Genomic DNA, 60,948 nt, shown 5'->3' with positions numbered 1-60,948 from the left:
TCCAGACATCAAAGCCTTTGGAAGTACCTCCGATAATCGAAGACTTTCACTGTGGAAATCTAAGCACCAGGAATGGAGCCGCGTGGACAACTTCCGGCTGGCCATAACGAGGACTGGGATGTTTGGAGGTCCCGTAACGGAATAAAACCGGTGTCGTCGGGGCTAAGTCATCGCATAAGTCATGGAGCTTCGCGTCAGATGCAGCAAGTGCCAGTGTGACCAAGAACAACATTCAGAGATATGTTCCAATGCTCTCTCTGACCATTTTCGTGCTCAGAACAATACCTTTTGCTTGCCAGTGACAATGCCTTAGATGTGACTCTGTTTTGGAGAAATGTTTTCTACATGTAGATTCGGTCAATTCCTTTGTCTGGTTAATTCATATTTTTGTATCCAGAATGAAATCCTCACTCTGCCGCGGAGCGTGCGCTGTTGTGAAACTTGCTGGCAGATTAAAGCTGTGTGTCAGAGCGGGACTCAAATTCAGGACCTTTGCCTTTCACAGGCAAGTGCTTATCAACTGAGCTACCCAAGAACGACTCACGAACACTCCTCACAGCTTTACTGGAGATGAGGTACTCGCGGAAGCAAAACTGTGTGGACACGTCGTAAATCATACTCGGTCAGCTCAGTTGGGAAGAGAACTTGCTCATAAAAGCAACGGTCCTTATTTGTAATCTGTATACATATGATTGTTATATTTTCTTGTATATATTTAATTCTATGTATTCAGAATGCTTCTGACACTAGTAAATGAAAATAAATAAAGGCAGGGACATGTCCGTTTTAATGATAAATGGGATTTATATGAAAGAAAGTTAGTACTGATAAAAACTTCTTCTATTTGAAGTGTATTTCGAAGATGGGAAGCGCAACTACTCCGTTGGACGAAAATATATTGCAGCACCATGAAGAAAAAATGAGAAAACTAATGCCAAAAACTCGCACTAAAAGGATAAGTTGAAATAGTTAAAGCATTTGATCAATCCGATTCGAACGTTGCTACATGCTTGAAGTTTACGATGCCTGGCGTTTTTGCTGCTTAGGGAGTTTAAAGATATCAACACTGGCTATTAGCATCCATTTTTTTTTCCTCACGGAAGACCTTGATGCGAAGCAAGGGCCTTCGAATTAAACTGACGTTCTTGAAATGCAACAGGCTAGACATAAAACGGGAATGAGGACGTGCCGATAGTGTTGCTTCGGTATTACAGTATTGATGAAAACAGATCGCAGTTTTCTGCTAATATTCCAGATTGCAATCAGTACTGGTCATCTTCACGGATCCCAGGCATCGCTGATGGAAGCGTTGTGAATGTAACTTGTCAAAAGTTGTCACATATGACCTGTTGTACAAGGATTTTGTTTCATTATAATCCCTGGTGCTGCATCGTATCATCTCGTCTATGCGTAGGTAGGTTACTGTGATATGGCATCATAGAGTCCCGCATAAAGGGACAATAACTGCACGTATTTGCTGACCGGGGCAGTAAAAATGTTGTCATACCAGGTTATTTGTATTATTGTATAGAAGAAAGCATTGTACTCAGGATGTATCTTGAAGACTGCTTTGAACCAGAAGGTCATTCCTGGACAGACAACTGGCCAGCGATTGCTGACATTCAGGGAGTAGCGGTGTCCTTCCGTCAACAAACTTTGTGTGGAAAGTGAAAAGTATCGTTGTACCTAATGCGAAGATTGGTTCAAACGTCACGAGTGCTGTATTAAGGATGGTCCTATGCCCTTGCCTCCTACGACCTTTGATGCCAGTTACAGGGGACCTACAGTTAAACGTCGACGATGATCCACGGTATAACGTGGCTTTTTTCACATTAATGAATCTCTACCACAAATGGAAAATAGGCATAAATGACGGAACAAATTCTAGTTCCGGCTGGGGATCGAAACCTTGACCTTTGGATTTGTAGTTTAACATTTAGCCGACTCTTCTTTGTTTCTTATCTACTGCCGCAGCCTAATCTTCCACACGACAATTTTGTCTTCATCGGCGAACAACTCTCTTCAAACTTAAATAAAACAAACGAACATTTAAACTCTTTTGGTAACAGAAGACCTAAAACTTGGCACCTGTCTCACATGTTTCCTTTCAACTGTGTCAGCCTGTTACACTCTTAAAAGTTAAAAATATTTTCTAGGCTGTCGGTACGGATAATAGGCGGAAGCCATTAATAAATATAAAAAAAACTTGAAACGAAAATCATTCGCTTTGAAATTATAATTTTTTTCTCGCTCTTGAAAATGAGAACTGAGTTCCTCGATCATGAAAATAATATCAGGATTATTCCCTCATGGTTATTATAATAAATACACACCATGCAACTGAATCACAGTGGAATATTCTGCGTGTAAGCTTCACAAATACTTTAACGGTGATTACTATTGCCCAGTGTTTCTGAATGTGCAGTAATATTCAATGTTTGTGAGATAGCTTGAGAGGTTGTGCAATAATACTGGGCAGATCAAAAATATTTTGGATGCACTACACTACCTGTGAAATATTGTTCCTTACATGGGCAGTATTCACAACATTCTTGTCAGTCGCTTGCGTACTTAGGTTAGCTGAAGAACAGCCTCTGGGGTTCTTTGTCGTCGCTGTTCACTGTTGTGCGTGTGTACTAAAGTGGCTTCAAAGTCATTTGTATTAGAGTGTTTCGAAATGTATAAATCGTTGCCGGCTCTGTGCGATGTTAGAGCAGATGAACAAAAAAACCAGAAAATCAAGAACGTTTCTTTTGACTTGTTGCTCACCAAATATGGAGTGTGGTATCCTAAAGCTGGCAGGGAAGGTCTTTCTTTATGTACGGGGCAAACGTTTCCATTAATGAATCACATGTTGGACCATCAACGCACAAAAGTTTCTGATAATCATTTATCTCTGAACATAGCTGCTAAGGTTCAGTGACCGTGTCAGAATTATATTAGAACAAATAAGCCCTCGGTCACAAATATTAATTCAAAATTGACCAGGTTTCGACGCTACTATGAGCGTCGTCTTCAGAATTAGACTAACTGTTCTAAAACATATTAGGTATATAATACATTAATAAAATTAATGCGTCGAAACCTGGTCAATTTTGACTTAATATTTGTGACCGAGGGCTTATTTGTTCTAACATTATCATTTATCTCGTTGAACTGCTTTCTCTCTTTTCGTGTAATTTTTAGCGCTCTATATACCATTTTTTCTTCCTTCTTCTTTTCTTATCATTGCAGCAAAATGGAGCACTTATCATCGCAGCAGTGTCTTGAACTAAATACTGCACTATATTATTGCACTGTGTTATTTTGCCAATCGAGAAAGATTTTCAGTAATGTCGCACAGTATTATTGTACAGTAATATTGATCATCTACTCTTTACACTATTGACTATACAATGTCTGTAGCAACCCTTGAACCACTATGATAATGTCCTAGTATGTAAGAACATCGTTTTAACTTATAGTGCGATCATAGTGGTGCATATTTAGAGCAACTGGCTAAAGATCGATACAGTGACGTTTAGACATATTGAACAGTGAAGCAACAAAATTATATGTGTTTAGAGTGCAGGGTGTTGTGTGACTCAAGTTGTTTACCACATAAGTTTCGTTTACATTTTATGTAGACATGAAGGACGCACTCCGAGAGCGGTAGAACGTGGCCAATGGGGAAGCTATTGATGCAGCAAGACGTTGGCTGAGACGTCGACCAGTAGCAGTGGTAGCATGCGGGCGTACAGTCCCTCCCAGTAACGGTGCGTCAGGCCATCGCAGTGAACGGAGATTATGCTGAAAAATGGGGTTTTGTACCAAAAAGAGTGAGAAATAATATGGCGTATTGGATTCCTGACTAAAACCAACCTCGTTTCAGAAAAAAATGTGTTGCATTACTTATTGAACGCCCCTCGTATTGAACATCTGTCCAGCTCACCTTCGTCGGAAGGCGGCTGTCTACAGCCTTTGTCAGCAAATTTCTAAAAACGAATCTGTTTTCACGAAGTACTTTCGCTGCCTAGGACACACCTCAAATCCACAAGACCAGCTTATGAAGAAGGAGCCCCAATGCTTTTCCCTGCGTTCAATCGGGATGCTAACTGGAAACGTGAGTGGCAAGCTATGAAAACCCAGGACCACGAACTTATTGACAACACAAATGTTAAAGTTATAGACTTTCATTATCCTAGTGAGGTTTGGGTTCAGCTTGACAGTTTCCGGGCTGTGGAAGGTATGTGCAAATACAGTATCCACAAGGGGGCTTTTGCACCGACTGCGGTGATGTTGATACAATGAGTCGCACTGTAAATGAGTGCTCCGAAAGACGTTTTTCTGGTGGACCAACGGTGAACATGAAGCGTCCAACGAGGCCGCGCTGCTGCTACGGTCGCAGGTTCGAATCCTGCCTCGGGCATGGATGTGTGTGATCTCCTTAGGATAGTTAGGTTTAACTAGTTCTAAGTCTAATCAACTGATGACCTGAGATGTTAAGTCCCATAATGCTTGGAGCCATTTGAACCATTTGATTTCCGCAAGTGTACTTCACATACGACCAGAGTGTCTTTGGATTGAAGGATTTTGAGACACAGTTTCGTTGTGGAAAGTATTAAAAGCATCTTGCATTGAAGTTTGAGCTACATTTCGAGTTTCTGTAAAACTTCGCCAATCTTGAGGGTTTTACGTTCTTTTAAATTTGGTATGATATTTGTTGCTTCTGCGTAAGTGTTCTGAACTGTCTTGACTTGAAGGGAAGCCAACACCTTCCAGCTCTCAGGAACAGTGACGAGATGTTTGCTTGCATTTCTTTTGAATGTTCTTGGCATAAAATTAGGCGTTGACACTTTTTTGTATTGTTCTTTATGGAAATTGATTATGTTCGATGATGTTATTATTATTTGTCTAGCATACAGTTTTATGCTTGTTACTCTTATTTTGACATTAGTGTCACCATTCAAACTCTCAAAGTTCGTAATGGAAGTAAAATTACAGCACGTATGTTTGTTCAAATATGACTAAAGATTATCAACTGCTCTCTGTCTCTCTACTTACAAGTTGATTATCCAATATTTGTACCGAATGATCACTAAGTTGCAATACACACGTACTATCAGGTGTTAATTTTGGTGTCTGACGACGCAGAGTAAGAATTTATTATTTAATTAATCCGACAAACTTCCGTTATAAGTTCTCCTCTAAACTTTCCCCTTAAAAAAGCTTTCACCGTATATATGGTAATTCTAACAGATAATCCAGGGGTGTCATTAATATAAACGATGAATGATGTCGAAAACAGTACATAAACTGAAGAAGAATTATCAACATACTAACATTTATTTTAAATTCTTTTATCTCAAAAATCGATTAAACATGCGACTATCATACTGCAAAGAGTACAATTTAGTATAAAGGGGTAGTTTTTTGCGGTGAGACGCCGTTGTACACAACGATAACTGACTTTCCATGTGATATTATCGCTAAACTATTTGCTTGAAGTATAATATAAAAAGGTACCTTTTATCTTTAATTTTCAAATAGTGTTTCTTTTTTCAGTACTTTGCCTGGTTTGGTGGGGCCCGCCACGAATTTATGTCTTGTGCCAACCTCTTCATCTCAGAGTATCATTTGCGTCCTACTTCCTCACTTATTTGCTGGATGTATTCCAGTCTCTGCCTTCCCCAACATTTTTTACCGGTACAGCTTCCTCTAGTATTATGGAAGTTATACCCTGAGGTCTTAAGAGATGCCTTATCATCTTGTCCCTTCTTCTCGTCATTGTTTTCTACATATACCTCTCCTCACCGATTCTTCGGAAAACATCATTCCTTATAAGTTCACCCTATTTTCAACATCCTTCTGTAACACCACTTCTCATGCGCTACGATTTTCTTCTTTTTCGGTTTATCTACAGCCCATGATTCACGTCCTTACAATGCTGTGCCCAAAATGTACATTTTCAGAAACTTCTTCCTCAAATTAAGGCCTATATTTGATGCTAGTAGACTTTTACTAACCAATAATGCCCTCTACGCCTGTGCTAGTCTACATTTCATGACCTCCTTGTTGGGTCCGTCACGGGTTTTTTGCTATCAAAGAAACAAAATTCCTTAACTTGGTCAACTCAGTGATCATCAGTTTTTATAAGTTTATCGTTACTGTCATTTCTGCTACTCCTGGTTACTTTCGTTGTTCGTAGGTTAACTCTCAATCCGTATTCTGTTCTCAGTAGATAGGCTGTTTATTCCATTCAGTAGGTCCTGCAATTCTTCTCCAGTTTCACTGAGAACAGCAATGTCATCTCCGAATCTTATTACTGCTATTCTTCCAATCTAAGTTTTAAACATATTTTTAAACCTTTATTTTACTAAATCGTGGCTTCATCGATGAGCAGATTGAACAGTAGGGGCGAAAGACTGCACCGCTGACTTATATCTTTTTTCATCCGAGTGTTTCGTTCTTGGTCTTCCATTGGTAATGTTCCCTCTTGGTTCTTGTACATATTATATATTACGCGTCTTTTCCTATATCTTACTTTTATTTTTCTCGGAATTTAGAACATGTTATGCCACTTTAAATTGTCGAACACTTTTCTATGTCGACAGATCCTATGAACGTATGAATACGTGTTGATTTTTTTGAAATGTTGCTTTCATTATCAAGCGCAACAAGCGAGCGAATTGGCGCAGTGGTTAGCGCACTGGACACGCATTCGGTAGGAAGACGGTTCAAACCCGCGTCGGGCCATACTGATTTAGGTTTTCCGTGATTTCCCTAAATTTCTTCAGGCGAATGCCGGGATGGTCCGTCAGAAAAGGCACGGTCGATTTCCTTCCCCATCCTTCTCTTATCCGATGGAACCGCTGACCTCTCTAATATTTAGGAAAAAGTTGGTGTTTCAACCGCGGCTACATACTGTAGTTGGCACTGCACACAAATATTATTCTTCAAAAATATCTTTGCAGTTAATCCAAAGAATCTCTCTGATATCTGTGAGATAAGAATCTGTGAAGATCCTGCGTTGCAACAATTGGTTTTAAATAAGTCATGTTTTGCGGTCTTGCTCTAATAGCTTTGAAATATTAATGGGTTTATTGTCTCTAACTAGGGGACTGTGCCGTATGTGTAGGCCTCGATCAAATTTTGTTCCGTAATGGATAACGTCACTCAAGAGACGTGCATATATTCAAGCTGCTACGTAAAAAATCTCGATAGTTTGTGGTAGCGACCCCGCAGCTTAGCTACAGTAACGACGTCGTGTAGTTTGACTGTCAAGCGTAGTACAGCAAGGACATAGGAGATGCTACAACGCATTAAAGGAGCTATTGCGATTTCCTTTCCTCTCCATTTATAGGTTGCCCCTGAGGAAGCAGAGTGTCTTTATAAACGTATATTGAGCTGCATGAGCATCTTTAGAGTAATTTTCGTTTCATGGTCTAAAGATTTTGATATGAATTAGTTCTCAAAAGTGAGATTTATGTACGACTTTTGTTTAATTCCTTAACACTGTCGTCACAGCTGGTCGGCATATTGCTTAGAATACTGACCATCTTACCAACCGTGTTGCTGAGAGCGCATCAGGGCATATACCTGTCGGTACTTTCTTGGTATGGCATCTTGATTGTAGTAACATACGATCGAAGGAACTCACATTTAGCAATAAGAGTTGCCCAGAATGGGCGGAGAATATTTAAACTTTCCAATATCGATGGAACTGTAGGAGTGCAGTTGTCTGATAAATTAAGAGCAAGAATGAATTTGCCTCAGGCTGCAATTAAATGGTATTCACTATTATTCTAACATGATAGAGTTTCAGGGCTTCTAGCCTCGTCTTCATATTTGCCTGTGATCGGTTCCATATGCTGGCGAGGTCTAAATATATCTTAACTTTTCGTCGTTGAAGGAAACATGGGAACTCTCCGTCCATTGGAAATAAATACAATTCCAGCAATATTGTTTCTTCTGTGGCCAAATGCTGATCTTCGTAGATCATTAGGGACCAAGTAAAAGAAGAAGATGTGAACAAAAAAATGTTCTTACTTTTATTGAACAAAATACATCACTAGACTACACAATAAATAAAAGTATTTTTGCCATCACTGAAGGAGTTACATGAATTAAATCACTTGGATCATTTCTGTATAGTGGAAACAATACAACAACCTACACCTCCTTCCCTTCGTGAAATCCGCACGCCCAGTCATGGCACCAGTAGACAGCTAAACGTCTGTCTAACTAGATTTTCCTTACGGCTTCTGCCACTTCTTCTGAACTCGCCCTGCTGTAATAAACCCCGGAAGCACAACAGCTACTATGGAATATGCTGTTGCTAGTTTTTTGTGCTCCTGCGGATAGCTCGTAGCCAGGCTTCGTAGCTTTGAGGACTTATTCTTCAAAAGGAGGCTCCAAACCTAAGAAAGACTGGTCGCCAATTCGCTGATCAGACCTAGAAAGGAAAATTATATTATTACGAATCCCAGAAAGGCGTAGTTTCTTTTATACCACAAAAAGTCACAATCGTTGAAATGTCTGTTGGACACTATGAGGACCACATGCTACACTTTTACAGTACGTAATACAGTTTGGAGGTTTACATTTCTTCATGAGCAGTTTTGGCTGTTTCACTACAGATAATGTCGAAAGTGATGCGTTAAACATATAACAAATGTAATCTGAGTCTCATGGTAGTTGTTCATAACCAAAACCGGTCATAAAGGAATGAAAAATTGGGTCTAAATGGGAAATAAATTTATTGAAAAAAAACACGAGCACTCTACGATGATCGTTTTTATTTAAGCCATTCCTGTCATTTCTGCGTTATGATTCACTGAAAAAATATCTTTGACGTAATAGGAAATTAGAGTCCTATTTCTGGACAAAAGGGCTTCTTAGACTGTTCCTCTGCCAGGTGAATCCCCAGACGGAGCTGCATGTTTAAATCTTGGCGGTGAGTCAAACAGGCATGCGAATGGATTTTAGGGGACCCAGTTAACCAGCACTAAATCATCAATTTCTGAAAAAATAACCTAGACGACAAGCAAAATCACTCTGCATAATTAATTACTCTTCATTTTCTTCATGTAATTCCTTAAGTTGTAAGTACGGCACTTAACAACGATCCATATACACCAGCGCGAAAACTACAGTCATACCAGGTATCTTTCCGAAACTGACTCCAACACGTCAAAACCTGATGCAATAAAGTGTCATATCTCATAGCTTGTCACTCTGAGTGCCTGAGCGCGTAATTCGAATGTTAGTAGACAAACAAACTAAGTACTGTTTTTCCCTCACTGGTCTATAATTGTATTGTATGTTAACCGGGGGCCTAGAAACGACGGAGAGGCTCTGTCCCCGCCGCAGCCGCAGTAGTCCACAACCCCACGACGACTACCGCAGTCCACTTCACCTTCACCCCTCCACCGCCCGACACCGAACCCAGGGTTATTGTGCGGTTCGGCCCCCGGTGGACCCTCCCCCCTCCCCCATCCCCCCGAAGGGAATGTCACACACTAGACGAGTGTAACCCTTATGTTTGCGTGGTAGAGTAATGGTGGTGTACGCGTACGTGGGGAACTTGTTTGCACAGCAATCGCTGACATAGTGTAGCTGAGGCGGAATAAGGGGAACCAGCCCGCATTCGCCGAGGCAGATGAAAAACCGCCTAAAAACCATCCACAGACTGGCCGGCTCACCGGACCTCGGCACAAGTCCGCCGGGCGGATTCGTGCCGGGGAACAGGCGCTCCTTCCCGCCCGGAAAGCCGTGCGTTAGACCGCACGGCTAACCGGTCAGGGCTGGTCTACAATAGATCGCTTACGGAAGTACAAGACTTTTAAGTAACATAAAACAACGCAATGATTTACATATGCATGTGTCAGAACCTATATAACTGTAGCTATTCTACACCAGTATAATGATTCCACTGCCTAGTTCCACTTGGTACGAGGTACAAGGTCCAGTCACAGTAATACGACCACCGCTTATGTACGACGTCAGCGCGCACTAACCACTTACAGATGGCGAGTGCCAGCACCAGCAGTAAGAGTTCGTGAAGTGTATCGAGGGACGAGGAAAACAGTGCATTCGTTGTAATGCAGAAAAAGAGCGATTTATCTGACGACCAAAACGTCATGACCATTGGCATTCGGGCCACGGGTGGAAGCATTTCGGAAACGATTAAGTCTGTATACAGTTCGCTTGCCGACGTGGTTAAAGTATACCGTGCAAGGAAAAATGGAGCTATCCAAAACTGGCACTCAGGCAATTCTGGTGCGTCACGGACCGTAGATGACAGGGCTGAACGACGGCTGCGGAGATGTGTACGGGCGAACAGACGTGCGACTGTTGAGCAACTGATCACCTAGATGAACCAAGGGGCTACCAACAGTGTCTCCTCAACCACTGATCAGCGAATGTTGCTCCACAAGAGGCGCCTTGTTCATGCACCCACGTTGCCTGTTGTTCTTCGGCAACGAAGTCTTGAATTTGCACGCCAATACCGCGTCCACTGACTGGGAGAAGAAAAGATTTTTAATAAGTATCCTATGTATGGTCAACCTGTTTTAAATGTGGAAGGTCCCACGTTTGGTGGCTGGTAATAACTGCTAGCCATTAAAATTGCAAAACTAGGAATGTTACCAAATAACGAAATTTTGTTTTTTGTGTGCAATGTGGTAGCAAGAACACATGTTAAATTTGTAAATGATTTGGGAGGAACAGATTGTGAAATTTTGTACACATAGCTTCCAGCTCTGGCAGCAACAACGGCTCTAATGTAGCTGGACTACGAGTTGACCTGAACTTGGATGACTGACTTGAGTATGTCACTCCATGCTGATTCAACACTAATCCAGAATTTGCCAATCATAGCTGCTGGTGAGTGGTCGCACGCCAATCTCTCAGCAAACCGTGGCCAGTTTATAATCAGGGATGAACACAGCAAGCCTGTATTGTATTGCAGATCTGTTGAGAGTTCCGCTACAGCACAGTCATCATCAGTGCTTTTAGTAGCCAGTCACATAGACCCAAAAAGCTTGCACATGTACGTCTTATGAAAACGACATGTGCATATACCAGCTTTCTAGGTCTATATGACCCGCTACAAAACGCATTGGTGAAAGATTCGAGGCGCTTCAGTCTGGAACCGTGCGGCCGCTACGGTGGCAGGTTCGAATCCAGCCTCGGGCATGGATGTGTGTGATGTCCTTAGGTTAGTTAGGTTTAAGTAGTTCTAAGTTCTAGGGGACTGATGACCTCAGATGTTAAGTTCCATAGTATTCAGACCCATTTGAACCATTTTTCAAAGACTGTACCGTGACTGAAATCTAGCTAGGTCTGCAACAAAATAAAGATTGATACGCGATACGCGACTATTATTATCTCCGACTATAATCATTTCACAGTCGGTGACCACAATCATTCCTAATGGAATTCAGCTCCATGACCAGATGTTTACAGTGGGTGAGAGGTCTAGAGAATGTGCTGACGAGGTCAACAGTCGAAGATAATCTATGGTATATCGATATAGGTGAGGATATCTCGGGGAGCACAGGGTCATGTGTTGTCTTGTTGAAAGATAGTGTCACAGACACTTCGGCCGGCCGTTGTGGCCGTGCGGTTCTAGGCGCTTCAGTCTGGAACCGCGTGACCGCTACGGTCGCAGGTTAGAATTCTGCCTCGGGCATGGATGTGTGTGATGTCCTTAGGTTAGTTATTTTTAATTAGTTCTAAGTTCTAGGCGACTGATGACCTCAGAAGTTAAGTCGCATAGTGCTCAGAGCCATTTGAACCATTTGAACAGACACTTCGAAAACAGGACACAGCCACCGACCTTAACGCATCAGAAATGTAACAGCTGGCGGTTGTCAAAATTACTGGCGATTCGGAGCAGAGGTGATGGTTTTTTTGTACCCAAGTGCACCCCTTACCATCGTAACAGATGCTGGAGCCATATGCTGCTGACGAATGCAGCCTGGCAACGTTTGCTCTTCTCAGAGAAACGACACACGTCAGTCGTGTTGCTGCTCGCAGAACTCGTTTAAAAACGGCGTGGAGCCACTCATGTGTCCAGTGTAGTCGTTGGGTGTACCATTGATGTCGCGCCTCTCTCTGTTGGCGCGTGTAGGGAAATTACAACTATGATCGTAGTGGTGACAGTCCTTGGTGGTCAACTGTCCGTGTGGAAAATTGTCTTGCTGCAAACAAGGGCATTACCTGATTTACGATTATCGCTCACTTTCAGGTGGATAACACTATACGCAGGCAGCTCAGGTATACACTCATGACTCAAAGCATAATGACCACCTGCTTAATAGCTTGTTTGTCCGTGTTTGGAACGAAATACATGACTGATCCTACGTATCAGGGATTTGAAAGTTTGTTGGTACGGTTATGGAGAGAGACATAACTGACATGCGATCCCAATTGTCAACCTGCTGCATAAACTTTCCTTACATACAGAACATGGGCGGCGTTACTTTCACCTATTTTGTGTAAGAGGACTGGAATGTTGAGCATTTGCCTATCCATGCTTATAGAACGCTTAACGCCAGTTCAACATTCGCTGCATTGATCCTTCATTGTGTTGCAATATTAGCAGCCAGCTTCAATAAAGTCTTCTCGGGTTACAATCCGCGCAATTTTGATTGAAATACTCGAGCTTTCGATAGCTGTCTCTACCACCGTCATCCGGACTTGAAATCGCTCAGTGTCGTGCCTGGCATCGTGTTCTGCTTATACAGATGTAATGGCAGCGTCTGGAACCTTCCAGGGAGGGCTGGAGTGGCGCATGCGCGAAAGACAGATAGGGCAGCTCCCAGCAGCTGCGTCCCGCCGTAAGACCGAGTCACGTCAGATGGCGCGAGTGGCTGGTGCCACGTTTAATACTGCAACTCCCACATCCCTACAAGCGCCAAGCCTATGTCTTTGCTTCCATTCAATGTTCAAGGTAACTGGAAGACAGAAATACTGCGGCCGTGAAGATGCAAGCTACAGGTGAAGTAAAGTTAAGTCGTATTGCTTGAATGACTTGGACACCACAAAGGGCAGGTTGAGCTGCCTGAATTGTAAAGGTGTTTTCTACCCCTCGCACCCATAGGCATCTCTGCTTCACGAAGTGTGAGCGTTTTGTGTTGTTCATCTACATCTGCATCTACATGGATACTCTGCAAATCACATTTAAGTGCCGGGCAGAGGGTTCATCGAACCACCTTCAAAATTCTCTCTTATTCCAATCTCGTGTAGCGTGCGGAAAGAACGAACACTATATCTTTCCGTACGAGCTCTGATTTCCCTTATTTTATTGTGGTGATCGTTTCTCCCTACGTAGGACGGTGCCAACAAAATATTTTCGCATTCAGAGGAGAGTGTTGGTGATTGGAATTTCGTGAGAAGATTTCGTCGCAACGAAAAACGCCTTTCTTTTTAACGATGTCCAGCCGAAATCCTGTATCATTTCTGTGACACTCTCTCCTATATTTCGCGATAATATAAAACGTACTGCCCTTCTCTGAACTTTTTCGGTGTACTCTGTCAGTCCTATCTGGTAAGTATTCTAAAAGATGACGGACAAGCGTAGCGTAGGCAGTCTCCTTAATAGATCTGTTACATTTTCTCAGTGTCCTGACAATAAAACGCAGTCTTTGGTTAGCCTCCCCCACAACATTTTCTATGTGTTCCTTCCAATTTAAGTTGTTCGTAATTGTAATACCTAGGTATTTAGTTGAATTTACGGTCTTTAGATTAGACTGATTTATCGTGTGACCGAAGTTTAATGAATTCGTTTTAGCACTCATATGGATGACCTCACGCTTTTCGTTATTTAGGGTCAACTGCCAATTTTCGCACCATTCAGATATCTTTTCTAAATCGTTTTGCAATTTGTTTTGATCTTCTGATGACTTTATTAGTCGATAAACGACAGCGTCATCTGCAAACAACCGAAGACGGCTGCTCAGATTTTCTCCCAGATCGTTTATATAGATAAGGAACAGCAAAGGGCCTATAACACTACCTTGGGGAACGCCAGAAATCACTTCTGTTTTACTCGATGACTATCCGTCAATTACTACGAACTGTGACCTCTCTGGAAGGAAATCACAAATCTAGTCACATAACTGAGACGTTATCTATAAGGATGCAATTTCACCTCAAGCCACTTGCGTGGTACAGTGTCAAAAGCTTCTGGAAATCCAGAAATACGGAATCGATCTGAAATCCCTTGTCAACAGCACTTGAAGTATAACACAATTGGTGTAGGTGCCTGTAGTGGATGTGTGTGTACTGTGTTGTAAGATGGTGAGAGAATGGAGGGGAGAAACGGAGTGGCCTACTGCTCTCGAATAGCACCAAGGGGGCCATCTACGTCTACATCTACATCTACATCTACATCTACATGATTACTCTGCAATTCACATTTAGGTGCTTGGCAGAGGGTTCATCGAACCACAATCATACTATCTCTCTACCATTCCACTCCCGAACAGCGCGCGGGAAAAACGAACACCTAAACCTTTCTGTTCGAGCTCTAATTTCTCTCATTTTTTTTTGATGATCATTCCTACCTATGTAGGCTGGGCTCAACAAAATATTTTCGCATTCGGAAGAGAAAGTTGGTGACTGAAATTTCGTAAATAGATCTCGCCGCGACGAGAAACGTCTTTGCTTTAATGACTTCCATCCCAACTCGCGTATCATATCTGCCACACGCTCTCCCCTATTACGTGATAATACAAAACGAGCTGCCCCTTTTTGCACCCTTTCGATGTCCTCCGTCAATCCCACCTGGTAAGGATCCCACACCGCGCAGCAATATTCTAACAGAGGACGAACGAGTGTAGTGTAAGCTGTCTCTTTAGTGGACTTGTTGCATCTTCTAAGTGTCCTGCCAATGAAACGCAACCTTTGGCTCGCCTTCCCCACAATATTATCTATGTGGTCTTTCCAACTGAAGTTGTTCGTAATTTTAACACCCACGTACTTAGTTGAATTGACAGCCTTGACAATTGTACTATTTATCGAGTAATCGAATTCCAACGGATTTCTTTTGGAACTCATGTGGATCACATCACACTTTTCGTTATTTAGCGTCAACTGCCACCTGCCGCACCATACAGCAATCTTTTCTAAATCGCTTTGCAACTGATACTGGTCTTCGGATGACCTTACTAGACGGTAAATTACAGCATCATCTGTGAACAACCTAAGAGAACTGCTCAGATTGTCACCCAGGTCATTTATATAGATCAGGAACAGCAGAGGTCCCAGGACGCTTCCCTGGGGAGCACCTGATATCACTTCAGTGTTACTCGATGATTTGCCGTCTATTACTACGAACTGCGACCTTCCTGACAGGAAATAACGAATCCAGTCGCACAGCTGAGACAATAGCCCATAGGCCGGCAGCTTGATTAGAAGTCGCTTGTGAGGAACGGTGTCAAAAGCTTTCCGGAAATCTAAAAATACGGAACCAACTTGAGATCCCCTGTCGATAGCGGCCATTACTTCGTGCGAATAAAGAGCAAGCTGCGTTGCACAAGAACGATGTTTTCTGAAACCATGCTGATTACGTATCAATAGATCGTTCCCTTCGGGGTGATTCATAATGTTTGAATATAGTATATGCTCCAAAACCCTACTGCAAACCGACGTCAATGATATAGGTCTTTAGTTCGAGCTTAACGTGCCCATCGACTTCGTGGGACAGTGCGCAGAGGTTCGGCATTTAACCCAGGACTTTGGTGCAAAGACTGTTGGGCAGGGACCTTACACTACCACCAATCCCGTCCCCTCCGCCATAAAGGCAAATGGAAGATTGCCAACAGTGCGTGGCATACCTGGATGGTCACCTGTCTGGCTACTGGTCACTGTCGACGGTGTGTAATTTCGGTGCTCTGAGGGAACCGGTATATCCACCTGACAAGCTGCAGGTACCGAGCACAGACAGGGGACAGACTCACCCGATGTAATGGCAGACGCCGGTGGCATCGCGGAACTGGCCCTGTGGACAGCCACCGGTGCCGGCACCTTCGCGCACCGCCTTGCCTTCCCGCCTCTGAGTGGACACGAGCTCTGCGGCCGCGGGCTCTTCCGGCGGCGGCTGCCCCTGGTGGCCGGTGGCCGCCCTGGACAGCACCAGCGCCGGCGACTCCGCCACCAGCACCGCTTCGAGCGCCTGTGTCCCCGCCGCCTGCAGGTCCTCCTCCCCCTCGCGCTGCTGCTGCTGCTCTTGCTGGGGATCCTCCTTACTCTGCTGCTGATCCTTCGGCGGGCCCTCCACTACAGTGACCTGTACCGAGCAGAGAGCACTCACTGTCAAGGTCGTCTTATCACGGTCGGAGGCAGTCAAAAACAAATGCACCATTCAGAGAACTGGATTCTGACACCCCTACTCGATAATGTTTCGGGAATTCATCTGGCTGTCATTTATTGCGAGGCACGATATTTCGTCTGGGTATCTGTCCGCCCCCGGTAGCTGAGTGGTCAGCGCGACAGACTGTCAATCCTAACGGTCTGGGTTCGATTCCCGGCTGGGTCGGAGATTTTCTCCGCTCAGGGACTGGGTGTTGTGTTGTCCTAATCATCATCATTTCACCCCCATCGACGCGCAAGTCGCCGAAGTGGCGTCAAATCGAAAGGCTTGCACCAGGCGAGCGGTCTACCCGACGGGAGGCCCTCGCCACACGCCATTATTATCTGGGTATCTGATAGACATCGCCAGCTGATTCTGTGAAGATAGTGCCTCTCATCTCGTAAATATGTACGGAACTCGTAGTACACAGCCAAGAGGTTCTAATAAATATTTCTTGACTAAAATTGGTTTCAGTTCTCAGACCGTCGTCAGGATGAGATCACATGAAACGCATTTCATATTAAGCTGTGTAATGCCATGTTACATGCATGCTCACTAAAACTCACGTAATATGTCACATACTCGCTTAAGAAATTTGATATAGCTTTCATGGCGCTATAAACCTACGGAGTCAAATGGCATAAAATCCATCAAAAGTCACCGAAAATAAAAGTACGTCACAAAAGCAATGGGCTGGCAGTGTGACTGGCATACGTAGAGTGCCTCTACACAAAATGTTGGAACAGTGCTGTATACATAGAAAAAAGATTAATACTGGTACAGTGTATTACTGACAGCGTAATACGAGTACATTATCCTAATCGACAAAATTTAACACGTATTTAGGTATGTCGTTATACACGCAGGTCTAGAAAGCGTAATGGCGAAATTAACTTTCGCATGATGTATCAGTGTCAAGTAACGTAGCTCGAGGAAACTTAGGCCATACACAGAAAGAACTGCTACAGTATAGCACAGCATAGAAGGCGATGAGAAGGACAGAAATGACACTTTAATTTAAAGACGGTAATTACACTGGAGCACCGCGATTTATGATCCACCTGAACGTTACAGAAGGAGAGACATGATTCCTAATAGGGTGTACCATCACCACCGACGACAATGCACGCTCTGGAAAATACTCCCAGCTTCCAACAAAGTTAACAAGAATTTCTTGTGGTAGAGTTTTCTAGTCATCCAGCAGCGCGGTTGGCAAGTGGTGGATGGCCGTTAGTGCATCTGGACGTTCTGCAGTACGCCTACCCAACGCTTCCCTATCGTGCTCGATGGGATTTAGGTTGGAGAAGCGGCCAAGCCTGTCCATTAGCCGAATATCCTTTTATTCCAAACGCTCCTCAATCTACACTATTCGACGCGGTAGCGCATTTTCATCCATAAAAATGAAGTCAGGACCGGATGCACCCCCTGAAAAGACGGACACGGGGAAGAGTACAGTGGCACAATGTCGTTGACCTGTGAGTGTATCTTGTTCAAAGATCTGGAGGTCGTACGCCCATCCAGCATTATACCTAACCACACAATAATAACTGGACCACCAAAACGATCATGTTGGACAATATTCCTGCGTGCGTTACGTTTTACCACCTCTCACCATACAGCGGTACGTCCAGCACTGTACGCTCACCGGCCAATGTTATTGTGACACTGTGCAGTGTACTCCTTCCTCATGTGTGTCTTTTCAGGGGTGCGTTGTGTCACGACTTCATTTTAACGAACGAATGGACTGCCCTGCGCGTTTCCCCGACTTACGTTGGGAAGGCGTATTGCGGTACGTCCTCATGCACCAACGGCCAGCCACAAGTTGTCAACCACGCTTGTCGAGGAATGGAACGCCCTACCACCAGAAATTCTTACCAACCTCGTGGCCAACGTGGTACAAGTAGCAGAAAACGCACTGCCGTCCAGAGTGATCACACACCGTATTAAGACCCGTGTCACGCCTTTTGTAATGTCCAGAGGTTCATCGTCAATTGCAGTGTCTTCAGCGTAATTATTGTATTTGAATAAAAATGTTATTTCTGTTCGTCTCATCACGTATTTCATTCAGTTATGTTCTGTGCTATACTGTAGCAGTTCTTTCCGAATATGGTCAAAGTTTCATTCGACTTACGTTATTTGGCAGTGAAACATCACGCGAAAGTTACTCTTCGCGTTAAGTTTTTCACATTAGTGCGCATGAACGTTGGCAGTCCCGTTACTTTATGTGACGTATTCTTATTTTCACCGACTTAAGATGGATTTTATGCTATTTGACACCTTATGTTTTATGTCGCCATGTAAGATATTTCACATTGGTGATGTGTCATCTTAATATGTCAGTTTTCGTGAATATGTACCCCACATAGCATTATATTGTGAGTCAAATGTAAAATGTATTTATCGTGTTCTCTCCCTTCATATACAGATACCTGAAGATCGTCCGAGGACTGAAGCTGTTGTAATAAACAAGCATTTGTTATCAGTTCTTGGCAGTGAACTATGACGTTTTTAAACCTTCGGGCGAGACGGTAGATCGACGCAGCAATTGCTTTTTGCAACCCACGAAGTCGACCATTGCTGTTGTATATTCACTCCTCATACAGTGAAATACAATAAAACAATAATTTTGGCAACTGCTAATTCACTATCGGACACCATTTGAGCCGGTACGGTTCACTGTTTAAATTTATTTTGGTTCTGAAATCACCTGCCTTCTCAGTATTCACCGCGATGTCAATATCAAGGTCGGATTAGAGTCTCTGGTCGCCGTATATCTTTGGCGAGTTGGCTTCACGCGCGCCGCGAGGCGAGAGAACGAGGGAGAAGAGCTTGCTGGGAGTTAGCTCTGGATTGTGCGTGAGGAGCGACGTCGGTGTCGGAGGACAAGGCCTCTGGTCGGTGGGTCCCGCGGAAGCAGTGGGTTGGGGAAAGGTCCTGGTGTGGAGAGCCGGTGTTGTCCCGATCGCGATCATAGTAAGGTCATTCAGAGCCTCAGAAGTGATTTCTTGGTTCTGCCCTTGGATTCTGGCGAAGAATTACGGCAAGTTTGGTGTATGAGGTGAACATAAGAATTCTGAAAAGGTGCACGTTGGTAGCGCGTATATCAGATTTGAGTGGCGTAAGCTTTGCTTCGGTACTGCAGTCTCCAGTTAGAGCGCTGCTTGGGAGGAGAGCGTTGACATCTATTCAGCGCTTTGAAGTAAATGACTGGTTTGGATCGAAGGTGGATCCAAGTGAGGCACCGAATCATTGCCTTTCTTATTAAGACACCTAAGTCGGCCCCCAGCGTGTTAAACTGTTACCTACAGGTGTACCGAGCAATTGACACTCTGGTAGTATCCACCAGTAAACTTTGGAGGTACTGTCAAGTCTTTGCTGTAAGAGAAAGTTTGACTGTGGAGCTTTTCAGTTGGTCGCTTATGAATCATATTAATTGCAGTTCACTTCTTATAGTATTTTACGGTTGTACTTGTCGTATCGAAATCGCCGATAGTATTTTCATAATTTAGCTTGGGACGTCATTCTGTGGTTTGGTGTGGTCCCCCCAAGAGTTTAAAGCCCCAAATACTTTCTACTGCCTTGCTGAGGTTGCCTTGCAAAGGTTGTTGATTTGTCTCTTGTCTACCCCACCGTACCGGTGTTTGGTGCCGTGCAGTATAGTCGAAGTGTTCAGTAGTTCCGCATCTACTCCCTCGCCCGTTTTAAGATTTATGAGCCGCATCCACATCGACATATAATCCCAGTACGCAATTTGTGTAAGTTGGTTGCGCAATGTTAACGTTTTGTACATCGTGGAAAATCTTTCCCGTGCCGCGTGTGATCCTGAAGGAGAGCACGGTGCACAACAGCGCATGATCACGACAAAATCAAAAGATATGTATTGTATACATTTTTAACGGATGTAACCACTGAGATTAAGAGTCGATTTGTGTGTTTGTTATTTATTTTGAAAGGAAAAGATTACATACCTGGTTAATTATAACATATATGCTTAATTGTCATAATTCGTTGGGTGTAGTATGCATCACATTTAAGGAGGTTTTATAGTGTAAAGTGTCTAAAAGGAAGGAAAATATTTGAAAGGAAAAGATTATATACCTGATTAATTATAACGTAATGCTTAATTGTCACAATTCGTTGGGTGTAGTATGCATCACATGTAGGGAGGTTTATGGTGTAAAGAGTCTAAAAGGAAGGTAAATATTTTGTGATACGGTGCGCATCGTAGAGACTACGGGGTTCGATTGTCCATTGACAGTAAACAGATTTAATTGCATTTAAGTTCTCTTAATTAAAAATTTGTGATCAATATTTTATTCCCTTTAGAGATCACAGATGATATCTACGAAAACTTTGGTATTGCCATGTGGCGTTACAATATTTTATTTAACTTTGCATTATGCAATTTGTATTTTTGTTTCCTTTGCTAAAGAAGCGATTTTGAGTTTTAACGTCGTAAATTGATTCTCAGAGCTGTTCTTTGAACTGTTAAAATAATGCTTCAGGAACCTTTCATTAAGAAACTATATTGATGATCTTGCTGTTCATAATAACGGATGTTCACCTACTATTTTAAAATCAAGTTTATAAAGTTGAAAAATTTAAAAGGTAAAAAAAAACTTTTATTAGAGAAACGGTGCCTTGCCGGTACGCCCCACAACATCCACGTATTCAAGGTATTGGCCTTCGAGCGTTGTCTGTTTTCCCCGGTATCTGTCCCAACTAACGCATGCCGGGCCATGTCACCACTATTAAAGAGTCAGTGGAGATATGCATGGGGAAATACCTTATTAATAGGGACAGCACCTATCAAAAGGGCAACGCACTGAATCCCATTGTGTCCATGATTAGCTCTTAGTGAGCACCTCACAGTACGGCGTGGGCCACGGCGAGTGGCTGTTCCGCCGTCGAGTACGCTGCCTGCTGTCAGAGTGATTGGACTTGCAGCTATGATCATAGCGTAACGAGCGAAACGCACGCAGCGTGCTGGGAAATCGTGGGACGCAGTTTTCGACTGCTCGCCTGCAGACGTTTGGCAGGTGCTCAAATGAAATAACGTACGTTCTGCGCTCCTCAAACATCATCGAGTAATCATTACGCTGCGAAACTATAAGATTTACATTCTGAGACTAATAGCGTTGGCCGGCCGAAGTGGCCGTGCGGTTAAAGGCGCTGCAGTCTGGAACCGCAAGGCCCCTACGGTCGCAGGTTCGAATCCTGCCTCGGGCATGGATGTTTGTGATGTCCTTAGGTTAGTTAGGTTTAACTAGTTCTAAGTTCTAGGGGACTAATGACCTCAGCAGTTGAGTCCCATAGTCCTCAGAGCCATTTTTGAACTAATAGCGTTGAACGAGCACTGATATCCCCTAATACTACCGATAAGGTTGAGTGCTTATTACCCGGCTCGTGAATACCCTCAGACTTCAAGAAGAATATAATAATTCCAATCCCAAAGAAAGCAGGTGTTGACAGATGTGAAAATTACCGAACTATCAGTTTAATAAGCCACAGCTGCAAAATACTAACACGAATTCTTTACAGGCGAATGGAAAAACTAGTAGAAGCCGACCTCGGGGAAGATCAGTTTGGATTCCGTAGAAATGTTGGAACACGTGAGGCAATATTGACGTTACGACTTATCTTACAAAATACATTAAGGAAAGGCAAACCTACATTTATAGCATTTGTAGACTTAGAGAAAGCTTTTGACAATGTTGACTGGAATACTCTCTTTCAAATTCTAAAGGTGGCAGGGGTAAAATACAGGGAGCGAAAGGCTATTTACAATTTGTACAGAAACCAGATGGCAGTTATGAGAGTCGAGGGACATGAAAGGGAAGCAGCGGTTGGGAAGGGAGTGAGACAGTGTTGTAGCCTCTCCCCGATGTTATTCAATCTGTATATTGAGCAAGCAGTAAAGGAAACAAAAGAAAAATTCGGAGTAGGTATTAAAATCCATGGAGAAGAAATAAAAACTTTGAGGTTCGCCGATGATATTGTAGTTCTGTCAGAGACAGCAAAGGACTTGGAAGAGCAGTTGAATGGAATGGAGAGCGTCTCGAAAGGAGGATATAAGATGAACATCAACAAAAGCAAAACGAGGATAATGGATTGTAGTCGAATTAAGTCGGGTGATCCTGAGGGAATTAGATTAGGAAATGAGACACTTAAAGTAGTAAAGAAGTTTTGCTATTTGGGGAGCAAAATAACTGATGATGGTCGAAGTAGAGAGGATATAAAATGTAGACTGGCAATGGCAAAGAAAGCGTTTCGGAACAAGAGAAATTTGTTAACATCGAGTATAGATTTAAGTTTCAGGAAGTCATTTCTGAAAGTATTTGTATGGAGTGTAGCCATGTATGGAAGTGAAACATGGACGATAAATAGTTTGGACAAGAAGAGAATAGAAGCTTTCGAAATGTGGTGCTACATAAGAACGCTGAAGATTAGATGCGTAGATCACATAACTAATGAGGAAGTATTGAATAGGATTGGGGAGAAGAGAAATTTGTGGCACAACTTGACCAGAAGAAGGGATCGGTTGGTAGGACATGTTCTGAGGCATCAAGGGATCACCAATTTAGTATTGGAGGGCAGCGTGGAGGGTAAAAATCGTAGAGGGAGACCAAGAGATGAATACACTAAGCAGATTCAGAAGGACGTAGGTTGCACTAGGTACTGGGAGATGAAGAAGCTTGCACAGGATAGAGTAGCATGGAGAGCTGCATCAAACCAGTCTCAGGACTGAAGACCACAACAACCACAACAAGGTAATCGCTGAAAATTAATGCCACACAATACCAGAACATATTCAGCGAATACTGTACTGACAACAATGACTAGACGATTTACATCCAAGGTACAGAGACAAGTAGATATAGAACAGTTTGGCTTCATAAAGAGAACAACTACGATAAATGCAACTGGACTATTACGAACAATTGGAGATAGATACGTATAGAAAAGTAGGAATGTTGATGCAGGTTTTGTTGATTTGGAAAATAATATTTGACGAAATGATGTTGATGAAACTTTTAAATATCATGAACCAGACAGAATTTAACTGAAACGAAAGGCGACTAACACACAGCCAGCAGGAGTGGCCGAGCAGTTCTAGGCGTTTCAGTCTGGAACCGCGCGACCGCTACGGTCGCAGGCTCGAATCCTGCCTCGGGCATAGGTGTGTGTGATGTCCTTATGTTAGTTAGGTTTAAGTAGTTCTAAGTTCTAAGGGACTGATGACCACAGATGTTAAGTCCCATAGTGCTCAGAGCCATTTGAACCATTTTGAGCCACTGTGTCTGGATGACGCAGTGGCCAGCGCATCTGTGTAGCAGGCAGGACATCCAGGTTCGAATACCGGTCCGGCAAAAGTTTTCAACTTTCACCATTGATTTAAATTAATGCCCACTCGCAGCCGAAGTCTATAACTCCTTTGTGTCTTAATCCGTAGTGGCTCCTGGATCAGAATGGTGTCTTCTTCCGGGCGTGTCCGACAGAACAGAAGTATCCTCTACACAATAAAAAAAAGTTCAAATGTGTGTGAAAACTTATGGGACTTAACTGCTAAAGTCATCAGTCCCTAAGCTTACACACTACTTAACCTAAATTATCCTAAGGACAGACACACACACACCCATGCCCGAGGGAGGACTCGAACCTCCGCCACGACCAGCCGCACAGTCCATGACTGCAGCGGCCCTAGACCGCGCGGCTAATCCCGCGCGGCTTTACACGATCAATAAAGGTTGTGATTCTTCAGTTTCTCCCGGCGTATTTTCTGCTCGAACAGTCCACGGGTATACTGTCGGTTCATAGTGCCCGTTGGACACTATGAAAAATGGTTCAAATGGCTCTGAGCACTGTGGGACTTAACTGCTGAGGTCATCAGTCCCCTAGAACTTAGAACTAGTTAAACCTAAACATCACACATAGCCATGCCCGAGGCAGGATTCGAACCTGCGACCGTAGCGGTCGCGCGGTTCGAGACTGTAGCGCCTAGAACCGCTCGGCCACTCCGGCCGACCGGACACTATGAACCGGCAGTATGCCCGTGGACTGTTTGAGCAATAAAGGTTGTATTCTTTAGAAGCTTATGGTGGTCCATCGCTGAACTATGTAAAGTATTGAAGCTGTGGAGCAGTGCAGGTGAGGAAATTACCTGTATGGGCTGTTCGGCGGTGCGCACGTTGGCGCCGGACTTCTTGAGGAGGTCGAGGATGCCGAGTCCGCCGTTGCCGCTGCCGGCCGTGGGGATGAGCACGACCACGAAGTTCTCGAGGTGCGCGTGCACGTTGAAGTCTCCCTCCTGGCGCTGGTCGTAGCGCACAGGCGCGCCGGCCACCAGCACGAGCGGCAGCAGGAGCGACAGCAGCGGGGACGTGGCCGGCATCGTGGTCGCGGGGCTTCTGGCAGCGGCCCACGGTACCGCAAGCCCCCGTCCTCCGCCGTGCCGCTGCCCGCCGCTCGCATCGTCTTATTTGCGGAGGAGGCCGCCTCGGCGGCCGTGGGAAGGGCAGGCTCCGCTGCCGCCGCGCTCGCTCCGCCTATGAGAAGCCCGGTGCCAACGGACCGCTACGCCACAATTACCGTACCTACACGTTTAACGAGAAGGCATCTGACTCTGCATACGGGTGGTTGACACTCGCGTCAACCGCCCGCAATTACGTTTGTCTGCACTATTCTATCGCTTGAGCCTTATCCCGCAGTTACGCAGGGTCAGCCATCGTTAATCGGAGTTGGCATGTTAATGTTTAAGGGGTGGCCGGATGCCCTTCCTGCCGCCACCCCGTACCCTCCGGGACGGAATTAGAGTACCCCAGGTGTCTGCGTCGAGTGAAAGCCATGGAATAGAGCGAAAGTGTTCAGATGTCTGTGAGCCGTGTAACTGAGGTGGAATATGGGGACCAGCCCGGTATTCACCTATCGGGATGTGGAAAACCGCCTAAAAACCACATCCAGGCTGGCCGGCACATCGGCCCTCGCCGTTAATCTGCCGGGCGGATTCGATCCGGGGCCGGCACGCCTACCCGAGTCCAGGAAGCAGCGCGTTAGCGCTCTCGGCTACCCTGGCGGGTCTACGTGAAGGATTTGGCGTCGAACGAGTTTGTGGCGGAATCCACGCTTATTATAAAAATGGATATGTGTTTATATCTAAATTTGTAGGTGATTCGGAAATGCACAGGACGTTAAATTTCGTACACAGAGCAATAACGGCTCTAACCGACACCTTATACTACAGGCCTCACGATAGTCTTGAGACAGCACACTTACGTTGTTGTGATTGTTGTCTTCAGTCCTGAGACTGGTTTGGTGCAGCTCTCCATGCTACTCTATCCTGTGCAAGCTTCTTCAACTCCCACTACCTACTGCAACCTACATCCTTCTGAATCTGCTTAGTGTATTCATCTCTTGGTCTCCCTCTATGATTTTTACCCTCCACGCTGCCCTCCAATATTAAATTGGTAATCCCTTGATGCCTCAGAATATGCCCTACCAACCGAGCCCTTCTTCTAGTCAGGTTGTGCCACAAATTTCTCTTCTCTCCAATTCTAGTCAATACCTCCTCATTAGTTATGTGATCTACCCATCTAATCTTCAGCATTCTTCTGTAGTACCACATTTCGAAAGCTTCTATTCTCTTCTTGTCTAAACTATTTAGCGTCCACGTTTTACTTCCCCACATGGCTACACTCCATACAAACACTTTTAGAAAAGACTTCCTGACACTCAAATCTATACTCAATGTTAACAAATTTCTCTTCTTCAGAAACGCTTTCCTTGCCATTGCCAGTCTACATTTTATATCCTCTCTACTTCGACCATCATCAGTTACTTTGCTCCCCAAATAGCAAAACTCATTTACTACTTTAAGCGTCTGATTTCCTAATCTAATTCCCTCAGCACCACCCGATTTAATTCGACTACATTCCATTATCCTCGTTTTGCTTTTGTTGATGTTCATCTTATATCCTCCTTTCAAGACACTGTCCATTCCGTTCAGCTGCTCTTCCACGTCCTTTTCTGTCTCTGACAGAATTGCAATGTCATCGGGGAACCTCAAAGTTTTTTTTTTTTTCTCCGTGGGTTTTAATTACGTTAGGCTGACTGAATTTTTAGACATCCACCGCTCCTGGTGTTAAAAACTAGAACCACTAGCGGTACCAACATTAGCAACCGCTATTTTTTGAGACATGCAGGACAATTCAAAAAGAAGGAACACATTTCAAACATTTATTGCTTCCAAACGACAAAGGATAGAGACAATGTTCCTGGAAAGAGAAAAGTTCAAATTTTTGTGTATTCAAACTGCGCACAATGTGTTACACGACAAATATCAAAACGGCGGCTCATTTCTTGCCGCACACGTAGCAGGGAACTTTTGTAAGTGCAAGTCCGACGTTACCTGACTGACACCATTCCAGAACTATGAATTGGAAGACGAGGAACAGAAGATGAACTTCATCGTCGCTGGCCTCCCAGGTCTTCAGACCACACACCTTGTGACTTCTATCTGTGGGGTTACGACAAAGAGCGCGTTTTCATCCCCCCCCCCCCCCCCCCTTATGCCAGTCCCTATTGAAAGTCTGCGGCATCGCGCTGGTGAAGCTGTGAATTCGATAACGAGAGACTAGTTGCTTCGAGTGCCGCAGGAAATGAGCCACCATTTCGATATTTGTGGTGTAACACATGGTCCTCATATTGAATACATAAAAATTTGAAGTTTTCTCTTTCCAGGAACATTGGAATTTTGTTTCTATCTTTTGTAATTTGGAAGCAATTAACATTTGAAATCTATTCCTCCTTTTTGAATAGCACTGTATATACATTATTTAAAATAAAACGATTAAAATACAAAACATTGCAAGAAAATACAATTTCCGATATACGAAGCTCCATCGAATGTTGAAGTATGCGATGGATATCCATGTTATTGCTCTTCACACGTCGTGTATTAAACAGCGTTTATGTTGTCGCCACATACATATACGTTTAAACAGTCTGGGACCGGTTTTGTTCTGTGTGTATGTGAAAATCGATCTTACGCTACGACAGAATAAACTCGAGCCGGCTGGAGTGGCCTAGCGGTTCTAGGCGCTACAGTGTGGAATCGCGCGACCGCTACGGTCGCAGGTTAGAATCCTGCCTCGGGCATGGATGTGTGTGATGTCCTTAGGTTGGTTCGGTTTAGGTAGTTCTAAGTTCTAGGGGACTGACGACCTCAGAATATAAGTCCCATAGTGCTCAGAGCCATTTGAACAAATAAACTCGAGTTATCTCTTTACTGAAAATGGTGTACAACTGTTCCACTGCCCATTGCTAGAGAAACTATGATAATAGGGGCAGTCTTCTCATTCCTCAAAGGCAATGGACTTCATCAGAAATGAATAGCAGCGATACATAGGAGCAATTTTCAAGCTACAGGAAATTCAAAGGTAAGCTCCGAATTTTGATCAATCTGTTATATTGCGCCAAGGTGTACGGTATGTGTTTCACTTTATGGCCACGTACCTTTCCCTTAATGCCACCACAACATTCAGTCGTTAATTGGAAACGTTGCATCTCGAAGGAACATGTAGCTTCCGTCTGCACAGAGAATGCTGTGTGCATAGGTAGTACAGACCTATTTGGATTTATTCTGGTATTATTTTTGCATTATTTTGAAATTTTTCCCTTGGAAATTATTATTAATGACTAGTAATTGATTTCGATATGGTTTCAAGGTTTCCGAACTGCGCTTCACGGCAGACGTCATTCTGAAACAAAATGAATTTTGCGATGGTTGAGCTGGCGAGAAATATTCAGTGCGCTCTAGAAAATTCTCCTCGGCGTAGAAGCTGTTCCGTTGAATCCGCACCTGTCTTCCGTGTATTCTTCAAAAGTGGTGATGAGAAGCGGAACGTCAAGGGAACAAAGACTTAGAAAGAGCTATCGGTACAAGTTTGCAAACTCAGCTTCAGTGTGAACAGGGGATATATTTTGTGGACTTCAAAGGTTTAGAAGGAACGAAGCTACCGAGCCAATGGGTTAAAATCAGAATCTGGCATTAATTTTGCGCTTACAGAAACAGAACCTGTTCCTACATTTCTGTGTTAAACTGATATGAATAGTGAATTCAAAATGTCACTTTATTCAGGCAAAACACAAATAATAAAATTGCATTCATGATGGTTCTCTTGAGTAGTATATAATGTGGGTGATGTATGAGTGCTACTGACACTTTGGAATTCAAAAGAGTGAAATTACTTTTATACGTGAACATTTAAGTTTAGTAGATATACGGAAGAATCACTACAGATACTCTTCAGATTTCCTTTCATACCCGTGACTCGTTCTACCTCCGTGTCTGTGCAAGATGTAGATAACCTTTCGCTCCCTGATATCCGTGATAACTTCAAATTTCAGGGAGAGTCTATTCCAGTTAACACTATCAACACCTTTTTCTAAAGCTACAAATTCTTTAAATGTAGATTTATGTATCTTCAATCTATCATTTATGGTTAATTATAGTCATTCTCCAATTTACAAATTTATCTTTCTCAAATCGGCTTTTGCCATTCTTCTGTAGATATTAGTGTTAGTGTTTTGCAACCATGATTCATTGAACTAATGGTTCGGTAATACACCTGCCTTCTTCGCTATTGGGATTATTATATTCTTCTTTATATCCAGGTATAATGTGCGTGCCTCATAAAAGGTGTGCAAAATAAACCTGACCGAGGAAATAGTTTGTGTATTTTAAGAAAAGCAGCCCAACTTACATCACCTGTCCCAGGTGAGGCTGATGTAAGCTGAGTTGCCTACCTTACGGTGCAGGAAATATCTTCCGGTCCAAGTTTAGTCCGCCAGCCTGCTGGTTCTGTCAAGTATCCTAAAATTCTGCGTAAATGTCTTCCATTCCAAGCGCCTTGTTTCGATTTAGATCTTCCAGTTCTTTTTCAATTTCTTCTAGCCGCGCCACATCACGCACCTCATCGTCGTCACTTTCTGTTCTCTTTCCAGTATACCGTCTTCAGTTCTGTTTCGTTCATAGAGCCTTCCCCGATTGGTACTAGCTTACCGTCTAGCCCCTTGATGTTCACACTGCTGAATGTGTACTCCAACGTATCCCTAGAATGCCTGAACCAATTTCAAAGCAAGTTTGGTTCACATATGACTTAGAACCAAGAGACAACTACCACTAAAGTATGGCACCCCTATTTGTAAGATGTGGGGGAAGGAATGTGAATACATGTAAGCGTAACTACCAAAAGTTGCTGCAACTGACGGAATCGGCTGTGAAAATACAATTTGTATTCTCATACACTCTAACCAACCCGTCCTAAGTGGTACGAAGATGGCAGATTACTCCCAAGTGTACATTTCTAGGATTTAGTCATGACTGGCAGAGGAATTACAGGATGTTAATAGTGTGGTTCACTGATAAAAATATAGTTCTGCTTATACAGAAATGTATGGATACGTAATACCTGTCAAATAATTAAAAATGAAGAAAAGAAAGAACGATGAAAGACTAAGTTGCCAGATCATCTCCCATCCAAATTGTGATGACACATTCCTGCTTGTAATACGTTACGTCTCCACCAGTTCCTTCCGACAGATATTTCACAATAATTATGAAACACATGCCAACGTAACGCTGAACGACACTTGAAAAGTGCATCAGATCCTACAAGGCCTCTGATGTCTGGCGTGCCAAATGATCAGAACAAATCCCTACACCAGCTCGTACATTTGACAGCAAAAAAAAAGGGGCCACTGCTGAATGCACCCAACATATCACAGCTGTGTCACATGTCCTCTAATCCCTCTGCAGTACAACCGATTGACTATACACCATGGATACTGCAAAAGACTACTAGAGAAAAAATACTCTTTATGACAGTAAGTCGAGATGTAAACTAATACCGTCATACAACAAATATTGGAAAACACGTTATTAGAGATGAGACAGTCCTTAACGCTTGTAGATTAAACTTCATTACAATAAGTGACACTGCAGAAGTCTTATCACACCCATTAAACGACATGACGAGTTCTTCTTCATGTTCCGAATATGAACCCACTGTAAACCAAACAAAGCTCTCACATCTAACCGAGACTCAGCTGGGCGTAAAGACACGTAAAACATCGAAGTGTTCACAAGTTTACAAGGCCGAACGTTTGAACCAGGAAATAAATGACGATACGTTTAGTTTTGCGTCGGGAACCCCATGAAGCTTACATTGACCCTCAGAAGTAACCAAGAATGGTATGTAATACAGCGCAATGGACAAGTATGAAACGCCATGAAGTAAATTTGTGGTGATGGAAGAGGAGGAGAACCCAGCACCAATACGACTTGTTAACTAGGTGCAATCAGATGCCAGGTTTCAAATACGTTCACTAATAACGTGATACTGTACGCTAAAATGACGATGCAAACGATTTTTGCCCGGCAGGGATTCGAACCCGGCAGCTTTCGCTATTGTCTTATAGCTACGAATAGACATGAAACATTTATTGCTTCTTCACCAGTAGCGAGGTGTCCACATGTTCGGCTAGAGTTAACACAGCGAATACTTCTGTGCTGCCTGGGACTCCAACACCGCGCGTATCGTCGTTGTTGGCCCCAGCCGAAGAGGTGTCAACTATCAAAGTCTCTTTCACTAGTAGTTAGGATCGCGCTGTTCGTAGAGATCTGGAGGAGTTTAGCAGCGTGAGGAAACAATGAAATTATTTGACACATCGCGAAGGGTTCAGATCCAGAGAAAAATTGGAATCGGAGCTCGAATCCCAGTCCAGTGCCAATATTTTGAAAAATCTCAAGGTCACTTAAAATAAGAAATGAAAGTCCTGTAACCTTACATGACGACTGGTTCGAGAACTAAAATAACATTACTAGTGTAAGATGGCATGCTATAGACAATTTCTGCAAACAGCAACTTCAGCCTCTTCAGCCAAAACTAATTCAACTCTCTTCCAGCCAGTATCGAATGGACATGTTTAATGTTGATTTGCAGCCAAGGCACAGTCCTGCATTCCTTACTTGGCATTACCGGAGGTGAAGAGGATATGTTTATGGCTGTTAAAAACTGGTACTCGCAGCAGGAATCGAACCCACACCTTAGGCGTTACACGCTTGCTTCAGTTCAACCTACCACCGAATTTCACGTGTGTTAGCGTTATGTATTTGTCATAACGGGGTAAGCAGCACAGTACGAGAACTGTTGACTTCCACTTGAGCTGTTGTTGTGAATAACCTATTCGTGGCCTAGTAGTCAACGTCACGCAGTGCGAATGCAAAGACTTGATGTCAAACCCATTGTTTTCCTTTCCTTTTTTGAACCGTCTTCCGCGTGTCTTCTAAGAAAATGAGTCTGACGGAAGGTCAGAGACAGTTTCATTTATTTTCTAACCAGCCTGTAATAAATAAATCTTGCACTAACATGTTTGTGAAAGGGCTCATGGGTGCCCCTCGTGGTCAGACCAATTCAGAACCCTCGGCCACCGGCCGCTTGCTCCAGATCGGCGTCTGCCCAAATGATCGCGACGCGTGGTGCTTCCTAGCAAGTATAACATTACATAACATTGCGTATGATATAATATTATGGTTCAGCATGCTCTGTGGCGATTTTGAACGGCATATTGCTATAAGAGTATTTAACTTATTTTGTTCAAATGGTTCAAATGGATCTGAGCACTATGGGACTTAACTTCTGATGTCATCAGTCCCCTAGAACTTAGAACTACTTAAACCTAACGAACCTAAGGACATCACACACATCCATGCCCGAGGCAGGATTCGAACCTGAGACCGTAGCGGTTCCGCGGTTCCAGACTGTAGCGCCTAGAACCGCTCTATTTTGTTCAAGTTTGTAGTACTGCTCGTGCCATGGCAACTTGAATTTTCTCTTTCTTTGACGATATGAGGAGTGTCGTTTATGCATTAGAAAACGGAGTCTAAAATGGAGTAAAGTCTAACATTTGTGACATTGTGTCCTGCATGCGTTTAATAAAAGGGTGAAAGCAGTGGAGGCAATTCGAAACACCTGTGCACTGTTGGAGTGAGTGCTATCGGGAAAGTCAAATTGCATCGTTTCAAGTACAACTGTTTTGAGGGAAATTAATCACCACATTCAGGAAGACGAACGAGGAGTGATTAAGGACGTTTCTGCGTTTTGCTACTATGGTCAATGACAGTGTATCCGATAACTGCAGTGTGGCGGCCAATTAACATTCGTGTGACACTTGCCTTTGGTAGTTATATTGAGGTAAAAAGATTGGAAGGACGACTACGGTACTACGTCTTGTCGAAAACGAAGTAAGACGAGAAACAGAATCTCGAACTGGGAAGGATGAGGAAATAAGTCGTCAGGGCTCTTCTAAATAATTTGCCGTAGTAGATTTGAGGAGTTCACCGTAAATCTAAATCAGTGTCGCCTGATAGCGATTTGAAGTACCGCATGGTAACTTTATAAGGAGAAAATAATGGGTACACAATAGCAAACATTATCTCAAACGGTGGCCCGTATACGTTTGTTTTGTTTTGTCGTTTGGGCTTAAACGTGGCGTAACTCAGTATCAGCAAGTTGCTACATGCGTGGGATTGAAAAACTACCTGCACATCATCAGACGGAATATATTGTCGACAATTTCTCTGGTATTTGTGTATATTTTGTTCAATAACCTAACGGAAAAGTTATTAATATGGACTACTCGTTATCAAGAGAAAGAAAAATGGCGTTCTAAGGATCGGAGCGTGGAATGTCAGATCCCTTAATCGGGCAGGTAAGTTAGAAAATTTAAAAAGGGAAATGGATAGGTTAAAGTTAGATATAGTGGGAATTAGTGAAGTTCGGTGGCAGGAGGAACAAGACTTCTGGTCAGGTGAATACAGGGTTATAAATACAAAATCAAATATGGGTAATGCAGGAGTGGGTTTAATAATGAATAAAAAAATAGGTGTACGGGTAAGCAACTACAAACAGCGTAGTGAACGCATTATTGTGGCCAAGATAGACACGAAGCCCACGCCTACTACAGTAGTACAAGTTTATATGCCAACTAGCTCTGCAGATGACGAAGAAATTGATGAAATGTATGATGAGACAAAAGAAATTATTCAGGTAGTGAAGGAAGACGAAAATTTAATAGTCATGGGTGACTGGAATTCGTCAGTAGGAAAAGGGAGAGAAGGAAACATAGTAGGTGAATATGGATTGGGACTAAGAAATGAAAGAGGAAGCCGCCTGGTAGAATTTTGCACAGAGCATAACTTAATCATAGCTAATACTTGGTTTAAGAATCATGAAAGAAGGTTGTATACATGGAAGAACCCTGGAGATACTAAAAGGTATCAAATAGATTACAAAATGGTAAGACAGAGATTTAGGAACCAGGTTTTAAATTGTAAGACATTTCCAGGGGCAGATGTGGACTCTGACCACAATCTATTGGTTATGAACTGTAGATTAAAACTGAAGAAACTGAAAAAAGGTGGGAATTTAAGGAGATGGGACGTGGATAAACTGAAAGAACCAGAGATTGTACAGAGTTTCAGGGAGAGGATAAGGGAACAATTGACAGGAATGGAGGAAAGAAATACAGTAGAAGAAGAATGGGTAGCTTTGAGGGATGCAATAGTAAAGGCAGCAGAGGATCAAATAGGTAAAAAGACGAGGGCTAGTAGAAACCCTTGGGTAACAGAAGAAATATTGAATTTAATTGATGAAAGGAGAAAGTATAAAAATGCAGTAAATTAAGCAGGCAAAAAGGAATACAAACGTCTGAAAAATGATATCCACAGGAAGTGCAAAATGGCTAAGCAGGGATGGCTAGAGGACAAATGTAAGGATGTAGAGGCTTGTCTCACTAGGGGTAAGATAGATACTGCATACAGGAAAATTAAAGAGACCTTTGGAGAAAAGAGAACCACCTGCATGAATATCAAGAGCTTTGATGGAAACCCAGTTCTAAGCAAAGAAGGGAAAGAAGAAAGGTGGAAGGAGTATATAGAGGGCCTATACAAGGGCGATGTACTTGAGGACAATATTATGGAAATGGAAGAGGATGTAGATAAAGATGAAATGGGAGATACAATACTGCGTAAAGAGTTTCACAGAGCACTGAAAGACCAGAGTCGAAACAAGGCCCCGGGAATAGACAACATTCCATTAGAGCTACTGGCTGCCTTCGGACAGCCAGTCATGACAAAACTCTACCATCTGGTGAGCAACATGTATGAGACAGGCGAAATACCCTCAGACTTCAAGAAGAATATAATAATTCCAATCCCAAAGAAAGCAGGTGTTGACAGATGTGAAAATTACCGAACTATCAGTTTAATAAGCCACAGCTGCAAAATACTAACACGAATTCTTTACAGACGAATGGAAAAACTAGTAGAAGCCGACCTCGGGGAAGATCAGTTTGGATTCCGTAGAAATGTTGGAACACGTGAGGCAATACTGACCCTACGACTTATCTTAGAAGAAAGATTAAGAAAAGGCAAACCTTCGATTCTAGCATTTATAGACTTAGAGAAAGTTTTTGACAATGTTGATTGGAATACTCTCTTTCAAATTCTAAAGGTGGCAGGGGTAAAATACAGAGAGCGAAAGGCTAATTACTATTTGTACAGAAACCAGATGGCAGTTATAAGAGTCGAGGGGTATGACAGGGAAGCAGTGGTTGGGAAGGGAGTGAGACAGGGTTGTAGCCTATACCCGATGTTATTCAATCTGTATATTGAGCAAGCAATAAAGGAAACAAAAGAAAAGTTCGGAGTAGGTATTAAAGTCCATAGAGAAGAAATAAAAACTTTGACGTTCGCCGATGACATTGTTATTCTGTCAGAGACAGCAAAGGACTTGGAAGAGCAGTTGAACAGAATGGACAGTGTCTTGAAAGGAGGGTATAAGATGAACGTCAACAAAAGCAAAACGAGGATAATGGAATGTAGTCGAATTAAATCGGGCGATGCTGAGGGAATTAGATTAGGAAATGAGACACTTAAAGTAGTAAAGTAGTTTTGCTATTTGGGGAGCAAAATAACTGATGATGGTCGAAGTAGAGAGGATATAAAATGTAGACTGGCAATGGCAAGGAAAGCGTTTCTTAAGAAGAAAAATTTGTTAACATCGAGTATAGATTTAAATGTCAGGAAGTCATTTCTGAAAGTATTTGTATGGAGTGTAGCAATGTATGGAAGTGAAATGTGGACGATAAATAGCTTAGACAAGAAGAGAATAGAAGCTTTCGAAATGTGGTGCTACAGAAGAATGCTGAAGATTAGATGGGTTGATCACATAACTAATGAGGAGGTATTGAATAGAATTGGGGAGAAGAGGAGCTTGTGGCACAACTTGACTAGAAGAAGGGATCGGTTGGTAGAACATGTTCTGAGACATCGAGGGATCACCAATATAGTATTGGAGGGCAGCGTGGAGGGTAAAAATCATAGAGGGAGACCAAGAGATGAATACACTATGCGGATTCAGAAGGATGTAGGATACAGTAGGTACTGGGAGACGAAGAAGCTTGCACAGGATAGAGTAGCATGGAAAGCTGCATCAAACCAGTCTCAGGACTGAAGACCACAACAACAACAACCCTAATACACCTGGTGTCTCATCATAATACCATACAGGGAATAGCTATCTTAGTTAAACGTGAAGTCTTTGGTCATACTCGAGTAGCTTTACCGGACTACAGCGTAAATACAAAGTGGATGTGAATGTAGTTACTGAATGGAACACAGTTAATAGAGCACACAGTGATACGATTCATTCACCGATTTGTGTATTTTCAGTAGCAGTTCCACAGTATTTTATGTTTCTTACCTCTAGATCTACTGGTTACTGAAGGTAATGAGACATCTTATTATGACAAAATTACTAAGGATGTAGTTCTGAGTTCGATATTGCGGTCAGTAGCTCTGTCACAGAGTGGACAAAACGTCACTCTTGCGCCAGTTTGGAACAAAGAGCTTTGCCTCTTACTCTTCAGAGTGCGTCGACATTTTCTTGGAGCAAGCGACCAACTGCGGTGTACATCGGCTGCTGAATGCCATTGTGATGGCTGATACAGATGATTCACAATGTAGAAAACGAGATTAGTTGTAGTTGCTGTGTGGAAGTAATATCCCCCTGTCTTTAAACATATATTTGAAAAGTCGATGACACATGAAAGTGGAATTCATTCATGACTGGTATACGACAAATATATCAATTGAATCCTACAAGATAATTCTCTGTCATTCCAGGAAATAACAAAACTATCACAGCTTCACCAGACGTTCCTCTCTGTTGTCATGACCTTATCATACTCGTAGCAGGACGATTATGTTTCTACACACAATGTCTTTCTTGAGTGGGCTGACAATCCCACACGTGTAGCGGCTTGCTGATTCTGAGCTACGCCACGTTTAAGTCCAAACGCCAAAACAAAACATCGTTTGAGATAGTGTTTGTTACGGCGTACCCATTATTTTCTCCTTATGAAGTCACCAAACGGCACTTAAAATCGTCATCAGGGCGCACTGATATAGATTTACGTTGAACTCCTCAAATCTATTACTGCAAATGCCAGCATCAGTTCTTTAAAAGGACACTGACGACTTCTTTCCCCATCCTTCCCAGTTCGAGATTCTGCTTCGCGTCTTCTTTCGTTTTCGACAAGACTTTATACCGTAATCGTCCTTCCATTCTTTTGACCTCAATATAACCACAGAAGGCAAGTCTCGCACGAATGTTAATTGGCCTTCACACTTGCCAGGTATCGGGCACACTGTCATTGATCATAGTAGGAAATCGCAGAAATGTCCTTCATCACCACCTATTTATCTTTCTGAATCTAGTGATTAATTTATCTCGAAACGATCGTACTTGAGACGATACTACTTGACTTTCTCCATACGAGGCCCACATGTTTCGAAATGCCTACACTGCTTTCACCCTTTTATTAAACTGAAACAGAAAACAAAGGCACAAATGTTAAACTTTATTCCGTTTTAGACTCATAGCAACAAAAAATGAGAAATATTCAAGTTGCCATGGCACGAGCTGTACTAAAAAATTGAACAAATAAGTAACAATATGACATACAAAATCGCCACGGAGCATGCTGAAATATAGTATTATGTCATACTTATACTTGCTAATTCGAGCGCAGAAAAGTCCACTGGGGATCATAGGTTCTACGCCTCATGCGTCACGATCACTTGGGCAGACGCCGGTCGGTATCAAGCTGCCGCTGGCTGAGGGCGCTGAATTGACAGACGCCCACGAGTACATTCACAAACATGTTTCCGGAAAATTTTTCTATTACTGGCTGGTTAGAAAATGAACCAAACTGTCTCTGTCCTTCTGTCAGACTGATGCTCTCAGTAGACAGACGGAATACAGCTCAAAAAAGAAAGGAAAACAATAGCATTGCATCAACGCTGCAGTATTGTAAAGTGCTTAAAAATGTTATTAGGAAGGCAAAGAGCATGTAGTACGCAAATAGAATAGCTAATTTACAGAATAAAATTAAAACCATATGGTTAGTCGTGAAGGAAATTTCTGGTCAGCAGCACAAGGTCGACGACATAAAGTCAGTTCATAGTAAAAATATTTCTATTCCTGATAAGTTAGATATATGTACAATATTTACCAGTCACTTTCTGAGCATTTCTGGCGAATTAAATATAACTTAGTTTTCACAGGGAATCATATAACTCTCTTGGAAAATGCCTTTCGGAGATTGATGTCTTGAATACTCCTCTGTGATACTGACAATGAGATATTAAGTCAATAATTAAAACACTGAAGACTAAGGACTCTCATGAATGTGATGGGGTGTCCAGCAGAATTTTACAGTAATGTGCTGCACATTGTAGCTCTTTTCATAGCCATATTTGTTATTTTTTCTTTAAGAATGGTCAGTTTACTGGACGATTAAAGAACTCAGTAATAAAGCCTCTTTATAAAAAGGGAAAGAGGGATTATGTCAACAATTTCAGATCTATTTCTATGCCATAAGTGTTTGCTAAAGTTATTGAAAAGGCTGTGTATGTAAAGATAATTGACATTTTAATTTAACATAATTTGCTGTCAAATGTACAGTTCGGTTTTAGAAGTGTTTTAACAACTGAAAATGCTATATTCTCTTTTCTCTGCGAGGTACTTGATGGATTAAACAAAAGATTCTGAACGCTAGGCGTCTTTTTTTATTTAACTAAGGCGTCTGATTGTGCTGATCACAAAATATTTCTCCAGAAGTAGGATCATTATGGGATACGCGGAGCAGCTCACAACTGGTTCACCTCTTACTTTAACAACAGACAGCAGAAGGTCATTATCCACAGTGTTGAGAATGGCTATGATGTGGGGTCTGAGTGGGGCATGGTCAAATAGGGGATGCCCCAGGGATCAGTGCTGGGGCCAATCCTGTTTCTTATTTATATAAATGATCTGCCCTCTAGTAACACAGGTGATTCTAAAAGATTTCTGATTGCTGATGATACTAGCTTGGTAGCAAAGGATGTAAACTGATACTGGAGAACACTTCGATGTTTTATATCTCTTTATGCCCAGCTGAGTCTCGATCAGACGTGCGAGCTTTGTTTGGTTAATAGCGGATTCAAACTCGGAGCATGAACAACAACTCATCACGTCATTTAATGGGAGTGATAAGACATATGCAGTGTCACGTATTCTAATTAACTTTAATTTATAAGCGTTAAGGACTGTCTCATCTCTAATAATGTGTTTTCTAATATTTGCTGTATGACTGTCTTAGTTTACATCTGCACTGACTGCCACAAACGGCAGCATTCTCTGTTAGTCTCTTGTGGTACCCATGGTGTATATTCAGGCGACTGTACTGCAGAGGGTTTACGGGACCTGGGACACAGCTGTGATATGTTGGTTGCATAGGTCAGGCGCGGCCTATACCTTGGTAATCGGGGTTGGCCGGCATTTTGTGTAGTCAAGTGTAGAATGCTGCTAGCTGGAACCACCAACATAACCACCAGTATTAATTAGCATGTCTGTCGGAAATGTCTTCGTATCAACGCTTATTGTTGTTAGTTTGTTACCTGTTCCATCAACTAAATTCTCGATAAATGTTGGACAATGGAACAAGCATAGAACGCTTATAAACAACTAAAAAAATTAAAGAATAATGAAAATTAACGTTTATATGGCTACATGGTGGCCATTTACAGGATTTTTTTATCATGACTAATTATCTCTCCTTAGGAATTACTGTGTGGTTCAGACGTTCTTGTTAGGAGAAATATCTTTCATCTAAATTTGAAAACACTTCTGCCATCTGATAGATTTTTATTTCCATGGGTAGACTGTCAAAGAGTTTTGTAGGTGCATAATTCACCACTTACTGTGCCAAAGTTAGATTCATTTAGGGGTAATGCACACCATTTTTCCTTCTGGTGTCGCTACAGTCGCATGTTCGAATCCTGCATCGGGCATGGATGTGTGTGATGTCCTTAGGTTAGTTAGGTTTAATTAGTTCTAAGTTCTAGGGGACTGATGACCTCAGAAGTTAAGTCCCATAGTGTTCAGAGCCATTTGAACCTTCTGGTGTTATACATGTGAATTTCTCTTTTACTCTCAAACTAAGATGGGGTGTTAATAATAAGTTTCAAAATGAAACAGTGCTGTGAGACTGTGGCTAATACTCCCAGCTGCTTGAAGCAATACCTGCAAGTTATACATGTGTGAACTCTGCACATATCTAATTTATTTATTTACTTTTTATTTACTTTTTTTCTTTTTGTGCTGTGAATACTTTTTGCCTAAGCGAGGAGTTACCACAGAATAGCATCAGACAACACATCAGAGAATGAAAATACTGAAAATATGTTAACTCACTAACTTCTATGTCCCCAAAGCTGCCACTTATTCTTATTGCAAAAGTAGCCAACTCTAACGTTTTAGCAGGTCTGCTGTATGATTTTTTCAATTTAATTTTCACAATAGGGAAGCCTACGCTGTTTATTATTTCTTGTTGATACACTAGTTTAATAGGAGATGGGAAGTTTTTGACAGAACAAAACTGGATGAACTGCGTTTTTTTCAAAATTGAAATCTAGCCCATTTGAGCAAAACCATTCAGTAACTTCCACAAAAAAATTCTTTAGTGTTTTCTCTTTTGACGCTTCTTTGCTTAGCTTCACAACTATGCATGTGTCGTCTGCGCACAAGACTAATTCTACTTCCTGAGGCAAGTAAAATGCAGACCATTAGCAGAAAGCAATGACAGTAGTAGGCCAACGATCCTACACTGTGAGAGTCCCGTTATAATTTCTTCCCATGCAGACGATAAGGCGTTTTTCTTTATAATATTCGAACAGCTTAGGGTAACTTTCTGCATTCTGTTTCTTAAATAAGAACTAAACCCGTTATTTGATGAATTATGTATTTCATAAAAGCCTAATTTCTATAACATACTACGATAAGAAAAAAAAATGGCTCTGAGCACTATGGGACTTAACTTTTGAGGCCATCAGTCCCCTAGGACTTAGAACTACTTAAACCTAACTAACCTAAGGACATACACACATCCATGCCCGAGGCAGGATTCGAACCTGCGACCGTAGCGGTCGCGCGGTTCCAGACTGTAGCGCCTAGAACCGCTCGGCCACCCCGGCCGGCTACTTCGGTAAGTCACAGAAAGTTCCAGTTGGTAATAGTTTATCACTTAGAGATTTTTTATTATGTGCTCAGCAAATGTATAAATAGGTTACTGAGTAGAATGGCCCTTTTGAAATCAAAACTCTGGTTGACTACGTATCCCATTACTATGCAGGTGGATGAAAACTCTGGTGTACATTACCGTCTCAAAAATTTTTGAAAACGATGCGCTCTTACTCGGTAGGACTCTATAGAGAGCAACAAGTGATATTCAAGAACTGTAAAATGTTTGCCACAACATGAATCCGAACAGGCTAGCTCCGGTTCGAGAGACATCGCTTTACTACCTTGAACCGACTTAGTGACGGATGCGATTTATAAATGCTGTGCGTAGCAGCTTGACGTCCATGACGTCTGTTATGGGTCCTCTTTTCAGGCAAAGAATGTGGAACGCTTTTCACAGCCGAGTTGCTTCCAGTCTACTTTTACATACGGGACATTCAAATGAAACTCGGTCACTGGCGTAAAGTAGCGGTAATGATTTTATTAAATCAAAAATGTAGTTATACACAGTGCAGATACTCAAAACCAGTCGCCAAAACTGTTGGCATATTTATACCATTGCGACACTAGCCGGTCGAGTCCATCCTTGAAGTTAGTAGCAGCTGTCGGATCCAGGCCTGGACTCAGTCACACACTTCGTCGTCCGTTGCGAATCGATGTCCGCGAGTAGCTTGTTTTAGAGGTGATTCTGCGGTTGTCCAAGACTAAAGCGTTCACTTCCGCAACCATTTCCGGTGTGATGACACGATGAGCCTGTCCAGGACGAGCGTCGTCTTCCAGTGACTCGCGCCCCTCAAGGAATCGTTTGCACCTTTCCACAATGCTTAAACGACTCATACTGTACTCACCGTACACAGCCTTCATCCGTCGATACATTTCACAGCCTCCATCGCCCTCTGACGCAAAAAATCGAATCACTCCTCGTTGTTCCTGCTTGCTCGCTGCCTGTTCGGTAATGGACGATAACTGTGTGACCACCTTCTCTTCGGCGTGAAACTACACTGGCGTTATGCAGGATCAAACGGTGCGCAAGCATCAGTCTCTCTATCTATAGATGGCGTCATCATACCTGCAGTTACGTGGTGGCTCCTTTCGTGTAAGGCAAAGGTAGACGCGCTGACCAGGTTTCATTTGAAGGAACCTCATACATCTTATATGAGTCATATAGACAAAGATATCCACGGTATGTGTGAAAACTCTGTTTCTTTTTTTCAGAGCATTATTTCAACGAATAGCTTTTCAAGGTAATGGCCATGCACACGGAAGTACTTGTCCGAACGCTGTATCAACTTATCCAAATATATACGAAAAAGTCACGAATGGGCCTGTAAGTAAGTGGATTACTGGTTCAAATGGCTCTGAGCGCTATGGGACTCAACTGCTGAGGTCATTAGTCCCCTAGAACTTAGAACTAGTTAAACCTAACTAACCTAAGGACATCACAAACATCCATGCCCGAGGCAGGATTCGAACCTGCGACTGTAGCGGTCTTGCGGTTCCAGACTGCAGCGCCTTTAACCGCACGGCCACTTCGGCCGGCTAAAGTGGATTACTCTTACACCACTGCCTGTAGATCTTTTACCTAGAACGAAGTGTAAAATTACTGTTACTATTAAATCTTCTCTGTCTAATATTCATTCTTTTTAAAACTTTCATTTTCTCTATTTTTAACGAATACATGTATAAATATTCGCTCAGTTAATGCTGTAACTAATAAATCATATTTTTATCGCTACGTAAATATTAATAATTTTGTTATTATTATTACTACTACTGTGCTGAGAAACTACTTTGAAATCAGTTACATGTAGCAATTGACAGAAAAGTTAAAAATACGACATACAATATAAATAGAGAGAATAGGTCTAATGGAAACAATAAATAAATTAATAATAACTCACTAAGAGAATGATCTGTTGTTTCGATAATTCTACTAGGTTGTTGAAAATGGATAATTTGCCTAGACGACATGGATGAGCACAACTCGCACAATGAGCTTGATTTCAGCAAGCTTCTATTGAGGATCTGTCGAAAGTCAAACGATCCTTAAGAAGAATTTCCCAGAATGCTGGTGTCGACTGTTGGTGCTTCTGCTCCTATGCAGGGCTGCTCACTGGTTTTTCGGAGCCATCGAGTAGTGGCTCACAGAGACTTGCCTGCACTACCACACTGGATGAGCTCTCACGGCTTATCATACAGTGACCGACCAATTCCTAGGTGCCTGAGGGCAGGTAGGCAGGTAATGCCTTCGACACCCCTAATACTCCACATGCCTGCAAGCAACTCAGCTGAATGGCGTCGAAGGGGCTGCCTGCCCGCGGGCGCCTAGGACTTTGTCACATGTTGTATCTGTGCAGGTACATTTTGAAGCGCTGAACAAAGGTATGCAGGTAGTAACAAGGTTGTTGCCGAACTGGGGGATGTTAGAAGGACCCTTTACCATTTTATTCATGCACATGTAAATGTCGCCACTCCACCCACATCCCACTCCCCAAGATCACGCCACGCATGGGTGTGAAACAGAAGACAGGAGCGTTGAAAAAGAATAAACACCTTTTTCTGCTTAGGATCACGATCAAATTTCGTCGAATGGTTTTGAGCAGTCCCTAACGGTTCCATTCTGATTACCAGAGCAAAAATTGAGGGAGCATTACGCTGCAAAGGTGTCAGATTAGATTAATACTAGTTCCATGGATCATGTATACAATATTTCGTAATGGTGTGGAACGAGTCAAATTTTCCAATACATGACATAATTAAGTTAATTTAACAACATAATTAAGTTAATATAACAACTATTTTATTTTTTGTTTTTTTTTTTAATTTTTTGTTTGGTTTTTTTTTTCTTAATTTATATCTAAAAATTCCTCTATGGAGTAGAAGGGGTTGACATTCAGAAATTCTTTTAATTTCTTCTTAAATACTTGTTGATTATCTGTGAGACTTTTGATACTATTTGGTAAGTGACCAAAGACTTTAGTAGCAGTATAATTCACCCCTTTCTGTGCTGAAGTTAAATTTAACCTTGAATAGTGAAGATCATCCTTTCTCCTAGTATTGTAGTTATGCATACTGCTGTTACTTTTGAATTGGGTTTGGTTGTTAATAACAAATTTCATAAGAGAGTATATATACTGAGAAGCTACTGTGAATATCCCTAGATCCTTAAATAAATGTCTGCAAGATGATCTTGGGTGGACTCCAGCTATTATTCTGATTACACGCTTTTGTGCAATAAATACTTTATTCCTCAGTGATTAATAACCCCAAAATATGATGCCATATGCAAGCAATGAGTGAAAATAGGCGTAGTAAGCTAATTTACTAATATGTTTATCACCAAAATTTGCAATGACCCTTAGTGTGTAAGTAGCTGAACTCAAATGTTTCAGCAGATCATCAATGTGTTTCTTCCAATTTAATCTCTCATCAATGGACACACCTAAAAATTTTGAATATTCTATCTTAGCTATCTGCTTCTGATTAAGGTCTATATTTATTAATGGCGCCATACCATTTGCTGTACGGAACTGTATGTACTGTGTCTTATCAAAATTCAGTGAGAGTCCGTTAACAAGGAACCACTTAGTAATTTTCTGAAAGACATTATTGACAATTTCATCAGTTAATTCTTGTTTGTCAGGTGTGATTACTATTCTTGTATCATCAGCAAAGAGAACTAACTTTGCCTCTTCATGAATATAGAATGGCAAGTCATTGATATATATTAAGAACAACAAAGGACCCAAGACTGACCCTTGTGGAACCCCATTCTTGATAGTTCCCCAGCATGTGACATTCCCGGCTGCCAGTGATACCATGGACCAATTCGACTCTCTTATACGGCCGTACGCACAAGGAGATGAACCGTCCAGACAGCGAGTCACCTGAGATGACTGAGGTCTGAACTGTCAGTACAGCTAAGATTTCACCACAGGTTCCCCAGTCAAGACTAGTGGCAGTGCAAAGTCACGCTCAGGACCAGTGTCCCAAGTGGAACCCGCTCATAACAAGAGTCAAGACCATAATCTCCTTTCCAGATCGGATTCTGAATCATAAGCTACGTTTCTTCCCTCCTGCCTTTCTAGCAAACCTCGGTAAACTCGAAAAGAGCACTCACATTTTTACGCTGCTGGAGAAGGAGCCAGTCCCTGACTCGTGCATTCCCGCCCAGGGAGGTAAGGGGAAAGGTCTTATGGAACCAAACTGCTGAGGTCATCGGTCCCTAACCTACTCACTGCTGAACCTAAATAAAACTGATACTAAAATGTAGACTTTCACGGCCGGAAATGTCATGTCTATTATAATTATCCGGGCTGTTATGCCGTGGTCGGTTGATGAATACTGTGTCAATTCCCAACGTTTCGTTCCCGTCTGTGGAGGACATCTTCATGGGGTCTGTAGCTCGATGGACAACACACATACCCATGCCCGATTGAGGACTCGAACCTCCGACGTGGGGAGCCGCACGGACCGTGGCAAAACGCCCTAGACCGCGAGGCTACCCCGCGCGGCCGCCCAGGGAGGTAAAGATGTTATGCTCCCTTATTGTTTTTCGCACAGCCACTGTAGGCAGTGTGTTTTGAGTTTCCATTTAGGCCTAAAGTGAACAACACATTTATCATAGACATCATTATCTGGACGGGCCGAACGTTACAGCATGTCCGACCGGGACCTCAGCTAAACTAAGAGAAGTGCTATTGTGTCCTAGTATAGATCGTTTCAGAGCCGCCATAAATGTTGCGATCCGTCTTAATTCTTCCAAGGCCTTTGGCTTCCCAAAAAATCTCGGTAGGCAGAGGAACAACATCACCCGACGGCTCCATCGATAGCGTCCAGTCCAAGGTGAATATTGAAACTCGCGGATTTTTATGGGCGCCATCTCTTTACACAACGGACATTTACGACACTATCGAAGCGCATTGGCCGGGCGACTCACTTCTCTTCTGTGACCCTCTGCTTACAGTGAGCAGAAACGCCTAGCAGGTAAATCTAAGAAGACAGTTTTTTTCGCTTCTTCGGCCGAAAGCATTCTCCACACCCTATCGCGAGAAATTCTTGGGACCAGCGTTGTGCACTACAAGATTTTCTGTCAAATAACCGAACTGCCTGCATGTTTTCAACTACAGAGAATACTATTGGAAGGAGAGCTACCATAAAGATGCTATATGCCCTCATCAATGCCTGCTCGTGTTGATAACTTCCTGTCGTGTCATAAAATGATGTGTGTAATAACAACAATGAAGAGCGGCCTTGAAAATGAAAATATGTGAGAGAGCGACTTGTCCCCTCTCAATCAAAAAGCATCGACAGTTCACAATCTTCACACAGGGAGGGAAAATGTACGCCCAGAGGTGTTTATAAAATCTTTTCGTACAATATTTCCCCGTAAATGGAGTGTCAGCCACAAAAATAAATTTGTAGGAAGGTTTTGTGCAGGTAAATATCACTTTGTAGGTTGCTGAAGCCCTAAATATTTGCAATAGATATGAGAAGTTTAAGGAAGCTTTTCCACGAAAATACTGGTCCAGTGGAATACAGGAACCGTAAGGAAGGAAGTATAAATATTGGGAACAGAAGATTCTGCAGACTAACATATCGGAAATTTTTAAACACCATCTCCCCACAGAGACCAGAGCTTGAAATTAACGAAGCATTATTCTCATTTGTAGACCCTTCAGACATTTTAGAAGACGATCGACGTGCTTTTTGCAGGATATGTCAGCGAGTGCATATCTGAGAAGCGGATGATGTAAGAGAAAGGTATGACGGTACTTGAAGATGTGACAACAGCTGTTCGTTAGGAAGGAGTGACACAAGGGGAGCCACTTTTGTTCTTCTCTAAGAGTCGAACAGCGTGTCATTTTTAAAATTAAAATAAATATTAAATGTTCGAAAGAAGTTTTTTGTGTTTCGCCCATTAATATATGGTAAGGTGAGTTATGCTAGTTTAACTGTTTTTCATTCCTCATAAACATTAAATTTGTCACCTTGTGCTTACGTTGGAGGTTGAACATGAATCAGTGTCACAAAATGTACCCCGCTTATACTTCAAACCATTCTATTATTCTGAGGATTCTAACGTACATCAAACCTCATTCCTAATATTGTTGATAATTAAGAACATTTCTTATTAATAGCTAACTTATTTTGTACCGGTGCACTAGAAACACTTTATGACTATTCTCCATTTGCGCTTCTTGCTTTCGCCGTGTCTGAAGATCCACTAATGCCCCACTTTACCTCATTTTCCAGTTCTATCATCCTATGCTCATTCCTTAACTTTCTACAATTTATGATCCCCATATGAACTACAGTAGAAGCGATTGTGTCTTTGCGACGCATGGTAATTGACTCTAGACAGACTTACTATAACGTGCTTAAGATTCCTCCGTCCATTACTGCACGATGTTTTCGCAAAGACATACAGATCACCGAGAAGCCAGACGATAACAGTGGGGTTTCCTATTATCGTCATTGCCAGCTACCCGATGGAATCACAAGAGCATACTAATATAATACCAGTGGTTAAAATTTGTACAGTTGGATTCTGAGATGTTTCAGCCCATCTCTGCATCCATAGACCAGGACAGGAACTCATTAGTTCATAATACGAACTCGAGTTGGCAGATATCATTTTTCCTTCCTCAGCGCAAATCAGAATCTTTGCAGAAGGCAACACAGTCTATCTGAATTCAATTTTTTTTTATATTGACTCAGCTGGAAAGTTGTGATGTCCGTATATCCTCGGGAGGCCTCTTTTTCAAAGGTCACGGCCGATTACGTTCCCTTTACTTGCGTAAACCGAACTTTAGTTCCGTCACTGATGAGGTCGTCGTCGATGGGCTTTTACACCCTAATCTTGCTTCCTTTTTTTTTCAGCTCAAAACTTGACAAAGTGTGAATACTGACCAAGGAAAAACGTAAATTTTTGTACAGGAAAACTTTGCTGCGGGCTCTGTAAAATATTTGAGAAATTAGAATGAAACAGTTTACTAGATGAAAATGTTAGAACATACCACATATATTGCTAGCGTAATATACTAATCATATCACCCATACTTCGAATATGAAACGAAACTCTGTTTCAGATTCCATCCAGATTCCTGCCCGTGACAACATGAATGATATACTACGTTATTGCATACGTATGAGTTATTCAAGAAGTCATAATGTTTACGAAAACGTCTATATTTAGCTAAATATAAAGTTTATCTAGCTTTAACAGTCGGCTTCCAATTTTTATGGTTCAAATGGCCCTGAGCGCTATGGGACTTAACTTCTGCCCGAGGCAGGATTCGAACCTGCGACCGTAGCGGTCGCTCGCTTCCAGACTGTAGCGCCTAGAACCGCTCGGTGATATCATTTGTACTACGTAAGATTAAATACGGTGAAATTGTATTCACCGTTTACGTCAATGTTGTCCTTGTGCAATTATTACTCGGTTCGTTTGGAAATGAAACGTATCAAGCGTTTGAGTTTAATCCCAGCTGAAATTTAACTACCACAGGAAGAGCGAATTTGTTGGCATCTATTAATGTTGCAACAGCAATCATCCTAAAGGAGACATCGGATGCTGCATATTTTTGAATGTGAACAACTTTAAAATTGAACGGAATTACAGTTACTTGAAAATGAGAAACATCAGTGGTGCAGACGCTGGAGGAAAAAAAAAGGTTGCAGATTACTTAATTTCTTAAAGAACGTGCAAGCTTACTCTGTTATGGTCGAATATTGTATAGCACAAATATTAAAAATTTTACGGGGGTATGTTTATGTATTAATTTCTGTATTGTGTGAGACACGTAATTTGTCCATTAATTACTCGTCTGCAGTTTTCTCCTCGTGTAGACAGTGACATTATGAACTTTTATCTTCAAATGAATTTTCAGGTACATTACGTTCCTTGGTTAATCTTCGTCTTGCGGTTTAGCTGAAGGCCGAAAGTGAGAGACATTCAGATGTGCTTGAATCTACTTCCTTGAAGCCTGGGAATTAAACATGCTAGAAAATAGGGAGGCGGTTGGTTGAATGTCCTTAAAATAAGTGCATGGCAGACTTACGTTCATTTAAAGTACAGCAGCTGCATGTTGCACATAGGAGTACAGTCTGCAATTTAGTCTTAATTTAACTTCAACACACATCATTATTTAATTATTTATTTATCGATTATTTAGCCTGAGCAGATTAGGGCCTTAAGGCCCTACCCTACATCTGACCAGGAGCAAGACACACCAAACATATTACAAAAACTTTTCCAATAATATTAATATTAATAATAATAATAACTGACAGTAATAATAATAATAATAATAACAGTAAAGGGCATTTAGAATGGTGTAGATTAGCTTACAACATTTGAAGCCATTTTTAGTTTTGAAACTTCCTGGCAGATTAAAACTGTGTGGAAGGCAGGAGATGAGATACTGGCGGAAATAAGCTGTGAGGAGGGCTAGGCAGTCGTGCTGGGGTAGCTTAGTCGGTAGAACACTTTCCCGTGAGAAGCAAAGGCCCTGAGTTCGAGTCGCGGTCCGGCACACAAAATTAATCTGCCAGGCAGTTTCGCGCCAGTGCACACTCCGTTGCAGAGTGACAATCTGATTCCAGTTTTGCTATTATCAGAAGCGGCATGGAAAACGGAAGAGGAGTAGACTGAAATGACAGTGACAGTGGCTGTTAGGAAACAACAGAAAATAAATAGAGAACTCTGCCGACAGCGGGTAGGGAAAGTTTTGGAGGAGGGGGACTGACAAGAACGAGCTGGACAGACTGAAGAAGAAATGGGTGTTATGATAGAAAGAGGACCATTAGTTGTCTTTTGAACTTTGGAATCAATTTAATTTCTCACATACATAACACAACAATTCGTCAGGCCTTTACACTGTCACAACTTTTGTGTTGGTGAGGTTGGCAGGAATCTGAAACAGATCAGTCGACACGAAGTATTCCGATGAACAAAAATGTTTGATGAAGGCTATGTAGAACCTCTAATGCTGCATATGGGGCCATCATACTATCCTGAATATTCAAAATCTTGATATCATGCGCAGTACTGCTCAAAAAAAAGTTTTGCTCTACCCTCATTACGTGCGTAGTTGGTGTTATTTTGATCGGAAGTCTCTTTCTCTATACTCTTTATACCACATAAATCATTACGCACAGCCATCTGCGTAATGAAGGTAAATGAAGGCAACAGCACAAAATGCGTCGATCCAGTCAGTATGCAACCCTCTCCAAGTGATCAATTTTGATTCTAGAAGTCTATTGGGAGTATCAGTACAAACTTTGAATCACCGTGTGCCGTGAGATTATCTTCACCAACAGGTGTAGGATTTGTTTGACGCATGATGGTTGTCATGGAGAATATGGAAGGGACCAGTTGCTACTGCACGCCTCGGACATGCAGCCCCACGGGCTCAGCAGACAGGTCAATCAGTCATGTTTTGGGCTGGCACCATGTATGGAAATCGGATACTTATCACCGCTATCGAGGATAATTTGAGGTCTGTGCAGTATCGGTACAGGAACCTCGAACCTAATATTCATCCCTACAGTCAACATTTCGGACATGAATTCGTCTTTCAAGAAAAGAATATAGGATCCACCTTGTAAACAACTTCCGCCAAGAATCGACCGAATTGAATGGCCTGCGGTGCCTTCTGACATGAATCCAATAGAACATGCTTGGGACCAGGTGAAAATTTCATTGCGTCGTCACAGGAGGCCACACCACACACTGGACGTCCAAAGAAGGGCCAACTTGAACAGCGACGTCTCGAGCACTTTGTGGAGAGCTTCCCAAGGAGACTCCAAACGTGTTACAATGCGCAGAACCAGGCAACACAATATCGCTCCCAACAGTATATTCTGATTTCACAGACGTGCACCTTCAAGAAACTGACCTTAATTTTGTTTTTCAATTTCACAGCAAAGTTTTTTTCCGTTTCATAAGGCTTACACTTTCAATCCCTGCTCTTCTTTAACCCAAGTCCACACACGTCACAGATACGCTGTTTGTGTAACACGTTTTGTGAGCAGTTTATAGTTGTAATCAGTTACGTATAGCCGTTTATCTAATCTATAGTAAAAACGTCATTTGAGTAAAACATATTTTGTTTCCGAATGTTCACAGTTATTTCCGCAATTAGAGCAGAAAAATAAAAGTTTCCTAAATCATTTGTGATTGCTTACAGATTTTTTCCAGCAACTTTTAATTAGATATCGCCACAAAGTTCAAAGAGGAACACCATGGACAAAATAACATAATGTGACGTGTATGCGTTATACGTCAACCACTGGTGTAACTTAAAATCCGCTGACTCACTTGAATTTACGCTCTATATTGTAAGGCCGGAACAACTCAGTTAGTTCCAGTTTTTAAAAAAAGGCTAAATTGTGACAGTAATCAAATTTAATAATTTCCTGATCATATAAAATTATATCACATACGTTTATTGTTACGACGGGACACACCAGCTTATGTTGTTGATAGGTAGCATGTTCTCCGTATTTCAGATCTGGAGGTGGTCTCTCTAGACCGAGACTGCCCACTACAACAAAGAAATGCATGATGTAGACTGTGCTTTGTTCGATAAAATAGTTAACATTAAGCTCGAGCAAAGAAAAAACGGCGTTGCACAAAAACTATTGTCTTGTTTGTTATCCATAGCTGTTCAAAATCCACATACAACCAATCATAGGTGGATCCGCCTGACAGCCTTAAAATAGCACTCTGCTCTAAGATTCTTTTCAACCCTCGACTTTCAGCTTTTCATCTGTCTCCCAGTACACTGTGCACTGAAGATTTCCATAAACGCAACAAGCCTAAGTGACACCCTTTCATAATGTCTTTGTGCCGCTCAGCTAATATGAAAAGTGTAACTTTGCAAAAATTGCGCTGTTAAATGAAAGCTTTATAAAAATGTCAATTTCGCCAAACATTTTCATTTTTCCTTAGGTGTTAAAAATGCATGCAGTGCAACGAAGGCAGGAAGAAAAATATACCAGCCTTTCGCCATCAGGGTTACTAGAGTCACATTACTAGTTCATACTGGACGAGCCCTTATACAAGCCGGCCGGGGTGGCCGAGCGGTTCTAGGCGCTACAGTCTGGAACCGCGCGACCGCTACGGTCGCAGGTTCGAATCCTGCCTCGGGCATGGATGTGTGTGATGTCCTTAGGTTAGTTAGGCTTAATTAGTTCTAAGTTCTAGGGGACTGATGACCTAGAAGTTAAGTCCCATAGTGCTCAGAGCCATTTGAACCATTTGAACCCTTATACAAAGAACTGCGAAGGCATTAGTGTGACATAAGAAAAGACAAACCTACATCACGATACCTAGGTTTTGATCCTCAGTGCTCCCTAATAGTCCAGATCTCAATCAGTTCGCTACCTCACTTGGTGTAGACTGAGAGAAATTTGTAAGTAATCTGCCAGTCACGCAGTTATTGTGCACCTTCTTCACTTTTAATGTTTTTAACGGAAGAAAGCAATGATTCTGTTCCCTTTTAAAAGAAATAGTATCTCCAGAACTGGAAGTAATATTTCCTTTAGAGTCCGGATAAACGCTACATTGTAATTTTAGCGTTGTTCTGTGTAATTACCTCCCAGCATCTTATACACTACTTAATCTAACTTAAACTAACTCACACTAAGGAAAACACACACACACCCATGCCCGAGGGACGACTCGAAACTCCAACGGGAGGTGCCGCGCGATTCAAAAGTTAAACAAATAGAAAAGAAAACAACGTGGACTTCGCAGACACTACGAACGGATCCCCACTATTTAGCGAAAGATTTTTTATTCCACAGCCAACGAAAGAGAAGAAAGGTAAGATAAATAATGATGAACACAACATAATCACATATCAAGCTCCAACTACAACAGATATTCAGCAATTCAAGACTCATAAAGAGAGAAAAAACATGAAAATCTTGTATCAAAATATTCAGTACTTGGTGAACAAAAAACTTGGAGTGCATGTGGTCCTGAATGAAACACAACCGGATATATTATGCATCAGTGAGCAAGAGCTAAATAAAGCAGAATTTAGATGTCTAATAATAAGAGACTATGATTTCATTAATTATTTCTGTAGATCAAAACATAATGATCCGTGGCTGGCTCGTGTTATGCTTTGCATTAAACCTTGGTTGCTATTCTGTGATTAGTCTCCCGCAGTTATGGAGATTATGCTCTTATCCTCTCTCTCTGCGAGTCGCAGCAGCAGCGTGTATCGATATTCGTACCCATGAGTTTGTGTCGTTTGAATTTCGTTGTGGGCTGTTGAGACATTCCCGCGAGCAACGTGTGTTTTCAAGTTAGCGAAATTCTAGCCACCCTCCTGTGGAGTTTAACTTAACTTGATTATTTTTGAAGTGAAGTGCACCAGTGTGTGATATTATTGGATTTCAGACATTTTGCATATGAGAAAAGGACAGCCATCGAGCTGTAGTTTGTAATGATACTAAGCATGACAACCCGAGAGTAAAGAAACGAAATCTGTTTATAACGTGCGCCTATACCAAGACGCGCGGCCAGCGCTTAAAAGGTACTTTTAAACACTGTGACTCGCTGGGCGCAGATATTTAAAATCATTGCCGCAGCGGTTGATAGCAAGAAGCTGCGAAACAGAAGAAAGAACAATTTATCATTTGTTAGGAAAATTCTAGAGTCTTTATAGTTAGTTGTACTTCTGGTCGCCGATATGTTAACATGTACTTCATTACCTTTGATGTTTGGTTGCCGACTTGTTAAGACGTGTTGTGTAGCACCGCTACAAGTTGTATTTCATTTAGTGTGAAAAACCACGTTATCACCAAGAAAACAAAAACGCTTTTGTAAACTTTGTGACGATAAAAAATACTTACGCGCACGACAGGACATTTAATTTTTACAAAATATCACACATACAAAAGCAGCGATTGTTGGACTGTTCCACGTATGAGAAAAACATAAAAGTGTAAGTTTTGTATTCATTGTAAATTTGTTAATGTTTATAGTTTAACGCCTTTGTTCTTTGAGAATATATTGATGCTTCACTGTACAGAAAATCTATGCTTGTTCTTTTCTTTAAATTAACCACAAATAATGTTTATGTTTAAATGAACTTTGTTACAGGTTCGCTCTTTATTGCGGTGTCTCGATTGTATTTGGGAGACCATTAATGTGTTCAATTTCCGATCTGACAACTTTTTTTTTTACAAAATTTCACTGTTTCGCATTCATTTCCAATTTTTTTTTTATTATTCAAATAGGTCCCTTAGGTAATTTCATTGAAGAGTCTGATTGCGTGAAAGCAATCCGGGTTAAGAGGTCATTTGAGAAACTATTTTCACGCAATCAATCCGTACGTCTCCTAAACACAATCGAGAACCGACGCATCGTCGATCATTCATTAATTTTTCTCTCTTTCCAAGTCGTACCAAGAAACGGCCAAGGAGAACTGCCGTGAATACGCAATCTCGTGTTAAAAGGTTGCATTCTTTATCTTGTCGGCAAACATTGCCATGAATTATCATCATCAATGTTATATTTGGTTAAATGTGAAAAGCCAAAAAACCTTTTAACGCTAGAAGTGGTATCTTCTGCCTTGTGGCCGTTAACGATCCGGTTACCTACCCTGGCCGTTGACGTAAATTAAGGCAGTGTATTTTCCTCGTCGTGTTGTGGCTGTCCAGCACGGCGAGTAGTTGCACAGCCGAATTTGTAATTCGTTGTGGGCGCCGATACCTTCCGCATTGTTCCATTGTGGAGCAGAAATTATCCTGTCGCTTGGTCCGTTGACTGTCTGTCGGTTGGCCGACCGCGGTGGCCGAGTGGTTCTAGGCGCTTCATTCCGGAACCGCGCGACTGCTATGGTCGCAGGTTCGAATCCTGCCTCGGGCATGGATGTGTGTTATGTCCTTAGTTTAGTTAGGTTTAAGTAGTTCTAAGTTCTAGGGGACTGATGACCTCAGATGTTAAGTTTGCCGTCGGACTGAGGATTGTTGGGCCGACTGCCTGTATCACCTAAGCGAGCGTTAGTGTTTGAATTCCAGGCCGACTCTTGGAAACTTCTGAGCGCCGTTTGATGTTCTGCCTTTTCTTATTTGCCCTTGTTGTTTCTTTTTGTATGGCTTCTAGCCGATTTTAAATTAAAGTTGTTTTGCCCTTAAGGCGTGAGATTGTTTGGGCATTCAGCCTGATTTAAAGAAATTTTAGGATAAGGCCTTTTGCCTTTTAAAATTCAAATTCTTGTTTCTGAGTCTTAAGTGATTGGCCATCAGCCGGTTTTAAATTAAAGTTGTTTTGTCCTTGAGGCGCGAGATTGAATGGCGCATTTAGCTGGGAATTAAATTCTAAAATTAATGTTTAGCTTGCACTGTTTTTAATGTTTTCTTTCCTCTTGTAAGGTTTGTCAAATGAATAAAGCAGTATGTTCGAGTGCAACTGACACACACTCATTTTGGCGCCTTTCTACAAATTAAACTATCTGTCCTGTCCTGCAGGTATAGCAGGGGATCTCAGCTTTACATCAGATTTCGACAGGATACAGTGTCATTCATCACTACACATCACGAGTTTCCAGTCACCCATTGTCCAATGGCGTCTCTCTTTACACAATCTCAAGTGTCGCATAGTTTTGACTGGAGAAATGTGTGTCATGTGAAGTGCTGCTTTTCCATTGTACTTCATTATTCTTAACTCCCTGCGCCTAGATATTGTGCTAGCTGGACTGCTGGTGGCATTTTGAAACTCATGATTGATTACATCCGTTGATTTCATGGGATTTCTTACAACCGCCCTCTGCAATGCTCGATGGTCGTTCCCCTGTGACGTGGTACCTAGCAGGAGACTCATATACTAACCCACCATGTGTGCGCACCCTGACAGTAGCTTCTTCAAGGTGGCATCGAGAGAGGGCAATTCACCATGGCCTGACACTCTGGCGAATATGGCATTGTAGTGCAGAACAGCGAAGTACAAATCCTGGGTTCATCTCCATCATGCCGCGACCTCCCATCAGTAACCAATCAAGGCCTCGAGGACGGCAGACTTTGCACAGAGCACCCACCAAGACAAGGCAGAGTAATATGCATCGCGACATCTACAATAGGCAGTCCATGTGGTGTCGATGAGCAGCCATCTGTCGGGTGAAATAAGATGGATCATGTTCAGTTTCCATGGTCCCCATCCATGCCACACCTTTTGACGGCAGAGATTGACAACATAGGTAATCATGGACAGAGAACACAACGGACCAGACTTCAGCAGCCTGCATCCCACTGACAACATCACAGCAGATACGATCGATGTGAGTGGAAGAATGGCTAATGAAATGGGTAAACCCCAGCAATCGTCAAGAACATACTCCCAAGATCCAACAAGGTTGAGGCGCTGGACAATTGTCACTTACGTTGCGCATCGAGAGTGATGCAACAGTTGATCTTTGGGCGCCTGAGTGAAGCTGAAGTCACTTCCCATAATCTATGCATCATGCTGACCCAGGAAGAGAGTTGTGACCACCTCAGAGAAGAAAGAGGAATATTTGCAGCGGTGACCCAAACTAGATGGAGAATAGATGTTGATGATACTGATGTCATCAATCGTGACAGCCATACCTTGGGCATATGGGAGATATGCAACTGCATCAGCGAGGATGCTGTCACATAAGAGGATCGCTACCTGACTACCAGTAGGGGAAGCATGTGACTGTGGCTATGCAGTAAGTTTGAAAAGCTGGCATGTCATGTGGGCAGGTGATGCAGAAATGGAGGAAGCACACAGAGCTCGCTGCTAGAATCCCCACGAAAGGGCACATCACTGTGACAGAGAGGGTCTCGACCTCACCAAGGGGTTTCCATCGCCCTGTACATCTCCAGAATGCACATCCTCAGCATCGACGTCATCCAGTTTAGTGGAACACTTTCAGTGATGTGCCCACAGGTAGCCTCAGACATGGAAAGAGGAACAACCACATCAGATTCAGGAGATGGTTCAAATGGCTCTGAGCACTATGGGACTTAACATCTATGGTCATCAGCCCCCTAGAACTTAGAACTACTTAAACCTAACTAACCTAAGGACATCACACAACACCCAGTCATCACAAGGCAGAGAAAATCCCTGACCCTAGGTGGATGCTGACTGGAGATGGGGGTAAGGAGAGATGTCGCATCGTCTGGTGCCAGGGCATTGGAGCACAGCTTATCATCAATAGGAGGGTCGCCATCTAATGTACACATCCGATGAAGGCAGTCTTCAGAAGGGGTACGACTCTTCCGTTTCCTCAGCGACAGTTGCTTCCTGACATGCTGTTTCGTGTCGCATGGCGGACAGCTGTCGTCCAGCATGTGCCCAGACAGCAGAGAAGCGGAGGTCAGTACAGCTTCATGATCAACAACCACAGGGTCGGTACAGACGTCTTGATGCTGCTGATTGCCACGTTCGTAGGCACTTCCGCTCGCAGAAAAGCAAAATGTTCATTGTGTTGTCGAGAGGAGTCGATGCTGGTGCCAACTGATTCAGAGAGGATGCAGCAGGTAGTTCCTCCGTAGACACTTCCAATAGAGGTAACACAGTGTGTGCCGCAGGGAGAGCGACTTCGCCGATCGGCGTCCCAACCGGTCTGTCTTGGAGACATTCCGAACGGACATTGCCTTCCTGCCCACAACCTGGACAAGTGCATGACTGTCCATCATACATGACGACAGCTCTGCACCTGGCAATAACCATACAAGAAGGCACGTGTTTCCTCAGTTCAATTTTTTTCTGCCACACACCACTGAGGACACGTTGGGTTTCGAACATCTTCCACATCCGATGGCACCTCAAATGGGAGTTCGAAGATCCTCAACGTTCGGAGGCCAAAACCAATATGATCGACTATGACAGCCCCTGTATGGTCGTCAGAGTATCAGAACTTGAGATCGTGAGCATGACGCCACGACAATGTCGGCGCATAGCTCTTCATTCGTCATCTTGCTGTACACAGTACTGCTAATGATCGAAAAATGAAACCCGAAAACACGTTGCGGTGTGGGGCACATTTCGTCCTGTATAAACCGATCGACTTCACACACTTTTGGTCTCGCGTGATCCAAAGGAAAAGATAATTGAATCGCACGTCTGCGAAAGGAAAATGCCATAATGGTCAATGGATATGACACGAAGGCAAGCCGCTACGGGGAAGTAAACAAACTCGTGCTCCTTCGCAAGCAGCAAAACAGACGATACGCGAACACGACGAGCTCGCCTCACTACTGTCAAAGGCAGGCTGAGGCTATTCGCGCGGATGTTACTATTCAAATAGTTCAAATGGCTCTAAGCACTATTGGACTTAACATCTGAGGTCATCAATCCTCTAGACCTAGAACTACTTAAGCCCAACTAACCTAAGGACATCACACACTTCCATGCCCGAGGCAGGTTTAGAACCTGCGACCGTAGTAGCAGCGCTGTTCCGGACTGAAGCGCCTAGAACCGCTCGGCTACAGCGGTGGCTGTTGTTACTGTTTCTCTACTGACAAACGCAATACTCCTTGTCTCCTTTTATAGTAGCGGCTCGCTTCTCGTGACTTCTAGTTGTGAATTTCAAATTATGTGGTGGTGTCCGGATACTTCTAATGAGAGTGTGTGCCATAAGCGCAATATTTAGAGTACTTCAGACGAGTATTATGGATTTTCTGCACTGTCCTAGTCGCGTATCGAGCGAGGGAAAAAGAACCTTTTACATGAAGGGCTTATTTCAATAGTGGTACAAGTCCATTTTTGTTCATTCTGAGATACAGAGTCCTAAAGTCAAATGAGCGCTGAAAAATCTGCAGTTGAGATACCATAAATATTCAAGTATATATCTCAACTGCAGATTAACTTTAGGACTCTGTATCTCAGCACGAACAAAAATGAACTTGTACCACTATTGAAATAAGCCCTTCATATGTCCCTGTACGTTCCGTAATTTCTCTTACCTTATTCTCATGATCACTGCTTAAGACATACGATAGAAGCTGCGGAACTGTCACACGCAATCGTCCTCGAATGCCTGTTCTCGAATTTCACTCAACAGAGTTTCATGAGAACAAAATCGACTTACTTCGAAAGATTCCCGTTTAAGTTCTCGTCTCTTTCGCACACTTTCAACAGGTTACAAGTATAGTCGCGCGCCGCTGGATTCATTCGATCTGTACTTGTTGAAAGCTGTACTCCAGAACTGGCTGCATTAGCGTCTTGTACTCGACTTCCTTTATAGAACGCACCCAACAAATCGAAACCTTCCATTCGCATTCCCTAACACAGATTTTAGCTGTTAATTCAATTTCATATCGCTTTTTAGTATTAGCCCTAAAAATTTAAGCAATCTAACATGCTCCAGATGTTCGTCACAAATCTTTCAATCGGGTGCTGCCGTGTTTTCCCTCTTTTCTATAGGCATTACGCTACATCCATCCACATTTAAGGAGAGCTGCCATTCATTGCATAAAGTGGAACTTTTGTCCAAGTCTTTTTACATTTTCTTATGATCGAACGACAATGTTGCTTCCCTGTGGGCAAAAAGACCGTAAGGTAACAATCGAATGATGCTGTTAACAGTATTCGACAAATCACTGGTGTACAGAATGTTCCAAAGCCTTCGCATCAAACGTCTAGGAGTGAAAGATCCCGTCATGGGGAACAACTTCAGTTCGAGACAAAATGCTCGCTGTTGCTTCGCAGACTGGTTGTGTTTTTGTATTGATTATACTCCTCAGAGGCGGTAGCCACTCTGCGGCATGTGTATGCATTGTGTGTCGCCTGTATTCAAGTCAGCTGCTCCTTATAAAAGGGTGTAGGCCCAGCAAAATTAAATTGGTTGATTCGGTTCTAAGAACTCTTTCTCCACTTACAGACACTCATTCTTAAAGTTGCGTTTTTGACAATCACTCCGTTAATTTACTGGGGTTAGATAGTTAGTTACGTGTTCCATTGATCTACAGCACGGAAAAACCGTTATGATGTGGAACGTGTTCAACGCACAAGAACTGCGCACAGGAAACAAGTTTTTTTTTCTTTTTTTTGTTTACATTATAGTGTTACACATAAATATTTCTATTATCTATCCCATTCCCTTAAATGGCACGGAATGCATATATTATATCTCCAGATTTATTTACTCATATTCAAGGGGTAAATAGCACGCAGCACACCCGATTAGTAGACCCCGCTAGTTCGGCGAAATCTCATCGTCCAGGGCTAGCGGATGCTAAAGGTCGCCTAACGCCATCGGGAAGTGCGAGCGAACATTTTGACTCTAACAAAAGTTTTCCCCCATGACGTCACCTATCAGCACTTGTAATGACACACTTAAATAAAGATGGCAAGACATATTTAAATACATTCGTTTTTAGAACATGAAGAGACAGCATAAATGTTATTCTTATATCTGTAAATTTCAGCTCATAGCGGTGTTTGAGATTTTTAAAACTAGGTGCCAGTATCCTGTGAATTTAACAAGTAATGTCATCTGTTAGGAGCGTAAAGAACTATTTATACAAATGTTGTCTTTTTCCTATATGAAGAAACTCGTAAATGCTGATGTTATTATTTTCGTGATTAATTCTTTCAAAAGATTAATAATGTAGAAACCATCAAATACTTAGTGAAAGTGAATGAAGCATGTATAAGAAATTAACATAGCTAAACGGGAACTACATTCACTAGCCAGAAACATTTTTTGTAATAGCTTTGAGTACAGTTACAGGATGTGGCAGTTGGCTGTTGCGTGATGTGCTCGAATATACGGGGTGTTTCAAAAATGACCGGGTATATTTGAAACGGCAATAAAAACTAAACGAGCAGCGATAGAAATACACTGTTTGTTGCAATATGCTTGGGACAACAGTACATTTTCAGGCGGACAAACTTTCGAAATTACAGTAGTTACAATTTTCAACAACAGATGG

The 60,948-nt window shown here is 42.4% G+C and overlaps 1 protein-coding gene across 1 annotated transcript; it reads right to left on the bottom strand.

The window, feature by feature from the left end:
* Positions 1-8,007: 8,007 nt before the first annotated feature.
* Positions 8,008-24,769, bottom strand: LOC124798939. Its single transcript, XM_047262475.1, has 3 exons — positions 24,501-24,769; positions 15,948-16,276; positions 8,008-8,434 (listed from the first exon to the last, which is right to left on the bottom strand). The coding sequence occupies exons 1-3, from the start codon at positions 24,729-24,731 to the stop codon at positions 8,374-8,376; spliced, it is 621 nt and encodes a 206-aa protein (XP_047118431.1). The 5' UTR covers positions 24,732-24,769; the 3' UTR covers positions 8,008-8,373.
* Between the last annotated feature and the right edge of the window lie 36,179 nt (positions 24,770-60,948).

Source organism: Schistocerca piceifrons, chromosome 1 (genome assembly GCF_021461385.2).
Source record: "Schistocerca piceifrons isolate TAMUIC-IGC-003096 chromosome 1, iqSchPice1.1, whole genome shotgun sequence".
Classification (NCBI taxonomy): Eukaryota; Metazoa; Arthropoda; class Insecta; order Orthoptera; family Acrididae; genus Schistocerca; species Schistocerca piceifrons.
Note: the sequence above shows the minus strand (reverse complement) of the source record. Positions and strands in the feature narration are given on the sequence as shown.

Coding starts and splice junctions, on each gene's coding strand:
- LOC124798939 (XM_047262475.1), bottom strand. CDS start 24,731: ATGCCGGCCACGTCCCCGCTGCTGTCGCTCCTGCTGCCGCTCGTGCTG. Junction 16,277..24,500: donor CCGCCGAACAGCCCATACAG/GTAATTTCCTCA, acceptor TGCTCGGTACAG/GTCACTGTAGTGGAGGGCCC. Junction 8,435..15,947: donor GGCGTCTGCCATTACATCGG/GTGAGTCTGTCC, acceptor TTTCCTTTCTAG/GTCTGATCAGCGAATTGGCG.